General features: G+C 42.0%; 1 protein-coding gene across 2 annotated transcripts; it reads right to left on the bottom strand.

Moving 5' to 3' along the window:
* Positions 1-17,697: 17,697 nt before the first annotated feature.
* SYK (spleen associated tyrosine kinase) lies at positions 17,698-55,246 on the bottom strand. 2 transcript variants are annotated; one of them, XM_035099928.2, is made up of 14 exons: positions 54,617-55,246; positions 39,070-39,521; positions 38,080-38,240; positions 36,225-36,363; positions 33,832-33,913; positions 32,445-32,485; positions 30,957-31,025; positions 28,134-28,248; positions 26,923-27,094; positions 25,073-25,282; positions 24,252-24,438; positions 23,603-23,743; positions 22,788-22,900; positions 17,698-21,594 (listed from the first exon to the last, which is right to left on the bottom strand). In XM_035099928.2, the coding sequence occupies exons 2-14, from the start codon at positions 39,475-39,477 to the stop codon at positions 21,522-21,524; spliced, it is 1,911 nt and encodes a 636-aa protein (XP_034955819.2). In that variant the 5' UTR covers positions 39,478-39,521; positions 54,617-55,246; the 3' UTR covers positions 17,698-21,521. The 2 variants fall into 2 exon arrangements, with proteins under 2 accessions (XP_034955819.2, XP_034955820.2); XM_035099929.2 differs by lacking the exon at positions 30,957-31,025 and having other exon boundaries at positions 54,617-55,245.
* Positions 55,247-72,089: the final 16,843 nt, after the last annotated feature.

Raw genomic sequence — 72,089 nt, 5'->3', positions numbered from 1 at the left:
CACGGGCCTTAGTTTGGGGAACCCTGGTTAAGACCTTCCGCGTGCAAGATATGTGATTTATCACTTAGCTATGGCCCTTCCCTTATGGGTCTGATTGATCTTATGCTAAACTAGGCTTTGTTGAATCGTTTAATGAGAATTTTTCATAAATATTGAAATGCTGTACTCTTGATTATGAAGTTTTATATTATTTGTATTGATATATTATAGAGGTGGGGAACCTGCAGCCCTTCAAAAGATGGTTAGAATACAGTTTTCAGCATCCCTGACCATTGACCAAGTTGGCTGTGGATGAAGGCAGTTAGTCCAACAACATGGGAAGTGTACGTCACAGGTTCGCCATTCTTGTTCTACACTGAGGCTGTAATCCTATAAACCAGGCATAGGCAAACTTGGCCCTCCAGATGTTTTGGGACTACAACTCCCATCATCCCTGACGACTGGTCTTTATAGCTATGTCTGCTATAAACGCTGGCCTGGGAATCAGTGTTTGGAGTTGACACACACAGGATTGAGGTGAATTTAGTTTTCATTTTCCTACTCTAATATTTCTGTCTTTAGGGTATAAATATACGCAAAGTATAATATATATATTTGAGTGCAATATACATATATAAATAAAATCAGCTTTGACATGAAATGAATTAGGATTTTATGAGAGGGGGAAGTATGCTTTGGAAAGTCAAGACCTTGAGTCAAAGTCTTCCAAAATCTCCAACGCTGTTACCACCATTTCAGATAATAATGGGGTTTGGGCAACTCATATGACTGAGAATAAACAAAAGTGGAATTTTAAAGAGGTGGAGGGAACATTCTTTCATATGTGGCAGACATGTAAAAGACTATTGGGAAATGATCTATAATGAATTGAAAAAAGAAATGTTTAAAGGTACTTTCCTAAAAACCCCAGGGTGTTTTCTGTTGGGGATAATTCAGACTGAAATCCCCAGGTGTCAGAAAAGGTTATTTACGCAGACCGTGTTTTGTTAGCCCCAAAATGGAAAATAAGTGAGGTCCCAACCAAAGAAGAATGGCAACTTAAGTTGACAGAATATGCACCACTTGCAGACTTAACATATAGAATAAGAGAACAAGATGAACACATGTTTAAAGAAGATTGGAAAATGTTTATGGAAAATGTGGGAAATAATTGCGTACAGCTGAAAATGCTAGCAGCATTAAGATAAATTCAACTGTGCAAATGTTTTGATGGATGCAATAATGGAAAACCGATTGGTATAGTTTTTGTACAATATGTGGGGATTTAAGATATGTAAAATGACCCACGGAAAGAGAAGAAGGGAAGTCGTTGATATCTTAAGGATGTAAAATGTGTATTTGAAATTGTGAAACAGAAAATTTAATAAAAATGATAAAAAAGAGAATGAACAGAAGCCGTGCTACTATTGTGCTTTTCTCTCCCCCCCCCCCCTGCTAGGAGTTCAACTGTCATTTCCTCTGTGGATCAACCTGGAAGTCAATTAAGAATTGTCGATATAAATTTTCCTTTGGGCGTTGTATACAGAGAGCAAATCAGCAGATAGTGTATGATGTCCTCTACCTGATTGCGTCCATATATACATTTGCAACCCATATGGGGAATTCCCCTCTAAATATGCTGAGGGTATCTGTTGGAATCTTAGTTCTACCAAGGCCCTGCGTAGTTGTGGGAAGGTCAGGGTCTCAAGTCAATGGGGCCTTGAGTGACAGGTCTTAATTTGGGGGTACCAAGTAGAGCAATGGATGGCAGTAATGGATGCTCTGTCTTGGTTGGTGTCCTGATCTAAAATCCAATTTCTAAGGTCATGTGGGCTAAGCGCTAAGTGGTTCTCCATTTGGAGATTATAAGCCCTAAACGTATCTTGGCACTTTTGTGCCCAGCCCCCTGTCCTTAGTTGCTCTAACCAGCAGAGTTTAGTAAGAGTATGATCCCCGAAGGCATTTAGCCTGTGCCAGTATCTCAGATAGGTTAGATCAGGCATCCCCAAACTTCGACCCTCCAGATGTTTTGGACTACAATTGCCATCTTCCCTGACCACTGGTCCTGTTAGCTAGGGATCATGGGAGTTGTAGGCCAAAACATCTGGAGGGCCGCAGTTTGGGGATGCCTGGGTTAAATCAATTCTGGCTGCTAGAGAGGGAAGGCCCAACTCAGCTTTGAGGTAGGCTGCTGGTATCCCGCAGGGAAGCCCCCATACCTGCCTCATGAATTTATTTTGTAGGACCTCCATTTCAGATTGAACACCAATTACCCAAACATTACTCAAGTGATATTCCAGACTAGCTAGGGATGGTGGGAGTTCATCAACATCTGGAGGGCCATAGGTTCCCCACTTCTGCATTACAGTTATAATCAATATCCGGTCCCTCTATTTTCAGATCTTTGCAGTCCCACCCTGGTAAAATCCAATATACTGCATCATCTCCACACATCTTCAAGTAAGATGTAATGTAATTATTCTATCATCCCTGAAGGAACTGAACAACCAAAGCCTAACTAGGATTTCACTCAATATTGTCTCATAAATGTTTCCCGGTTGTGTCAAATCAAAGCGTTTGCACTTCAAACATCGTCCTCTTATGTACATTGAAGTGTCCTCAGCTGAATTGCTGATATCATCCTTAAGTGAAAACACACTTTGTTAGGAATTTCTGTGGTTTGATCGAGCAGCCAAAACGTCCAGCATCCTCCCTTGAAATAACACAGTCAACGGGGATCATTTTCTTCTTCAAACTGGACAAATTTATACAGGAGCTGGGGGGGCAGGCAGAGAAGTAAATACTTGTAGATCAGGGAACTCCCACAATCCCTGAGCATAATAGCCATGCTGGTTAGGAGTGATCGGATTAGGAGTCCAACAATGGGGGTGGGGAGCACAGCTTCTTCATCACTTTTGTAGATGACTGATTGGAGAAGACAACATATGGAGTTCAGTAGCATTTGCTTCCACGTTTTGGACTGAAAATAAAGCAACCGTGAAGCAGAAACAAACACAAAATGACTAATCTAAGGAGCAAAGATAGGTGTTTCCAGGGATGGAATTTTGACTGTTGAACCACTGCGGTTTCTCATAATTCTTCTGCTTTCATATATTTATCTCTGTATGTATCTATATAATAAACACACACACACACACACACACACACACACACACCTGCTTACAAAATCAAATTTCTCCTATAATTAGGAGTTGCAGATGCTGTGGTTCTGGCCATGTGTACCACAAGGCTAAGGCCATACCTCCCTTTCTCACAAGAATGCCATATATAAAAATACACATACATCTTTGGTTTTGCATTCTCGGCTTTTCACAAAATCTGTGTCAGATGCAAACAGACAACTTGATTGATATCAGCTCTGTAGGAGCTGGGTCTGGGTGTTTCCCCCCTCCATCTAACCATACCTGAAATGCGGTCCTAAGCTGTGGCTTTAATCATCTGCTTTGTGAGGGCAAATGAATTGTGACAACCCCCCACAAAGGGTGCCTTGCATCCGGCAGATGTCCCAGATGCGAGCCTCTGGTATCCCACCACAAAAAACAGTTGCGTAAAATACTATTTTCTCTCCCCGTCCCTCTCTCTCTCACTTGTCAATGGAACTACTTTTGACTTAACTGGGGTTTTTTTTTACGGAAGCTTCCCAAATGATTTGTGACTTTCGTCCACTAAATCTTCTCTATTTGTGGTACAGCAAAAAGTCTTTGCTGAAAAATATAATGATAAAAAGAGGATGTATTTTTCTTATGCTTCGTCGTTAAGATTTGGATGCTATTGTTAATTCCAAATGCATTTGAGCATGTAAAGTCCTTTGCAGCCCTTCATTTGCATGCGTAATTGCTTTCGAGGCCTAATGACTGGACTGAAGATAAAACACAAAACTTGGGATGGGCAAATGCTCCCATTTTAGTTTCTCTTAGTTTCTCACTTTATCAGTCAGTTCAGTTCTCTACACAAACACATCAGTTAGAGAATTATTATTATTATTATTATTATTATTATTATTATTATTATTATTATTTTAAAAGTCTGCTTGAAAATTCACCAGCATTTTGAGGTGAATTCTTCCTAATACAGTTGTACCTTGGATCCCAAACGCCTTAGAACTTGGACATTTTGGCTCCCGAATGCTGCAAACCCAGACGTGATTGTTCCGGTTTGCGAACGTTCTTTTGGAACCCGAACGTCCGATGGGGCTTCCGTGGCTTCCGATTGGCTGCAGGAGCTCCCTGCAGCCAATCAGAGGCCACGATTTGGTTTTTGAAAGTTTTGGAAGTGGAACGGATTCCGCTCAACTTCCAGGGTACGACTGTATACACGTTTGTATGCAATTTGACCTAATATACATTTTTTTTTGGCAAAGCATTTTTCCATAGTATAACACATTTTTGTATATTACTTCCCCTGATATATGCATGTTTGCACATCTTACTTGGCTGCAGAACTGTACTGAAAAAATTCAGAGAAGGGTCAACTTCATCAAATGTTGGTGTTTTGATTCACATATTGTTTAGAAAAAAGGTTGGTTCCTTTTTAATGGAGAGCTGAACTGAGTTTCTCTCCCATCTTGCACATGGCTCTCAAAGCAGGGTTGACCTTGTAAGCTGACTGGGTGGGGAATATTGTTTTCCTCCACTGGGTCAACTGGCTGATAGTAATTGCTGAAAACACGGCCAATTCATCATTCCTGTCTTAGCTCAGCTTTTGGCACCTAATAACATACGACAAACGCTTCTGAACCGAATCAAAGGCCCAGTCAGGGCAGAATTCTTTATTCACAGTGGTCAGTCAGATTCCTCTGGAAAGCTCACAAGCGCATGGCATGACCACAGCAGCCCACACCTGATTGTCTTCTCCTGTAGCTGGTATTGAGAGACTTCCCGCGTCTGAAGCTGGAGGCACAGTCTAAATTCTTAGTAGGTTTCCTCATTCCTGATACAGTGATGCCTCGCAAGACGAATGCCTCGTGCAACGAAAAACTCGCAAGACGAAAGCATTTTGTGATTTTTTTTGGTGACTCACAAGACGAATTTTTCCATGGCCGTGCTTCACAAGATGGATTTTTTTTTGCATTTTTTTTTGTTTTAATTCCTATGGGAAACCATGCTTCGCAAGACGAAATTTTCGCAATACTAAACGACTCACGGAACGAATTAATTTCGTATTAGGTAAAAGGTAAAGGTAAAGGACCCCTGGATGGATAAGTCCAGTCAAAGGTGACTATGGGGTTGCGGTGCTCATCTCGCTGTCAGGCCGAGGAAGCCGGCGTTTGTCCACAGACAGCTTTCTAGGTCATGTAGCCAGCTTGACTAAATTGCTTCTGGCACAATGGGACACTGTGACGGAAACCAGAGCACATGGAAACGGCGTTTACCTTCCCGCCATAGCAGTACCTACTGTGTTTCCCCGAAAATAAGACACTCTTATATTTATTTCTCCTCAAGAAGACATACTATGGCTTATTTTCAGGGGATGTCTTATTTTTAATTACGTGTCCAGCCTCGCCTCTTCCTTGGTGCCCTCCAGAACTGTGCCTATCACTATGTCTTATTTTCGGGGTATGGCTTATATTGCGCAAATGCTTAGAAATCCTGCTACGGCTTATTTTATGGGTATGTCCTATTTTCAGGGAAATGGTATTTATCTACTTGCACTGGTGTGCTTTCAAACTGCTAGGTAGGCAGGAGCTAGGACAGAGGAACAGGAGCTCACCCCCTCACAGGGATTCGAACTGCTGACCTTCTGATTGGCCAGCCCAAGTGGCTCAGTGGTTTAGACCACAGCGCCACCCACGTCCCGATTAAACAAGCACACAATCACTGATAGGTCCAACCGCCATTGTGAGGCTCAAAGCAATGAAGATGATGCCTCCTCAGCTGTTGCCATTGGCTGTGGGTTTCTTGTGATGTCACAAAAGCACCTATTTATCTACTTGCTCTGGTGTGCTTTCGAACTGCTAGGTTGGCAGGAGCCGGGACAGAGCAACAGGAGCTCACTCTGTTGCGGGGATTCGAACCGCCAACCTTCTGATTAGCAAGCCCAAGAGGCTCAGTGGTTTAGACCACAGCACCACCTGTGTCCCACCTTTATCTTCCTGATATTAAGTTTGACTTGCCAGCAACTGCATTTGAGCAGGACTCCTAGGTTTTTCAGGGACGTGGTAGACCTTCACCTGCCCCTCCCCAGTAAGGGGACCCAGGGTGAGAATCCTGTCTGAAGCCTGGACGTGGGCTAGGGTCATGTCACAGCCCCTACGGGGACCCCTCAGGGTGTCCCTATTTGATGTAAGTCATAGGGCACCCCCTATCAGGGGTTTATCCTTAAGTGGACTCCCTGCAGATGGGCAAGGTCAAGGTATAGCCTGGCTTCACCCCAGTGCATAAGCCATACTACTCTGATCTGTAACCAATAAAGTTGTGGCCTTTTTGAACCCATAAACCAAAATACTTCATGTGCTTCATTGTTCTCCAGAGAACTTTGTGGCTGGGGTGCCTTGGCACGCAACTGCATTTGCCTGAAACTCATAGGTCTTTCACTGAATCATAGAAAAGGACCAGAATGGACCATTTGAGCAGCCCATCGGCAGTGCCATTCAGCTAAGTCTGGCCCACGGTGTGCCGCACAACCCAAGAGAAGGCGCATGGCAGAAAGGGGGTTTGCAGAACATGTCGCTCCACTTGTTGCAAGGGAGTTGAATGTCATTGTACAGATATGGTGATGTGGAATGTTATAGCTGCCTGGCAAACCTCATCAGTTGAAGTACCTAATGTAATAATAATTAAAACAGGTAAAGGTGAAGGACACACCTTGTGTGTGTTGTTTTCATGGGAGTAAAAAGGTAAAGGTAAAGGACCCCTGGATGGTTAAGTCCAGTCAAAGGTGACTATGGGGTTGCGGCGCTCATCTCGCTTTCAGGCTGAGGGAGCTGATGTTTGTCTGCAGATAGCTTTCCAGGTCCAGGACTTCTGGTGCAACGGGACACCGTGATGGAAGCCAGAGTGCACGGAAACACCGTTTACCTTCCCACCGCAGTGGTACCTATTTATCTACTTGCACTGGTGTGCTTTCGAACTGCTAGGTTGGCAGGAGCTGGGCCAGAGCAATGGGAGCTCATTCCATTGTGGGGATTTGAACCGCTGATCTTCTGATCGGCAAGCCCAAGAGGCTCAGTGGTTTAGACAACAGCACCAACCGCGTGTAATGTAGCAAGATAAACAAATGACAGCTGTTGGCTTTACACGCTAGCTTCCATTCTAAAAGCCCTCCCCATTCCCACTCCCAAGATATGTGAAAATAACTTTGTTTCACTGATGTTGGATATAAAGGAACATGGTGAGATTGTCAGCATGAGAGCAGCATGAGCAAGTCCCTTGCTAGCCTATGGTGTTTCTGTGTGACGCTCCTTTAATAAAAAGAGTTTGCTGGAGGGCTTTACAATTTGTTCTTTGAAGACTAAAGTGCTATACAATACACAGATGGTGTGCTGTTCTGCTGGTGGAACATGCTGGCTTTTGCTTAAGGTTTCTGATTCACAGGAACCTAGAAAGCTGCCTTATTCTGAGTCAGACTGTTGTATTATCTACACTGAATGCCTGTTGCTTTCTAGCATTTCAGGCGAGGATTTCGCCCAGCCCTACATGGGGTTGTAAAGGATTGAACATGGGACCTGTTGCATGGAAAATGAATGCTCTACCAATGAGCTAGAGCTCTTTCTCAAAGAATTATATTTTTATTTTTTATATTTTTTTTAAATATAATTTTTATTAATTTTTCTGTTTTACAATTTAAAATACTCAATTTACATCCTTAAGATATTAATGACTTCCCTTCGTCTCTTTCCATGGTTCATTTTACAGATAATAAATCCCTGCATATTTTACAAAAACTATACCTATCCGTATTCCATTATTGCATCCATCAGAACTTGTTGACACTGTTGAATTTACGGTATCTTAATGCTGCCAGCGTTTTCAGCTGTACGCAATGATTTCCCATATATTCAATAAATGTTTTCCAATCTTCTTTAAATGTATGTTCTTCTTGTTCTCTTATTCTATATGTTAAGTCTGCAAGTTGTGCATATTCTGACAACTTAAGTTGCCATTCTTCTTTGGTTGGGACCTCACTCATTTTTCATTTTTGGGCTAACAAAACAAGGGCCACAGTTGTTGCATACCTAAATAACCTTTTCTGACACCTGGGGATTTCAGTCTGAATTACCCTCAACAGAAAGAACTCTGGGTTTTTTGGGATAGTACCTTTAAACAAAGAACAAAGAACCAAAAAAATAGATAAATCACACTGTATGGCCAAGGTTATAGAATTGCTAAGAATAAGGTCACACCAAAATAGAAAAAAGGCTATTACATATAGTTGAAATACATATGAATTCAAATGTTCATCAAATTAAATGAATAGCATTTTAAAAACTAAATAAATAAATAAATAAATGCTTTCTGTAGCTCACATTTCAGAACTGCCAATGGTGAATGACACAATGCCCAGTAATGTAACTGGATAAAAAAAAAAATCATTATTCATTACGTACCATGGCAATATCACAGCTTGACTTATTATTTACTAGATTTTTAAAATGTGGGTTGCAAAACTGGTTCTTACATTAGAATTTACAATTTTCTAGAAGAGAATATTCTCACCTCACCTCACTAATCTGAAGGCAGCTTTTTTTAAGGGAAGTTTTTAATGTTTGATGTTTTATCGTGTTTTTAATATTCTGTTGGGAGCCGCCCAGAGAAGCTGGGGAAACCCAGCCAGATGGGTGGGGTATAAATAAAAAATTATTATAATATGATGATGATGATGATGATGATGATGATTGGGCTTAGTAAAACAAGCCAAAACCAGCACACAGATTCCAAGACATATTTATCATATCAAGTATAATGGTAGTGTGGCCAGCTGAGTTAACTCATATAGCTTTACTGCATCATGGAATCACAGAACTGTAAAGTTGAAAGGGGTCCCCAAAGGCCATCTAGTCCAACCCCCTGCAATGCAGGAATCTCAACTAGTTCGTGCATGGCAGATGGCCCAGGACTCCCCAAAGCTGGATGCGGGCATGCAAGAAATGCAAAACAATTATTGTGTTTGAACTGGAATTGTTGGCATGTGCACAGCTGCTCTTTTATTCCACTCCTCCCTTCCTCTCTCTCCACCTTTCATTGCTTCTTCATCCACTTTTCAGGCTGCAAAAGTGCCAGCTTCTGTCGCTGGTGAGCTTGCAGAGGATTGTCTCATCAGACTGCGCTTAAACGTCGCTGCACCAGGGCCAGATTTCGGTTTGATGAGGCCCTAAGCTACTGAAGGTAATGGAGCTCTTTATATGTCCAGCTGTCCTTGGTCAACAAAAATTGTTGCTTTGTTGTGTTGAATATATGCTATTTGGTAATCTATGGAAATAATAGGCATCTAAAGCCATTTGCGCATGTTGCCATGCAACCAGTCCATGCAGAATTTAGGCACCCTATATATAGAAATGAGCAAACCAGTGATGTTTTAGGGAGCTGGCTAGCAGGCGGGGCCCATTACTTACATCATAGGAGCCTACACAACACAAAACAATGTTGCTGTCTGTAGGTTTTCTTTTATTTGTTTTTAATCTTATATTTTGGAAATCCAGTTTTTTCCCCTTTACGTTTTGGGGAAGAATGGGGCGTGGGTGGTGCTGTGGTCTAAACCACAGAGCCTAGGGCTTGCCAATCAGAAGGTCGGCGGTTCGAATCCCCGTGACGGGGTGAGCTCCTGTTGCTCAGTCCCTGCTCCTGCCCACCTAGCAGTTCAAAAGCACGTTAAAGTGCAAGTAGATAAATAGGTACCGCATCGGCGGGAAGGTGAATGGCATTTCCGTGTGCTGCTCTGGTTCGCCAGAAGCGGCTTAGTCATGGTGGCCACATGACCCAGAAGCTGTCTGCAGACAAACGCCAGCTCCCTCGGCCTATAGAGCGAGATGAGCGTGCAACCCCAGAGTCCTGCGCAACTGGACCTAGCCGTGGGGGGTACCTTGACCTTTAAAAGAGTGAGGCCCTAAGCTATAACTTGTTTAGCACATACGTAAATCCGGCACTGCGCTGCACAACAGCAGCAAGGAAGAGAGAAAGAAAAGAGGAACAGATGGGGCAATAAAAAAAGAAGGCGAGAGATCTGCCTTGCACTTTATGGCTGAGCTCCTTGAGTGGGGAACGCAGAGCAGGCATTCTTAGAGCTGCTCATTTCAGTACATGATGTGCTGCCTGCACAATACTTCAAGCAAAGCGCATGTAAATTAGAAAATAATAGGATATTGTCCAAAATAGCCATCACGCTAGATGAGACAATCAAGAGAGCGTTTTCTGAGAACTCTGTTTTCCACGTCAAATCCATGTGTTGTTTACGCACTCAGTGCCAAGCAAGCATAATATTTCATAGCTGCTAGTGGCCATGGACTCTTGCTTCTAGCAATAGCCGCCTTTTCCTAGTCTCTCCCCCTCCATACCCACAGCAGGAACAAGAGCAAAAATGACTCACAAACCGGCATTTAAATTAATCCAGGGTCTGAGAACACACCGCTATGTGTGTGCCTTGATGTTCTTACGTCGCTAAGCTGAGAGCTCGCGGGCCAAATTCTCCCCACAAGATGAAAAAAAAAATGCTTTGTTTTTATTTGTGCATATAGCACATCGTTTCATTTGCAGCCAATGCATCTGTGTTTGTCTTGATCCAGCCAGGAAGCCTCATATGCATGGAAGCAGCTTTGCAGAGGTCTTCCAACTGCATAAGGAAATTGCATGCACAAATAGCAGCTACTGGCAAGATCATACAGGCCAAGCCAGCGGCAGGGATTACTAGTGCACAGCCCTTTTATGGGGAAACTGGAAATCCACCAATCAGCTTTCTTGGAAATAGCTGTTTGGCACAATTCTTTTCAAGGATGACAATGATGATGGTGATGTGGCTTTTTCTGCTGTGCTCATATATTGTAGAACTGGCCTTTAGCCTAAACTGCTTTTGAATGAAATAATTTTTATTTGATTTTACAAATATAAACTTACAACAAAATCCATTACATATCATATAAAGAGATTTCTCTGAATCTCAAGACTTCCCCCCATCCCCTCCATTGGTCCTTTTTTTTCATAAAAAGATGTTTATGAATCATGTTTCAAAACATTAATGACAGAAAAGTCTTTAATCAGAGAATATAGACAATTTGTGTAGATAAACTCAGAAAAATAAAAAAATAGAGAGAAAAGAAAAGGAAAAAGTGAAGAGCAGAAAAATTAGAAAAAGCAAAAAAGATGGGGAAAAAAGGAAAAGGTGAGAAGGAAAAAAAGAAAAAGAAAATAATAATATTGACTTCCACCGCTTCGTCATACAGTAAGTAAATTAATGCATTTTTAGCTTAACTGTCTTTTTGTCCTTTTGTCGACACTAAAATAAATTTTTCTTATTTTCATCCTATAAACCTTTCATTTCATCAACGACAGGGTTAGTCCAAGCATAGCCAGATTTTAGTTCCCAGACCTTGTTTACCTAGGTAGTCATTTAAGTATCCCCATTGTAGTCATTTAAGTAGTCATTTAAGTATCCCCATTGTATCATGTGAGATGAGCGCGCAACCCCAGAGTCGGTCACGACTGGACCTAATGGTCAGGGGTCCCTTTACCTTTACCTTTATTGTTTCCTTATCAAAGCTTTAGGTTTGTTATTAATTACATCCGTCAATTTTGCTAGTTCCAGATATTCGCAAATTTTGTTAATCCATTCACCCTTTGTCGGGATATCTGTGCTTTTCCATTTACTCGCAACTAGCATTCTGGCAGCAGTTGAGGCGTTGGTCCTAATGTCAACATTTACAACTGCGTATCATTCCGTTATTCACATTTTTTATCCATCTGAATTTTCCAGTCTTTGTTACCTTACAAGGGTGATTAAAATTCTGCTAATGTTTTCATCTGCTTACAATGGTCTCCTAAATAAATAATAATTTCCACCCATCCTTTTTAAAAGTTCTTGTCCTCTTGGACAAAACCCAAGAACTTAAACTGGTTTTTATGCAGGTGGTGGGGCAGCCCAAATACACATCACTCCTAAAAAAGATGCACACTACCAAAAAAGAGGAGACACAAAATTTGCAAACATTTTGCTTCTGCTAACTTCCACTATAGATGTGCATGTAGAAATAATTGCGGGAAGACATCCAGGCTGCCTTGGATTGCCTGCTTACCAACGAACATACCTCATGCACCCAGTGGCATGCGGTCATTGGGCTAAGGGGATGCGGGTGACGCTGTGGTCTAAACCACTGAGCCTCTTGGGCTTGCCAATCAGAAGGTTGGCGGTTCGAATCCGCACAATGGGGTGAGCTCCTGTTGCTCTGTCCCAGCTCCTGCCTACCTAGAAGTTCGAAAGCATGCCAGTGCAAGTAGATAAATAGGTACCCTTGTGGCAAGAAGGTAAAGTGTTTCCGTGCGCTCTGGCTTCAATCATGGTGTTCTGTTGTGCCAGAAGCTGACCACATGACCCGGAAAGCTGTCTGCAGACAAATGCCGGTTCCTTTGGCCTGAAAGCGAGATGAGCGTCGCAACCCTATAGTCGCCATGGACTGGACTTAAACCATCCAGGGGTCCTTTACCTTTTACTTTTACTTAAATGTTCTGCCTCCCTACAGCATGGAGAGCTTTTGCCCAGCTTAGGGAGGGAGGTGCGAAGCTCTGATGGGTCCAAGATCTGTCCTGCCATCTTCCCAAAGCCCATCCGGTTTTTGGAAGGAGGCAGAAGGGCTCCAGCATCCTGTCTGAGCCCTGGCACCTCCTTCGCAAATCCTGGGAAGCTTCTGCCCGGCTTAGGGAGGCAGGTGCGATTCACATGTGCACGACATCACACACATGACATCAACACTCCCCCCACGCACCTCGCAAGCTAGGTGCCCCTGGCCCTAAATGTCCCCCTAAGAAAAATTTCACTGCATGCAACTGCACCCCTCTTGTCAGAGTATATGCCACTTTAATTGGTAGTATATGTTGGCTAAAATTGACACCCAAATAAAAGTGCGCCGTGTTTGAGCACAATGGCACTTAATGTTAGCTTGCGGCTTAGCTTTGTTTTTTGAGTGTGTATGTGATTATGTGATTGTATTTTAATTTGAATTTCAATAAAGTTAATTTTTTAAAAAACATTTTTTAAAAAAAGTTAGCTTGCGGCTGTGCAGCTGGAGCCAAAGCATGTTTCATATGAGGCATGCCTCACATGGGACAATTATTTGATTCGTGCTGTTTTGATTCCCTGCCCCCCTTGCCTGGAGTACCCCTTAAACAGTTAAGGAAATGTCAGGAAAACAGAATAAGCTGCCATTAAACCCCCATTATGCCTAGTGGGGTTTACTTAATTGGTGAGTTTGCAAGCCTGTGTACACTTACTTGGGAATTAGCCCCACTGATTTCAAAGAGTTTTCTTTTTACGAGTAAGCATGCATTAAACTGGTGGGTGCGCACATTTATTTATACAATGGTACTTTGGTTCTCAAATGCCTTGGTACTCAAACACCTTGGTTCCCAAACGCTGAAAACCCAGAAGTAAGCGTTCCAGTTTTTGGCTATTGTTTCCCGGGGCGCCTGCACCAATCAGAAGCCGTGCCTTGGTTTTGGAACATTTCAGAGTCAAATGGACTTCCAGAATGGATTAAGTTCCAGAACCAAGGTGCCACTGTATTTGGCACTTGTTTTCGCTATTTATTATCCCTTTTTGTTTTTGAGGCTTTTTCGGTTAATTGGTTTTTGTGGAACCCAGTTCAGCTACTGATTGATTGATGTGTGACTGTAGTAATGGATATAACCCCCCGCCCCCATCCAAACAGTGACTATCATCAGTACAGGGAGGGAAAAAAATAATTTTAATTTTTATCATCTACAATACTGTCTTGTTTATTTTATAGTGGTACCTTGGTTATTGCTTTCATTTTATGGATCAATGGTTTTGTTAGGTAGAAAAATTCATGTAAAATTGTTGTTCTAGGGGTTGTTTTTAAAAGTCTGGAATGGATTAATCCGTTTTGCATTACTTTCTATGGGAAAGCGCACTTTTGTTTTGGAACAACAGATTTCCAGAATGGATTAAGTTTGAGAACCAAGGTTCTATATTTATATTATTTATTTTCATATTATTTATATGATATATTTATTTATGGCTCTGGGAATTGGGGAAGCCTTTCGACACTGTTTCATAGACAGAAAGTTTCTTATTCTTGTTTTGTGTATTTGAGGCTTCATTGCATTTATAAAGCATTCATGGTTTGCTGAAAGTTTGTAGACCACTAACCAAAGGGAGTGGTGGTTTTTTTTTTTTTTTAAGAAGCATAACTTGGAATTAAAAGTAGAGTAGAAACAATATACATTCAAAGGCTGCCATCTGTTGGTCAAATATATTTCTTACAGGTTACTTGGTGTGGTGGAGACATACGAACATAAGGAATCCAAAAGGCGTTATGCTTATTTATTGATAGGAGCAAAGTAGGGTGGAAAGAGAGACTTTAGCTGCAGTCAGAGGTCTGTGGAGGCTTAGCCTGGGATACAAGCTTGGGAGAAAAATGTGTTTCTTATACTGTAGACCAGGCTTGAGGATCATAGAATCATAGAGTTGGAAGAGACCACAAGGGCCATCCAGTCCAACCCCCTGCCAAGCAGGAAACACCATCAAAGCATTCTTGACATATGCTTGTCAAGCCTCTGCTTAAAGACCTCCAAAGAAGGAGACTCCACCACACTCCTTGGTAGCAAATTCCACTGCCAAACTGCTCTTACTGTCAGGAAGTTCTTCCTAATGTTTAGGTGGAATCTTCTTTCTTGTAGTTTGAATCTATTGCTCCATGTCCGCTTCTCTGGAGCAGCAGAAAACAACCTATCTCCCTCCTCTATTTGGAATCCGTTAATATATTTGAACATGGCTATCATATCACCCCTTAACCTTCTCTTCTCCAGGCTAAATATACCCAGCTCCCTAAGCCGTTCCTCATAAGGCATTGTTTCCAGGCCTTTGAGCATTTTGGTTGCCCTCTTCTGGACACGTTCCAACTTGTCAGTATCCTTCTTGAACTGTGGTGCCCAGAACTGGACACAGTACTCCAGGTGAGGTCTGACCAGAGCAGAATACAGTGGTACTATTACTTCCCTTGATCTAGATGCTATACTCCTATTGATGCAGCCCAGAATTGCATTGGCTTTTTCAGCTGCTGCATCACACTGTTGACTCATGTCAAGTTTGTGGTCTACCAGGGCTCCTAGATCCTTTTCACATGTACTGCTCTCAAGCCAGGTGTCGCCCATCCTGTAGGATGTCTCCCATCCTGAGGATGTTCATGCAAACTGGCTTCCTTGGAACTACGTACTGTATATGGTGGAGGTGGGGGACTTTTTTCAGCACGAGGGCATACCCTCCAACATTCCTCAGACGAAAATAGGGACATTTCTCACTCCCCCTCCCCACAACTGACCTTCCTCGAACCCCCATTCTCCCCAAGCATTTCCTATCAGAAGGGAAAGTGCAGCCACCACTTCACCAGTGAGACACGTCACACTGAGAAAACCCCTTAATTCTGATTGCATTTTATTTTATTCTTTGGTAGATTTACAAAAAGAAAAAGAAAAACACAGTGACCTGCTCCGGTAGGGATTTTGACTGGGGCATTTGTGGCTGGGAGTTTGAATGACTGCCTCTCCTGGTATGCCCCGCGGAGGACCTCAAGGTCCACAAACAACAATATTCTGGAGATCCCGAGCCATAAGGTGGCTAGATTGGCCTCTACTAGGGCCAGGGCCTTTTCAGTATTGGCCCCAACTTGGTGGAACGCTCTTTCACAGGAGACCAGGGCCCTGCGGGATTTGTCACCTTTCCGCAGGGCCTGCAAGACAGAGCTGTTCCGCCTGGCCTTTGGGTTGGATTCAGTCTGACCCCTGTGTTTTCCTCCCTCATGGTTTGGATTTACGGACTACTTAAAATGAGGCTGCATATTAAATTTTAATATTGTATTTTAATCTGTATTAATTGTTTTCTTTTCTTTTATGTCTTATTGTAATTTTATTGGTGTTAGCCGGCCTGAGCCTGGTTTTGACTGGGGAGGGCGGGGTATAAATTATTATTATTATTAGCGTCAGCCATCGGCCATAGCAATAAAACAGCAATATGATATACAAAGAATAGAAACAAAAAGTCAATTATATAAAATGCATTATAGGGTTTTGATTCAATAGTCAAATAGTGGATCTTATTCTGATTGTCCCAGCTAAAAACCTTGCAACCTCTGCTGTCACCTGCTCATCTCGATCTGCCAAGAGAAAGGACACTGTGGCAGTGGTTGGGCGACCCGGAATGGACAATAAAAGAGGGGTGATAATCTCATTCCTCAAGTCTTTATAAAGAGTGCAAGCCAGGAAGGCATGCACCACCGATTCGGTACTGCCATCTCCACAGGGACATAAGCGTTTTTTGTGTGGAATCTGTTGGAATTGTCCCCCAAGTACAGCCGAGGGCAATGCATTCAATCTTGCGAGTGTAAAAGCACGCCTATATTTTAGAATTGCGAGGTTACTGCATTAGCCTATTCGTGGTATTGTTCTGCTTTCAGCTTGGCTGCTGTGTGTGTGCAAGGTGTGTTGTATCTGTGTTGGCAGCTGCCGGGAGCGTGGGATAAAATTGCGCCACCATGATATGAGATGAGGCAACAGTGATCAAATATACAGAGGTTAAATACGTACTAGCAGGGATCGTTCCGGGGATGTTAGTGTAGCACAGGAGCTGGGAACTATTTTTTTCTGCTAGGGGCTACATCCCCTTGGAGGATAAATGGTGGATACACGGAGGCCAGAAGAACCCTACACTCTCGCAAGATCACTCCTCCCGCAAACTCCATGCACTGCTTGCGTATTGTGTTTTCCATAGGGGGTTCCACTTTTGCTTTTATTGCACCATTTTTTTTAGATGAAGGGATGAGATGATGGGAGGGCAATGAGAAATAAATAAAATAAAATAATAAAGGTTGATGCTAATAAAGAAGACTTTCTTCTAAACAGGAGGAAAGGGGGCGGTGGGGGAAAGATCTAGGCCAGGGGTCAGCAACCTTTTTCAGCCGTGGGCTGGTCCACTGTCCCTCAGACCATGTGGTTGGCTGGACTATATATATATATATATATATATATATATATATATATATATATATATTCCTATGCCCCACAAATAACCCAGAGATGCATTTTAAATAAAAGCACACATTCTACTCATGTAAAAACATGCTGATTCCCGGAGCGTCCGTGGGCCGCATTGAGAAGGCAATTGGGTCACATCCGGCCCACGGGCCTTAGGTTGCCTCCCACTATTCTAGGCAATGCTTAGATTGCCAGGGCAATGGGTGTGTATGCAAGATAAAAAGTTTCACCAAACTCTTCCATACACAACTTCTTTTATTGTTGGTACAATCCTCACTACCGGCGTTTTCACTCCATACATCTCCCTGTTTGTGGTCTTTTCAAAACCCGGAGTTAAGAGAAAGTGTGCGGATTTTGTCAATGCAGTAACTAGGTACTTGGCAGTTCTTAATGTGTATTAATAATAATATTATTAATGATAAGTTAGTAAGAAACTGAAATACAGAAACACACCAAAAGATAAAACCAAACATGTGGAAAAATCCATGTCAGCATTAAATGCTGGTTATTAACAGGCATAGATCTGAATTTGGGACTAGAAAATGGGCTTGCTATTTCTTCTAAGGAATTTTTTGTTTAAGGGGAACCTTTTCCTGGAGAGGCAGTCAGTCAGACAGACAGAGAACAAGTCAATATTGAATAATGGTCAAAATAAGGGTTGGATCGGTTCCCACAAGATGCTCATGATAGGAACTTCCATGTCAGTCCTGGAGGTCTGAGGTAGTCCAAGCTCCTGCATATAGAGCAGGAAGGTGCTGCAAACTATTTCTCACCTTCTTCTCATGCTCGTCTAGATTGGAAAAGATTTGGAGGTGTTTAATAAGAACTGGTTGTTGTTTTTTTGCTGGTATAATTATGTATCCCCAGAGACTTGGAGGCTCAAGATAACGGGCATTGCTATTGACCTTATTCTAATTTTGTATGACATATCCCATCTTACTGTTTTTTTAAATGAAAGTGCAGTCTGTATATACTCCAATAAATAAAACAATGCCAGGACACAAATCTCATGTGCTTTCCTGTTAGGATCCTTTTTGCTCTCTCCCTTTCACCTGTCTAATCTATTTTATGTTGTAGGTATTTACAAAGCACCCTCTTCAAGAAACACATACGGTAGTTATCATGCTCACTTTCAGAGCAGTGAAGACAGTATCATTTTATCATCTGCTCACTAGATGGCACTGGCCTTAGCTTGCATTAGGATGAAGTCAGGAGTTTCCTCCTGCTGTTTTGCTTTTCTTTAAGACTATGCACGGTACATATTACTGGTTTAAAATGCAATGAAGTCATTCCGCCCCCCTCTGTGTTTCAAGGTGCATTTGCTCCTTTCTGTACACATCAGTAGGCTTTGATGTGTTTCCACCTCGCCCGCAGTGTGTCCACACCAGGGGGCAGAGAGCAGGCAGGGATTCAAACTGTCTGGTTAGTTTCCTACTATAGTCATTGTCAGATTAGTGCTGGGTTGGGGAAAACCACATCAAACCACAACATTTCCAGAAAACTACAATAGCTCTGCATCCCAAGTAACATTACGTGTAAAGGTAAAGGTAAAGGGGACCCCTGGCCGTTAGGTCCAGTCATGACCGACTCTGGGGTTGTGGCGCTCATCTCGCTTTATTGGCCAAGGGAGCCGGCGTACAGCTTCTGGGTCATGTGGCCAGCATGACTAAGCCGCTTCTGGCGAACCAGAGCAGCCCACGGAAACACCGTTTACCTTCCCGCCGGAGCGGTACCTATTTATCTACTTGCACTTTGACGTGCTTTCAAACTGCTAGGTTGGCAGGAGCAGGGACCAAGCAACGGGAGCTCACCCCGTCACGGGGATTCGAACTGCTGACTTTCTGGTTTAACCCACAGCGCCATTGCATGTACACAGATTCAAAAACCACTAGTGGGAGAGAGGGCAAAGGTTTTATTTAGCTTTCTGAGTGGTGTGTCTCCTAGCCTTCTATAAAATTTCTCAAACGCTATGAGTAACTTAAAAGGACTAATGGCATACAAAATGTAAGGACATTCCATACCTTATAGGAATAATACAACCACATCTCTAGATAGATTCACCGCCAGTTTGAAACTGCCGTCAGCACCCCGCTAAATGGACCAATGGTGTCACTTGGGCTTGTCCTGTGCCTATAAGGCACAGGTCTGAGCTGTTTTGCCCTTGTCCTTCCGCTTTCCCTGGAAAACCTGCTCTTTAGTACTAAATCGGAACAAAGGGCAATCCACGGGAAATCTGAAAGCAGCGGGGTAAATGGAAGTGTGAATGAGCCCTTCGCTTCAGGCAGCTACCGAGGTTCCCAGTTCTATCTTCAGCTTCTTCGTTTACAGCAAGCATTGCCTGCACCCTCTCAAGCAGATCTTTGCAGTTACAAAAGCTTAGAAATATTATAACATAAACTGAAATGTGAAGGCAGCTGAATTTTGCACCCAATACGACAGCCTGAGCGTATCAGCATTCCCACAGAACCACAATAGATATAGATCAGGCAAAGGCAAACTCATCCCTCCAGATGTTTTCGGACTACAATTCCCACCATCCCTGACCACTGGTCCTGTTAGCTAGGGATGATGGAAGTAGTGCTCCCAAAACATCTGGAGGGCCGAGTTTGCCTATGCCCGATATAGATGTCCCTGGGCAAATGAAAGTGACATTTCCTGATGACTGGACTTCCTGTTACCTTGCCTACACTCCCCAATCTAGATCACTTACAAACTTCTATGAACCACAGCAGGGCTTGTATGAACCACAAAATTCATACAAGGAAGGGCTATCACCACAGTCCTAATGCAACTCCCACCACCATCCGTGGAATTTCTTGTGATATAAATTGGCACTGAACAATGGCATTGAGAAACCAGACCAAGGAAAACAAACAGCCAGAAAAAATTGAATAAACAGATGTTTGTTTTTCAAAATCAAAATGTAGACCATATGAAATAATATAAGAGAAGCATTTTCTGTACATAAATAGGCAATGAAAATAGAAGTTCATTTTTTAAAAAAACTGTTTAAAAAAAGGCATTTTGCATTCATAGGACCTAGTGCCAAGATTTCTGAATCTGATTGTTTGGCATTAGTTTACATTCTGCAGCATTGCTTGATTACAAAGAGATATTCCAATTTTTATGTCATGATCCTATTTGTTGCATTTGAGGTGCTGAAAAGACTCAACTGTTGTACCATTCCTCATAGGGGAGTTCCTGCAGTTCCATGATCATTCAGGGTGCTAGGGAAAGGAAATTCAGGGGTGCGCCTTCCACCAGCCAGCTTCTTGCAGCAATAATGCAGGCTATGAGGGCTTATTCAAAATGTTACAAACTATGCATGGGGACCAATGAAAGGATTCCTGCATAGTGGGTGCTAAATCTGAAGGCTCTTGTGCATTCCTCTCCATGCCAGTGCTCACCTGGATATGCTGAGAGGTAGCAAAAGTCTTTCAAAAGGAGATGCCCATCAACTCCTGTGCCTTCCCATGGAAGTACTTTTCAGCAGCCTACAAGATGGGACAGTCACACTGGATTGGTGGCTGCAGCCTACAGATACTGGGTAAGATTAGTTGCATTGCTGGTGGCTAGTTCGTGTGTTTTATTCATTTCGTTACTGTGAAAATTATAGTTCAATTTTTAAAATGTATACTCAGAAGTCAATCAACAAGAACCACTACTCAAGTAAATGTCCTTAGGTATTGCAGCCTTACGTTATATAGATCAAGAAAGAGGGTGTGGTTAGGGTGCTGTTGTGGAACATAGCCTACAGAATAATTAGATTTCTGTGTTCGATAGGACTTAACAGTGAGGAAGAAGTACTACGGTAGCAGAGGCCAAAGCAAAGCTCTTGTTTAGCACATGAACAACACACTACTTCTGTATTTTGCATTGGCAAACACAGTTTAAGGCCGAAATCGGCTACTTGAAGCAGGCTCAGGACTCAGTTCCGGTCCAAAATCAATCCCTGTGTTGACTGTCCCAAGGAAAGGTTATGAAAGTGGCAGTATCAATATTCCTTATTTACTAGGAACAAATAAGGCACTGCATCTCTCTTAATAGCATTACGGGTATTCTACTGAGAGCAGGAAAAGTGCCTGGGGGCTGTCTGCTCGGTTCTCCAGCGTTCATGCCAGTCTAACAGCATCAATAGGTTAAAAGCATAATTAATATCCAAAGAACAAATGCAACCCCACTTGGAAAATGATTCCTGCAGAAATGCTCTGAAAAGCTGCAAAGACATTTGTACAGCAAAACTCCTTTCACCAGAGAGTATCTTCATTCTTCATATTTGCCTCCTGCATGGTGTCTCCATTTGCAACCATCGATATTCAGTACACAGTGCTCTTATTGTGCAATGTCATAGTAGAAATTGCGCAGCCTGAACTCCACTGCAGAAAATCCTGGCCGATCATCGACGCTGTAAAAGAAAGACATTTTATTTTGTTATAGGCGCGCACACATCCTTTGCTCTCTCCTCATTTAAGTCCAAATGGGCCATTTCCAGCCATCATTATCTCAAGAGCAAAAATGGACCACATGTGCAGGTAATGCCACAAAATTTTGCTCCCCAGCAGTGTCAAGAAGGTCCTGAGAGGCACTAGGTGGAGGTTTGTGAGGGCAATACAGACATTTAGCCCCTAGTTCCGACTCAGCACCAAACAGCAAGCTGCCTTACACCAGTGACCAGATGAAGCAAGGGAATAATGGCCATGAGAGGAAATGCAGGGATAGTTGAAGTAAAACTGCAATTCCTGGCTGCAATGTGAATACAGAGTCTATCCCCCCCCCCAAAAAAGGGGGGTGGGAGCTCTCAAGGAGAACCTGTGAGGGTGGGAGGAATAAGCTGCTTATTGACCCTTCCTTGAAGACCACAAGCAGAACTGGATCAGCAGCCAATAATGCTCCTTTGCCTTATACAACTTATCTCAGAGATATAGATGTTTCACAGAAAAAGTACTTAAAGGGGCCCCTAGAACACCACCCCCTGGGATTAGTTTGTTCTGGGTTCCCATGTGATCAAGAACATTTGCTAAGTGATAATCAACTAAGCACCCTACTGAAATAATTTAGGGCACCCTCATCACTGAAGGGTCTTCTGTTTGTGAGATGTGCCGAGAACATCACTGTACTTTTGAGGTTTTTTAAAATATATATATATAAAACACCCCTATGTTTAGATGTATATTTCTAAGCATGTTTAGATGTATATTTTTAATCAATTTTCTAATGTTGCACAGCTGTTGTAGCTCAGTGTTCTGCTCAACAAGCTTTTGTCAGTCCGTTTCTGGAAAATGCTGTACCAGAAACAATCAGCTGGTATGTAGCTGAGCACAGCGGCTATAAAAAGTTATGCAGCATCTCGCCTAAAAGCTATATTGCAATTTGGCTTGCAGGGCATTACTTCTCATTTTCATTACTGTATTAAGTAGCGCAACCATTATTGTTAATTCACATTTTACTCCTTTGGCTTGAAATGTTCCTTGAAGGGCAGTTTGGATCTCCCCCCCCCCATGGTTTAAAATGCAGAAAAAGCGAAGACAGAGTGGGGAGTGAAAAGCAAAAGAAATCCAATATTTTTATCAGAAGAAACACAAATATGATGATGCTCACTCATATGTCCAGCATAATTTCATTAACTCATAGACCTCAGGTGGGCAGTTTTCTGGACATTCCATTCGCTCTCCTCTTTCAATCATCTGAGCAACCTCCCCACCTTTCATGCCCTGCAACAGAATGAGAAAGGATTTACTTTTTTTGTCAAACTCAATTATTTAGGGACAACTGCTACTCTGCAACAACATGGAGTGCTCCTCTTCTTGGTTCCAGCATCTTTATTCTGCTCGTGCCCACACAACCCAGATCTGCTTCCTATCCTACCCCCCACAAGTCCATCAGCACTCTGTGCCCACTGAGCATCCTGAATCCGCATTTTGGGATTTAAGTTGGGTAGGCATATTTGTGCTGAATCCCACCTATACTGAATTCTGCACTGAAGTCTAGGGCAGCTTTCTCTTCTATCCCTGGGGACATTTAAAAATAGATGGTTAGTGGGAACCAGGAAAAGACCGATCCAGACAATGAGATATTTCTTTTTACATTTAGATATAGCTACATATATGTCTCTGTCCTCCTGTTCCAGCCACTCCATTCACCCTTCCCCTCAGTTATCCCTTTATTTCTCCTCTCAGTCTATCGCTAGTCCATGTCACTGAGTTATTATAGGGCTGTTGGGGGTATTCCACCCCCATTTTGTTTCTACAATTTTTTTATACTTGAGCATGCATCAGCATGACTCTGAGTCTGCTAGTAGTAACATCTTGTGTTCCAGTGGTATGGTTTTGGCTACATAAGCACAAGCACAGAAGGACCTGAATCTGTATTAAAATACGGATGTTTAATGAAGGAAAGCAACATCTAAAATGTACCTTGTATGGCTTTTGCCCATAGGAAAAAGCCTCCCACATTAAAACACCAAAACTCCAAACATCGCTCTTGCTTGAAAATTTGAAGAAGTTCATGCATTCTGGAGCATACCACTTGACTGGCCATTTCCCATAATGTTCTGCCTACAGTGGTGCCACACATAAAAGAGAATATTAGACATATGACACATCATACAGCAACAAGAGGAAGCAATTATGGTTTTGCACAGTTTCTGAAGTCCACCCTCTTCTGACACCATCAGAGGGGGAAGGTTAGTCCTTCCCAGTATTGCATCATGTTGTGAGCCAACGATGTCATCAGTGTGTGTGTATGTGTACACTGGTGTGTGGGCAACCTGCTAGAATCTACTGAGCACATATAATATAGCTGTACCTGCAGCCCCCAGGCCCCTGCCTTGCTCAGCTCCCAGCAGTGATGGCTTGCATGTTGTAAATAAAAGTAGTTTCGAGAGTGGGTGTAGCAAGGGAAAGATTCTTTGCAGAGGCATGCCTGCTGCCCTGATCATGTTTTGTGTTGAAGGACAGCTAATAAATTTTAAACTACAATGGTGGTGCATGCACACCACAGGAAGCCACAGTGACATCATGAGAAGAAATCTCAGTCGAGACAAGTTACAGGGTGAAATAGTACCTTGTAATAATCATTAGAACCAAGGGCTTTGGAAAGTCCAAAGTCACTGATTTTGGCATAATGTTGTGTAACCAGCAGTACATTTCTCGCAGCTAAATCTCTGTGCACAAAGTTGTTTTCTTCCAAATATTTCATCCCCATGGAAACTTGATGAACCAGCTCAATGATATTCTTTTCTTTGACATCTCTGAAAAATCAGAACTAGTTTACTACTTTAGCAATTTATGGTAAATTTCCGTTCCGCGTTATTCCGTTCCACTTATATTTTGGTAATTAACTAGTTGTTACTGGATTTTGCTTGTGTGGAATCCAATGTTACACAGGTGGGCCTGCTCTTCCTTTCCTGTCCCTTAAAGCCCCGCCCCCTCCATGAGCTAAAAATCTGTTTCCAAGGGTTAGCAGACTATCCAGAAAATATTTTGAGGGCATGTGTCCTTTTGCTTCCAGTCAGCATCAGGCCCTTTGCTTTCATGTGAGGGAAATGTGGAGGGGAAACAAATATCTCATAACTAACTAAATACTTATGTTACCAATCCATTATGTGCCTACACTTTTCAAGAACGAAGGGGTCCCACCTCAAAAAGATCCATACTTGAGAACAAACAGTAATGGTCCACTCAACTCTTTTAGAGCGTATCTTCACCTTTTGACTGAATTTCACAAATATGGTGGGAAAGTAGAAGTTCTTTTTTTACAAACTAGTAGTAAATGTGCTCTTGGAGAAAATAAAGCTTTGGAAAACTACTCAGCTAGTGATTAGTCCATCAGTTTTGCCTATTATCACACAATAAATCAATAAATAATACGGACAGCCAATTTACCTGTGTTTTATCAGATATTTATTCAAGGGGCCAAGTTCAGCCATTTCCATTACCAACATCCAGGACTCGGCCTCACATATGCCTATCATTCGGACAATATATGGGTTATCCAGTTGTTGCATAACATTTGCTTCTCTCAGCAGTTCATCTTTTAAGGAGGGGTCGTTGCTTTCGTTCTTGAGAATTTTCACAGCCACTGTCTTCTTTCCCCTGAAAAGAAATCACCAGGAAGCCTACATTATATGCAGTGCTCCAAGTATTCTTGTCTGTTTCCCATGTGCTCAATCTGTCCAGTTTTCTACTTCCAAATGCGGCTGCACGCAACACCTCAGAGGAGGAACAGGCAACATTGCATAATTCATGCACTATAAGTCCTTCTAAAGCAAAAGCTATGAAGCAAAATATACGGGCACAAATATGGATGAAGGTTAATTGATTTCTTTCACACTGGTGGGAAAAAGGGAACATTCTTGAGGGTGGATCGTTGGTGGTGGTATAAGCACTTAAATGGATATATTCTGGTCAAAGGCACAAGTTCTTATTGCTCAAAGAAGAAAAGGAAAGCTTTGCTGTTTGGTGCTTATGTATCAAAACAGGTCAAAGACCCAGAGTTATGAAAACATACTGTATTGTATTCAGGAAGCGCATTTAAAAGGGAACAAACACAACATGCATAGGACAATGAGCAACGCACACACGACGGAACACTGTTCGTTAGTCTGTTTCAACAAGTGAATCTTTTGGAAACACGTCCCAATGGCGTTAGGAGACAGCAAGGTTCTTGTGCCTTTCACAGCTGTGTGGCAGGCAGAAATTCAGCAAGTGAAGTCTTTTTTTAGTATGGTAATACAATTATGGGGAAAGCTCCACTAGTTCACATAAGATGCCGATCAGACATTTTATTAATTGTGTGCGGCCTGGTTTACTCTTCGTCCATCCACCTTACCCCAAACAGAGGATAAAATTTGCACATGGTACAAAATGTATGCAAATGTGTGCCTTCTTTTGTCACTGGGGCAGAGAATCTATGCAAACTAACTTCTGATTTTCTTTAGAGGAAACAACGATGGTGGTGTCAGTACACACACCTTTGGGATGCCAACCTGGAGCTCCCCCGACCCGGCAGCCACACCCCACCCCATCCTGGACACCTGTACTACTGGTACAGGTAAAGGTAAAAGGTCAAGGACCCCTGGACAGTTAAGTCCGGTCAAATGGTGACTATGAGGTTGCAGCGCTGATCTCGTTTCAGGCCGAGGGAGCTGGCGTTTGTCCATAGACAGCTTTCCGGGTCATGTGGCCACCATGACTAAACCGCTTCTGGTGCAAAGGGACACCGTGACGGAAACCAGAGCGCATGAAAACACCGTTTACCTTCCCGTCACGGCGGTACCTATTTATCTACTTGCACTGGCGTGTTTTCAAACTGCTAGGTGGGCAGGAGCTGGGACAGAGCAACAGGAGCTCACCCCCTCACAGGATTTCGAATTGCTAACCTTCTGATTGGCAAGCCCAGGAGGCTCAGTGGTTTAGACCACAGCGCCACCCGTGTCCTGAATAAACAAGCACACAATCACTGATAGGTCCAACCGCCAAAGCAATGAAGATGATGCCTCCTCAGCTGTTGCCATTGGCTCAGTGGTTTAGACCACAATGCCACCTGCATCCCTCTACTGATATAAGAAGGCAGGGCAGGTCCTTCTCTATCTCTCATGTGATTCTATTGATTGAGGCAAAGGAAGTCTGGTCCAGGGCTTAAGAACAGCAATATCATCAAAGGAATATGACAAAGAAAATAATATAATAGTCAAGAGGGAAGGATGGTAAGAAGACAGCATTTCAAAACTTACTTTTTCATTTCATAGGTGCCTTTTTTCACAGTGCCAAAATTACCAGAACCGAGTTCGTGGTCTTCCAGGATCAGCAGATTTCGGTCCAGGGTGACGTTTTTAGCTTTTACCTCTTCTGGGTCTGCATATGGACTCTCGTAGACCTCTGTGTCCATGGGCAACCTCTGATCACCTGGGCATTGAACAGGCGAAATGGTTTAGCTGTTTCTGGCACACAAATGTTTCTGAGCTCCCTGCCTGTCAAATGTTAGAACTCTGCCTGCTTTCTCATCCATTTCTCCTCCTATGTGGCGCGATAGGCTATCAACAATCCCTACTGCTATTTGGCAAGGCTCTTCCATTTCCAGACTTCTCTCATTGATATCCAGTTTTGCAGCAAAGACTTTTATGTCAAGTCCTCCTCCCAGACTCACTCTAGCTGCACTTCCATCGCTAACTCCCACCATATCCCACCTGCAGTTCCCATTTGTCAGCTCTTCTCTCCAATCTCCCCCTGCTGTGCTGCTTAACAGGCACCTGCTTGGCTTTCATCTGAATAATGGTTTTCCTAAAATTTCACACTGGCATCAAGGGGTTTTGTACTTTTCTCAACAGAAGGGATTCTGAAAAGGAGCTGGGTTTCACTCAAAAGGTGTGTACCTTTTCAAGGAGCATACTCCCACATACCCTTGCTAAACATAGCTAAATTGGACAGTTTAGAAGAGAAAAGAAATGCCTTTCCATGTGTATCAGCCCTCAACAGTTACAAGGGCTGTACCAAATTAAAACAGGACATTTATCAGTTTTTCTTTGAATTACCCGGTGAACTGCATGAATTTCTAGTCGCCATTATTTCTCTCCAGCAATATCAGCATCCAAAAGTAGCGGTGCTTAGAATCACCTTACAAATCTTACAATTTCTTTTTGAAAACCTCATGGAGATCCTTTTGATCAAGTCGTTTATGAATTTTCTAAGTCAGTAAGTAAGTATAAGCTGGAAAGATGTAGATTGGTGACAAATATACTTGTTCTAAATAGGTAAAGCGTTTCCAGGATTATTTTCTTTCTTTCAAAAAAGGGTTTCTGCATTATGAATGGTCACAATTATCAGGGTTCTATCATTCTCCATGTTTAGTGCCTCAAATATTCTACAGAAAAGTCTGTCCAGTGAAAAATAAGAAGTAAACTTGGGGAACAACTATTATCAAAAGAGAAATGATTTCATTGCCTACCTTGCTTTACACGTGGTGGCCCATAAGGGTTATCTGGGAAAGCGCCAGATGGTAATGATGTCGTTGACGTTGTAAAAAGTAATCCAGAATCATCATTCCGGACAGGTAAAGGTGGCTGTGGCACACAAGCAGATCTTTCCATTAGTACATTTTGGGGGGTATTAAAGAGAGCATGATAAGAAAAATTAAGCAATGAAAGATGCAGGCAATGAAAGCATGAGTAAAGAAAGCGAGCAAAGCTTACCTAAATCTTCAGATTGTTTCTTGCATATCTGTGTCAGCAAGGTAAGAGACATACTGCTAAAGCAGAAAAGGATTCTGGCAAGTATTTTGGAGCAGTTCCTGATGAGGGAATTAACTAATGCAGGCATAGGCAAACTCGGCCCTCCAGATGTTTTGGGACTACAACTCCCATCATCCCTGACCACTGGTCCTGTTAGCTAGGGAAGATGGGAGTTGTAGTCCCAAAACATCTGGAGGGCCGCAGTTTGGGGATGCCTGAACTAATGGCTTTGTGTTCAAATGAGAATTCAATAGCAAATAAAGTTGGTATTTTTCCAAAAACAAAAAACCCCCACATCTGCTTAATCTGGAGCTGCTCAGTCTTATTCTTCCAATCAGTACTATGCTTTTCATGGATTCCCTCTGATGGCATATGCATCATATAAACAGGTCTCCCGCAAACTCTGAATCGGTAAGCTTGAGAGTGAGCCCAGGTTGACACATTTGCCAACATTTGAAATGAAAGTGGCAGACATAGGTTCACCCTACATACCATTTCCACACTCTCTGGACGTTCACTATTGTGCTGAGAAATCACTCATCTATGTCTCTGGCCCTTTTCGGCATAAGTCAGCAAAAGGACAATACTAAAAAACTGAAACGCACCTTACATTTTATTCTGTATGCAACTAGTGCTGACAGTCGGCAGGCACTCAGGTGAAACAGGCAAAATTCCCAGAGTTCTGGTGTCACCTGTACTTGTGTTTGCCTAGTTTTCTCCAGTTAAAAATCAATGCAATCTTGAGCCAGTAATACCTGTGGGGAGATTGTGCACAGTACACTTTGCCAACCTGGTGCCCCCCAGGCGTTTTGGACCACAACTGTCATCAGCCCAGCCAGCGTGGCTGTCCTGCCTGGGGCTGAGGAGAACTGTAGTCCAAAACATCTAGAAGTTACCAGGTTGCCAAAGGCTGGTATATAGGGAAAAATGCATTTGGGACCCAGCACGTCTATGTTTAAAAGCAACATATAATCCTTGGTCTTTCTGCTGTTGTTGAGCTGATCTTTTAAATATTTGCTCTGTAAATTTTGATGGGATTGCAGCGGAATGAGTCCAGGACTTGTGTCCTGAAAAGAATTTTGGTGTTGTCTATCAGACTTACTCTTGTTTAGACTCCTGCATCTCTACCAATCAGTAACACTATTAAAGATGCACTATTAAAGAAGAAAAAATGTAGTGTTTAAGATAAGACTGATTAAAAGGGAAGTCAAGTCATCAGACAAATCAACTCTATTCTCTCCGCAAAGCAAGCAATTGTATCCTAAACATTTTTACTCAGAAGTAAGTCTCTAAACACTATAGTACAAGTGCACATCTTCTGGAATAACTATAAATAGTGCATGGGTATATTATTTCTTGTGTATTCTGTTAATTTATGGAAGTGGGAAATTGTTTCTGAGTCACTGGAGCAATATATTTAAAGGGGATAAGTAGTGAGCAAAACATAGATATGAGGTTCCCAACTGACACATATGTTTCATACTTTGGTACTTGCACTTGCTAGGGAAGATGCAAACTCTTGACTTTAAACAAAGCAGAGAAACACCGAGACAGAAAGTGTGGAATACCTGTGCTCCCTGCCCGCTCAATATTTTAAAATTCTGTCCTAAGCCACTGGTCTTTTCGCCAACTAAGTAGGGCTAATCCAGTTTAAATGTTTGGAGATTTACTTTTAAATACGAGGTTTGTTCATATCAGAATTCATTAGGACTAGCATGAAGGAGACAGACATGTGAAAATTCACACAGAGAACTCCCAACGTTAAGGGAAAGAAGCATGTGCCAATCTGCTCCACAAATTAGGAAGTGTTTTTATTAGCACCTGTAAGGTAACATACAAATGGGCAGCATTCATCCACTGGTCCTCAGATAAACCTTTTTGCAGGAGAAATAAGGATTAATTTCAGCTTGCAGCCACACTGTGATTGGCTTTTGCTTTTTCCAGCAATCATCATGTCTAATTGGGTGGGGTGGGGGCAGAAGAGTGCATATGCTCCATGCTGGCTTTCATGTGCAGTTAGCTGGTACAATACACTAGCCTCCAAACCTGGGGTGGAGGTAGAAGAACAGAGGGGTGGAATATCTTCTCTAAAGAAGCAGGGTCAGTTGTTTTCCACATTTCCCCGTGTTTCAGAGAAAGTACCGGTATAACTCACACAAAAACTAAGATTTAAAACGAAACTATAAATATTGTTTCACTGAAACATAAAGGCAGTTTTCAATGATGCACACGCACATGTGATACTAGCTTATTTTCAACTCCATTCTACCAAACTGATCTCATTATTATTACAGTTATAAATATTATTGCACAGCATGTTGGCAACAAATAAAATGCAATCATTTCTTTTACTTATCTAAATTTGAGCCATGGGTTAATCATATTAGGTCAGCAGTAGAAGCTGAAGAAAGATGCCAAATGTGCGCAGAGCGTTAGCAGCAAGGCATGGAGCCAAACCATTGAAAAGAGCTGTAAGTGAGCTTCATGAGGGTAAGTCCTTCCACACATTTGCAAATTTACAAAACACCATGCTTATGCACCTTTTTGCTTCCCGGCTTTGGGAAAGTGTATGACTTGATTCTGGTGAAAATTCCACCTGTTGACCAAGTCTAAAAAACCATAAAGGATATCAAAAGGATAAATAAGTGTATCAGAAAAAGTAAGAAATATTTCACACAAACATCTACAATAAGTCATCTACAATCGTGGTTTCCAAACTTTCTACGGAGAATAGGACTTGGTTGCAAACTTTTGCGTTTTAGCCAGGATTCACATACAAGGACCTTCACTTTTGCTCTGTACACATCCTTTATAATATGCACCACCAGACTGTAAAACAAATATTTATTTTTTTAAAAAATGAAAAACACCTTCAATCTCTTCAGCCAAGTTCATCCATGGCATGTCAGTGGTTGCTTCAAACCCAACTCAACAGAGACTGCTCCACATTGCAACCTGTTTGTACAATGTACAAATCCTGCATGCATCCAGGAGTTTTCACCATATTGTGCTAAACTGCAACAAGTGAGGGTTTGTACTGTAAAAGATGCTAGAAGCACAGCTGTGTTTCAAGCAGCCACCCATGAATTGGGTCTAAAGGAGAGAGAAGGGGTGTGGCAATTTGAGTAAGTGAACAAACTTTTAAAATGCATCTCCATTCAATTTGAAGTCAATGCCTTGCTTCCTTCAGCACTGAGACGAACGTTGATGAGAAAAGCTTTATCATGCAAGACAAAGCAGAAATTTTCAAAAGGGCTCAGTGCTTGAGACCATGAGTTTTCATTTCTCGCTGTTCTGGTTCCTGTCACTCTCCAAATGGCTTTTATGGCCCTCTGTAATGTCCTTGCTTCTATACCATTTAACAAATGTTCCCGTTATTTTTTCTCCACCCAGTTCTCCTATCTTGCTTTCTCTCGCTATCTACTCTAGTCCTTGTCAACACATTCAAATCCCTTGTGTAACTGAATTTTTGGAAGAACAATGATTGCAGAGCAAGCAAATAACACGCAGAACATCTTAATTTAAATTAGGTATTGTGATTTTATAATTGTATTGTCTCATATCCAAATTTGGACTGTTGTGGCAGAGAACACATCATACACTGTACAAAGTGAAACAAGAGTAGGAGCCAATTGGTGCCACTCCATGGATGCACGATATGGCTCATCCAACAGCACAGGAAAGAAGATTTATCTTGGTGATTCTTCCTCTCCTTGCAGCAGCCCAATGCCCTTCCCTAACCTGCTCTGGAAGTTTGGAGTAATTCCCATGCTTTCCACTGTGGAACAACACCAACTGGAGTCCACCCACTGCAGACTGGCATACATGATATTTTCACTCCAAAATAAATAAAATAAAAATCCACATAATGTCTAATGCTATTGCATGTAAAACACACAAATATATCTGAAAATTATAGCAGGTGTTCATATATTAAGAAACTCAAAAAGTGATAATTAACCATCCTTAAACTCTATTTTATTATTAAAAACCACCATAAATGGTTTTCATCGATACAATTTTCTTACCTTGCTGAAATTAGGCCTATGATCCGGTGAGGTGAATACGCCTAAGATAATGAGGTACACTAATTAGTATTGCTGCTTTTATCAACATTTTTAGGGGGGAAGGCAGGAGAAGAACACCCTTAAGGGAATAAACATGCAAACATCAGTGTAGCTGTGGCATAAGAAATGAAGTTACTGAACTAACAAAAAATGAACACAGACTCAGAGCAAAGCTGCACCCAGCTCAGGGAAGGGTCTCTCCCAGCCCGACCTGGAAATGCCAGGGACTGAAGAAGGAACCTTCTGTATGCTCTACCATTGGGCTACGGCCCTTCCCCAGAGAAGTTGGCAAAATACGGGTCTTCCCTGGGGAAAGTGCTGGGACGTGGAGCTTTAAAGCACAGACCAGTACCAGCATGACGCAAAAGGAATTCTGGATGAGCCCCAAGTGACTCTGAGGTTGCAGCAACCTGATAAATATAGTCTTACTCAAAGAAAAGGCTAAGGAGTAAACCCTACATGAATTCAGAGTGGAGTCCCTAAGGCAATTGGACGGCACCTCGTATGCCTTCTGCAGCCCAGCTGGTGTCAAACGTTTTGCTCTGCTTTCCTTTGGACTATATCAGTGAGGCTGAGAGGGCGGTCTTGTCGTCTGGGAAGCCCAAGACCTCCAGACACACTGCCCAGGCATGTGCCCCCAGGAGGTCCCTTCCGTGCTACAAATATAGCAATCTAACTTCATTCATGGAGACAGATGGATGCCAGCAACTATCCATTCTATGCTCTGCTGTTATTAAGCCCCAAGACTTGAAATGGTGTCCCTGATGCAAGGCGTAGCACTAAAAGGGAATTTAGAAGAGGTTCTGGGAAAGCCCTGACCCACTTGCTTAAAACAGGGCGCTGCTGCTTTACACCATTTGCACTGCTACAGGTAATGTAAGATTGGACAGCCTTTGGCTGCAAATCTCTGGAGAGCCACTGCGGACAACACGGAGCTAGACTGACCAATGGGCTGACCTCCTTGTCCCTTATACACAGATCAATCATTATGCCAATAAAGGCTAAATGAATGAGTACATGGATCAATCATTGCAATCATCTGGAGAAGTCCTCCTGACAGACCCACAGTTCTTATATTCTTTCAGCTTCCGCATTTACTAAGACTTTTTGTGTAGCAGTGCCAGTAATTTGGGACACTGTTCCTATTGGAATCATACAGGTACCTACAATTCCAATATCCTATCAACCTGCTGAAACCTTTTTTTGATTTACCAAGCGTTTTTAGAAAATTTATTGGACTCCGTTATGTATTTTAAGCTCTTATAATTTTATGGTGTTAGAATCATTTTCATGTACACCGCCATGGGGACTCAAATTCTACATTTTAAAAATAAACCCAGTCACTCACCATTTTTCAAGTTAGGATTTGGAACTGGATCTGTGATGATTCTTAGAAGTCCATCTGCTTTGTAGGAATAATGTTCCACTAGCTATCAGGGGAAGAAAACAAAGAAGAAAGATTAGACTTGAAGGAAGGAGAAATAACAAGCTACTGAACTGCTACAGTGGCTTAGGGCCAGACATTTAGCTAATCATTTCTAGTTAATATGTAAAATCCAGCCACCTACCCTGCTGCCCTCTATGGGTTCTCTGGTCCTCAGGTTCAAATATTTCATTTTGTTTCCCCCCTTCTGAAGCCAGTAATTTTATCCCCAGGCAGCTCCACTTTCTCATTAGCCATTAGCCCTTAAGTTATTGTAGGCACTGCTCCCCTTAGGTCAATTTTATGGTGACCAAAATACTGTAGCGTAGGGGTGGTCAGGAGATTTTACCATGAGCCACAGAAGAATCTATGTGAATGGAGACCTGGCTGTGCCCCCTGGAAAAGAGTACATTTTGCAGGAAGGACACAATTGGCTCACCAATTAGCACTCATTAGCTAAGGTTTCCATGCCATACTTCAAATATGACAATGTCCACAGTAGCCCTGTTCACACGTTACCTGCATACCTGTTTTGATGATGGTGTGTGGCAGCAATTTTAGCCAAGCCCCCAGGTCTTTTTCCTGCAACAAATCTATGTTGTGTGCATTGCCTGCTGAAAAATTCAAATGCATGACCACTATTCACTTGCAAGGCTCTCCATATTTGGGGCCCCTGTGCAACTGGGTATCCCAACTTCATGTACGCCCTATATGAGTAGTGCCTTGCACACTGGAATGGTTGTTGCAGGAATAAGATCCGATGAGAAGGGTGAGACTGAAGCCTGGCCCTGCTCTGCAAACACAGATATATCCTACATGTGAGGTACTGAGTATCTCCACTCAAGAAACATGTTACGTCTTGCTTACAGTGATGCAAAAGCAAGTGGTATGCACTTTGGATTCAAAATTCAGTCCTTATCATCCCTCTCCCTCTCCCTCTCTTTCATACAGACAGCACAATAATAGAGTACTATACAGTATCTCATATGTGCTAGGACTCATTAGGTCTCAACCATGTCTTCAAATACCCTCAGCCCTATAACTTATGAATGTTCCTCTGGACATGTGCAGAGCTCATTTCTCTAACTATTTCATGACACTTTATCCATCCTCTCCAACCACATTAGAATTAAAGAACCAGGTTTACAGATCAAAAGACTTGACTATTTCCCCCGCTTCTGACCACAGTTGGTAGGGCCACTATTATTTGCAAAGTGCAATACTGAACATTTCATTAATGAATACTATTATTATTAATAATAATTGGGATAATAATTGGGAGCCAAGACCGAGGGTGGTTTCCTCAGTTAAAAAGAAGTGGTAATGGAAAATGTTCAACTAACTTGTACATCCTCTTTTGGTGCTTGTATATTAACATGTAAGGAAGAACTTGAACACCTCCCCAGCAGAAAGATGTGTATGCTCAAAAAAGGAGCCAAAGTTCACACATTTCTGTAGGGCAGTGATAGCCAAACTTGGCCCTCCAGCTGTTTTGGGACTACAACTCCCATCATGCCTAGCTAACAGGACCAGTGGTCAGGGATGATGTGAACTGTAGTCCCAAAACAGCTGGAGGGCCAAGTTTGGCCATCACTGCCGTAGGGAAACAGGCACCATTTTGCCTTTCCCATGATACACTAGAATTATGAAAACTGAATGTACAAATCACTCATGCATTTGCTGTTGCTACTCCTTTGTAGAAAACTCACCTGAAAATAATGGCAGACCCTACACACTGAGTCAAGAGTCATGGATCCAAGCCCAATGTACACTGAACTAATACCAAGTAAATGTAACATCCCGAAAATCTTGAATTCATACTTGCTAACAAAACTGCATTCAAAAAGAGCACATTTCTGCCAATTTGAGAGCCTTTTGTTATTTGTATTGACTCAAAACAGTGTGTGTGTGGGGGGGAAATAAAGGCAACAACAGAGGTCTCATAATGCAATCCTAAATTTATATTCCCGTATGGCACATAGTGTTTCAGAGAGGGCATAACAAAAATGGAATTTCACTGTCTTTCTATAACTCTGCTATTTTCATGAATAAATTAGATTTGGGATTTCCTGCAATTTGCTCAACAACAACCGTAGCCCAAATTAACCTAAATTTTTTTCTAAGGAAGATCTAAACAGCTCATATTAACCAAGGTAAGCATTACCCTCCCCTAGTTTTGTCCACAATGGAAAACAGGAAAATATGTAATTTTGCAAAACTCATTTAGACTATAGACCCACAGCAAAGCAAAACTCCTGTTGTCTGTGCTGTCAATATGCAGACACAACAGACAGCTCAGGGAGTGACACTTGACAAACCTGGCAGAGTGTATCAAATGCCTTTCCCTCTGGGATTGAGAGTTTCCCCCTCTTGTCCCTCTCAATACGATAATGTAGCACCTTTCCTTCATTGAGCAGACAGAGAGCATAGGATCCCTGATTCTCTTTTTCCCTGATCCTGCAAAGAAAATAAATAAATAAATAAATAAATAAAGGAACAATTTTCAAACTGCAGAGAGTCATTCTTACGTTAACAAATACGAGGCAAATTCTTCTCCACTGTTATTAGCTGTGTAAAGCTCTCCCCATGTTTTCTATGGTCTTCAGAATTACTTTTGTCACCCTCAACTTTTCTAATAGCTGCTGGAGACAATAGTGGCGTATTACCCACCCACCCCAGACCCCAAACTAGCAGCCAAAGGACAGCTGTTTTCCCAACTAAGATTTGACAGACTGAGCAGCATCCAGAAAAACAGCCGTGTGAATTGACTGGTGCAGTTACCCAGTCCATTTAGCAAGGATTATTGGGTTCCTCAATTCTCATAATAACCACAATTATTATAAAATAATAATTACTTCAGAATATTACTCTGTCATAAAACAATACCTTCCTAGCTCCTTAATATTCATTGGGAAGTTTTTAATGTTTGATGTTTTATTGTGTCTTTAATATTTGGTTGGGAGCCGCCCAGAGAGACGGGGTATAAATATATTATTATTATTATTATTATTATTATTATTATTATTAACAGGTCACTAACATCTACAAGTTCTCACTTCCCTGCAAGTTACACAAAGGTCCCCCAAAGTGTGGCTTGATTTTATTTTTTACAGAAAACATCACACCTGTAAAATTCAGGATTTCCATTTTTGTCTACTACAGTAGTCCTTCATTTTAAAAACAACTGATCCCAAAGTGAAGGACAGATGTTATGTGGTAGGAAGAGCAAATCTACTGGCTTATCATGTAGTGGGGTAGTGGGGAGAGAGGCAGAACTAACAACTAATGTGATTTTGCCTAGTCCAAGCTACATGGGCGAGTCGGATTTTCCAGTTCCTGAATTACTAGAACACTATGCACTTCTTGGCCTATCTATAAATAGGTTAGGTAGCTTTTAAGAGTAACAAAAGCAAACATGCATTACAAATGTTATTACAGGACACAGTCAGATAAAAAAGGAGAGAAACCCCAAAATACAAAATGTGAATGAAATATGGAAGGGGGATTCACTTAATTTATTCCACCATGGACTGGGTAACCTCACCACAAAGAAATTGAGGGCCTTTAATGGCTGTCATGAGCAACCGTGTGGTAGTGACCAAACAGTATTTTCCAGAGCAGTAAATTCTGCTTTTTTTAGTATACTTAGGTAAGTTATTCCTGTCTTTATAAAATTTGGGTTTGCACACAGTCAAATCAACAATCTTGCACCAAGATCATTGGGTTTGAATATACTCAACAACTGACAGTATGTGAGATAATAAAACAGTGGAAAGTGCTTGAAACAATTAATGTTTCCAGTATACTGAAGAACAACACATCACCATTGCCTCTCATAGAAAAATGGTAATAAAGTTGGTTAATAACAGTTAAAGTATAATCCACTATTAACTTAACAATGCTGTTTTGAAAAACGCTATCCCATATCCATAACAAGGGAAAAGGTGAGTCAATTCAATATTCCATAAATAACTTACGATGTCTCGGCATATAAGCCACAATGCTGCTTCCAGGAAGGCAAGGCCAGATGGAAATATAGATGAGTAAAGATAAACATACTTGGCAAACTTTGGTATTGTTAGAAATAATGACTCTACTACTTAGTCTTCCTACTGCTGTTCAGGTTGTCGGCATTAAGCCTCTAGAAATTGCAAGAAAAACATGTTTACTTACAAAAATTTCCCATTGGTCTTTGTGCCCAGAAGAACACGCTGTTCTGATTCCTCCCGAGTTATTATCCCATGGAACCAAGGCATTTTCAAATGTGCTGTCGTAGCAATCAATTTCTCTAACTGTGGTTTCTGACTAATAATTGCTTGCTCAAGGGCATGGCCCTGCACAGTAGGGGGAAATGGGGGAAAGTTGTAAGAATACAATATAAGCCGTTCCAGAAGTTGAGCTAAGTGCTGGGCATATCCAGAGTATTTTGCCTGTGTGTGTGTGTGTGTGTGTGTGTTTAGCCCAACAACATTTTAAGCTATATTAAGCAAAGCAGTTTTTTTCTGTGTATCTCATTGGTAGGCAAACTAAGGCCCGGGGGCCGGATGCGGCCCAATCACCTTTTAAATCCGGCCTGCAGACGGTCCGGGAATCAGCATGCTTTACATGAGTAGAATGTGTGCTTTTATTTAAAATGCATCTCTGGGTTATTTGTGGGGCATAGGAATTAATTTATTTTCCCCTTCCAAAATATAGTCCAGCCCCCCATAAGGTCTGAGGGACAGTGGACCGGCCCCCTGCTGAAAAAGTTTGCTGACCCCTGGACTATATCTGTTCATTAAAAACTGTACAATTAGTAGTAGAATAGGCCACAGAATAGGCACATTTTAGAAGGCAAAAATAAAATGTCAAGTAATCCAACAGATTTCATAAAAGACTGACCCATGCAAGAAAACACAGCACCCTAAAATCTACCCTGTGCTTTTGTGACAGTAAATTTGATCGCTACATGGATTTTGAAACTGGAGAACTTAAAGTAGTCTCCACCCCCCGCCCCTGAATAGTGCTGTCAAGAATGGTGTTTTTCTTTAGCTGGGGAATTTAGTGCTTGGGTGCCATTGCAAAAGTGTGAGGTTTCACTTCTTTTCTTATTCTCCTTCACACGTCTCCATACTCACCAGGTGTCAAATGCAAAACAGAAAAACACAGGAGAACTAAACTTACATGCAAGTTCCACGTCCGTTTCACATAATCCCTAATTAGATTTTCCTTCAAGTCCTCAAACTGGCTTGTTTTTGGTTCCACTCCTGGTGGTCGATGACACGGTTTCTTGAGGAGGCAAACAAGACCGTCGACTTCATCCGAGTGGTAGTTAATGAGTTCTACAGGACTCCTGTGGGACTTTCCCCCTGTAATGGCGTAAGAGCCACTCATTTCCCTCTCAATGGTGTAATGATAAACTTTACCCCCGTGAACCATGGACAAAGCAAAGCCACCCAGATAGTTGCGGCTCTGTCGCAGGAGATACAGTCCATTGCTCAGCCCGCCTTGTATCAGGTAGTCTTCAGCTTCTTCACGTGTGATGTTGCCAAAGAAAAAGCTGAGGTGAATAACAGGATTAGCACTTGCCATTTTTTCCTTTCACTTCTTAGTTCCTTATAGTGATTCTTTTGTACCTGTAAGGAAAGAAGAAATGTGACCTCAAATTAAAGTATATCACCTTGAGGGCCACACTTGGGATGCACACAACACAATGAGAGCCCCATATGTAGCCAAAAGGATGCAATGCTGAACTACAGGGAGTCCATATTTTGGTGATTCTTTTACCCTTCATTCCGTGAATTGTGTCCATGCAGATGAAGAGCCATGGTTCTGACTATTCTCTTACAAATCTGTTTGCCCATACTGCCATGAACTCAACTAGACCAGAATCATTTCCCTTTTAATAGGTGGGAGACAATGGGGGGGGGAATACAACCTTCAGATTAATTTTATTGTTTTCTTCTCTTAAGATACCTTTGGTTGTAGGTGAGACTTAATCCTGAAAACACACAAGTTAACTTGGCTAATTCAACACAGGTGGAAGTGATGCTTGGATTCTATGGGTGGCATATGGAGAAGTATTCCAATGAACAAAACATATTACCATATTGCAGATGTATGGCTGAGATGAGAGCTTGTGGCTCTCCTATGGCCATGTTCATAGTAGAGGAGATTTGAATCAGGGATTTGCTGGCTCACACGCTTACGCATTGCTCCGCCCATTTCAACACAACTGAGACTTTTTGCCTATACATTACCACTATATACTTACAGCTCAAACATACATGCTAGGTTTGCTAGGCATGCTACCACAAGTGCAACTGCCTTTTTAATCTTTCTAACTGCTGCTGAATTACAGGAAAGTCCATGTTTGCTTATCATACTGCAGTCCTGGTCTATGGTTAGACCAAAAAAACCCATCTAATAAGCTTTGTTGCTTGCATTCTTCTCTACCCACTACTCTAGGTTTTTTTTTTCTAGACTGCAATGCACTTCGATTAAGCTTTTGAAAATTATTTTCATGTCACACAGGAAGCCACAAATGCTCTGCTTCTCAGTATTTAAGTATTTGTATCTCTCTAGCCAAAGGTCTAACCTGCCTTTCTGTTTCCTTCTGTGGCTAGTGGACATTCAAAAGTTGCCTACTTTAACCAAAAGACATTTTTAATCAGTGTGCAAGAAAATGAGTGGAAGATAAGAGAGACAAGCGCAGAACTATTGATCACTGAAGCACCTTTCCCTCAGCAAAAAACAAGATATATAAACACTAACTTTTAAAAAAAATTATAAGGGAAGTAACGGAGAATGAGACGTATAAAACAAGTGCCTAGCTTCCAGTCTCTAGTGAAACTGAGAATGAAAGGTACAACGGACCCTCCCTGTTCCCAAAATCAGAACTGTTTCAATGACTGACAGATCAAGAAAGGGTCTGATAATAAAGCGTCAAACATTTTAAAATTCCCGATACAAGACTGCCTTCAGATGTCTTCTAAAAGTTGTATAGTTCTGCATCTCCTTGACATCTGCAGGGAGGGCGTTCCTCAGGGAGGGCACCACTACTGAGATGGCCCTCTGGCTGGTTCCCTCTGGCTTCACTTCTTGCAGTGAGGGAACCACCAGAAGTCCCTTGGAGCTGGATCTCAGTGTCTGGGCTGAACAACAGGGGTGGAGACACTCCTTCAGGTATACTGTGTCATTGTGTGTCAAGGCCATTTAGGACTTTAAAGATGAAGTGGCTGGTAAGTAATTTCTTTCTCTTTCTTTCTTTCTTTCTTTCTTTCTTTCTTTCTTTCTCCTTACCTGGCAGGTGAGTTGCCACTGCTACCTTGCTGCTGCTCTGTGAGCTGAAATCTCAAATACCTCTGAAGATATGATGCTGTTTCCTTTCCATGTACGGTATATTATGCAGAAAAAGAAATGGGAGCAATTTCTTTTCCTGTAGAAGGTTCCTGGAAAGGAAACTGTTCCCAACAAGCAGCATTTGAGGCTTCATTCTGGAGTGCAGGCATGGCAGTGGCAGCTAAACTTTTGGCTTTCCTCTGGCTTAATTAGGCAAAAAAAAAGGAAGGTAAATTTGTCTTTCCCTGCCTCATCCCATATGCCCAGTATTGGGTGTATGGAAAGAGGGTACCATCCCAGAAAGCCCTTGAAATACAGTACCCCTGGCCAAATGGCAATCTTCTTTTTAATTCAATAGAAAAAGTTAAATGTTTCTCCAGGAATGTTAGAGCCCCTGAGCACTCCAATGGTATCTCTTTGAATCCCAAGATGTACAAAATGATGGCATTGGTGTGTGTGTGTCACATTTTCCATACTACTTAGGTCTAGAGACAACAGAAGGATCTGCTGGGAGGCATTATCAGACTTATCAACTTATGTGTGTGGAGACTCTGCTTTCTACATGCTGATCAAAAACTAAGACTTCTCTCATTTCCAAGCCACATTTCAGTTTACCAGCCACACACTTAACCAAACTGTACAAAAGAAGAAAACCCCGCAACCCCAACCCATGATTTAGCATGACGCAAGGGAAGAAAGCTGAATAGTTATTATACATCTGCAGGTGTGTGAAAACGTAAAGCTGGTATCTCTAGGAAGTAGTACATGTAAATAAAAAAAGCACTAGAATCAGAGCTACTACAGTAATAATATGCAAAAAATGAAAAGCTCAGCTGTGTAATAAAAAAAGTTAAATGGCAATAAGATGCCCTAAAAATAGCTGTCAATCCAATGCCCTGAATGTTTATGTTCTGTATAAATAAGGGGAAAATATTTAGTATGCCAACATAGCACTTTTCCAGATGGATTTTAACTTGTAGACAAGAGGAAGAATGCAGTTTTCTAAGACAGCTTAGGTAGGAATCAAGCTAATCTTTCACACAAAACATGAACTGAATAACACTCAAGTTGATTTTTAACAACAAGTGTTGTTAATTAGGAAAAGTCAAATTATCTTCCTAATTTAGGTTCTCTCATCTCCACAAGAGAAGCAATGGGGAAATGGGGACTTGCACAACACAATTAAATAGCCGAAAAATATCCCATTGTTTTACAACTTGTAAAAAATACAAAACTTGGGCAAGATTGGCAACATGTTAGTCTGAGAACCTTTAAATATGCTAGGACGGGAAAATGCCTGAGCCCCACTATATATAAACAAAGGCTCAAATCACATGAGCCAGTGCACTGTGACTGAAAAACTTCAGGCAGGGGTACCACACCCCAGAACTTGATTCTATCATCCACTATGCACATCAGTTTACGCTGTATTGCTGCTTATACCCCAGCCTCAGTACAGAAATGCATGGCTGAAGAGTCATTATGCTTGCTTGGTCTAGCAAAGAAGATAGAGGGATCACCCTCTTGCCTGGCATCCTACAGTTCTTTGGGGGCACAGAAGCTAAGGGGACAGATGCAGAGCTACAATGAAAGAGGAATAGCAAGGAAAGCCTTTTTTCACTATATGTATGCATGTCACCTGCCACTAATTGTACAGTACATCCAAAATTTGCAGTGACCCACAGCACTAATGTACCCAAAAAGTCAGTTTGATAGCATTCACTTTATTCTTATGTTTATAAAGAAGCAAAGCAATAAATGAGAACATAAGAAGAGCATGCTGGATCAGGCCAATAGCCCATCAAGTCCAGCATCCTGGGCTGCATAAACACCATTATTATTATTATATTATTATTTATTGCATTTATATACCGCCGTATATGCAGAGGTCTCAGAACAAAGTCAAAATATAAAACCACAAAATATATAATCAAAATAAGATCAACAACCCAATACCCCCCCAAATAACCACATTTAAAAAGAGCACAGGGTGTCAATCAAATCAACCAAAAGCCTGGTTAAAAAAGAACGTTTTTTCCTGGTGCCTAAAGGTTTATAATGAAGGCACCAGGTAAACTTTGTGTGTGTGTGTGTGTGTGTGTGTGTGTGTGTGTGTGTGTGTGTGTGTCATTGAAAGCACATTTACTGTAAACCCAGGACTCTGCTCCTGCACAAGAATCCTGCAAATTGTAGTGCTAGTAATAGTTGCTCTGAAAGGAGGTAACGTCAGATCCTGGGAGTCTTGGAAGAAGTTACGTGGTTCAAATGTATGGTTTGCATGCAACCCTGTTCTCACATTGGCCAGCAAAAATGTCCAACAGCAGGAGCTGAGAACAGTATTCTTCCCCAGCTGCTATTCCCAGCCACTGGAATTCAGAAGCATACTGTCTCCAGCAGTGGAGGTATAACAAAGGGACTGGCTCGTATCCATTGAATTTGTCTAATCTTTTAAAATCCATCCAAGTGGATGACCATCACAACCTCTATTGGGAGTGAATTCCATGGTTTAACTACTTACTACTGCCTATTCCGAACATTCCAACATTCAGCCTTACTGAATGTCTTGAAATTAATTTTTCAAAAGGTAAAAACTTTTCTATCCAATTTCTCCATACCATGCTTAATTCTACACACATCTATTGTGTGTTTGCTCTTACTTGCTGTTTCTCTAAACAAAAAGCCCCAATTGTAACCTGTCTTCATAACGGAATTGCTCTGTCCCTGTGATCTTTTTGGTTGGCTCCCCTTCTCTGAACCTTTCCCAGCTCTACAATGTCCTTTCTGAGTGAGGTGGCCAGAACTGTACATTGTATTCCAATTCAGGTTGCACCATGGATGTGTAACATTAGTTCAGTGATGTTGGGCTGGAAAAGGTCACTACAAAGGAAGGACATATGCTCACTAGCAACACTCAGAAAATTATCCTCTTAGAGGTAGCTATGCAAAGACACTTCTCACCCTGTCCAGATTACAGGTCGATAAATTTACATAAAAGTTAATGATAGATCTAGAAGCCACTGAACTTTTTACCAAATGTTTGAGCTGAAGTTCATAGGCAGGAATTAGGCAAATTCAGTACCATACATATCAGAACAAAGTACAGATTGTGAGAAAAGATGCCTTTAAAACAGGAAGAACTGAAACCTGTTTTTGTCTTCCCTTTTTTCACTTTACCTCCCATTAATCACAGGCAGAATGACCAGTGGTGAGGGCGGTGGTCCAAAACAACTGGAGGACATCAAATTTGGGGAGGCTGTGCTGTAGAAGAGTTGGAGAAGGCCTTCTGGTCACATATTCCAATCATCTGCTCAGCGTAGAGAATCCAGAGCTTAGACATCTCCAAAAGATGGACGTCTAGTCTCTGCTTTAAGACCTCTAGCAAGGGAGAGCCCATCATCCCTCCAGCTAATTGATTCCATTACTGTACTGAACTATTACTTCTGTGAATACGCCTCTCCCAACATTCAGGCACAACTCTAACCCTCTCGTAACTTAAGCCCATTCGATTTAGTCATGCCCTTTGTCTTCTTCTGTGTCACTGAGACCCAAAACTATTTGAAAAAGTTCTATCTTGCTCATGCTTCACCTGCTTAGTCTTAGTCTGGGCTAAACATGCCCAACTTCTTCACTCTTTCCTCCTAGGATTTGTTTTACATACCACTCATTCTTGCCCTCCTCTACACCGGTTCTGCTTTGTCTATATTCTTAAAACTGCAGTGCACTCATTTTTGTAAGTCACTCTAAGATTCATTTTTCTGAGGGGAAGAGACTAATAAATATAACAGTAACAGTAACAACAGCAACAACTTGATACAACACGTGAAGCTGACTATGCTCAATGCAAACAAAAAGTTATATTCAAGCCTTTATTGGCTTTAGTCTGCCTATGCTAATTATACTCTGGTCTTACAAGAATCATACTCTGTCAGTTTTTGAGAAACGCTTCCTGTGCTTCTCTGAAAATGTGTCCCCATGACCATACACATTTTTTGCTCAAAGTGCTTCGCACAAGTCTAATACAATCACCATAACTCATAATAAAAATTAGATCTACAACATAAACACTAAGAATTTGACAATTAACTGCTAATTTAAAATATATCAAAAATTGAAGCGAACACTTCACGTAGAATGTCCCAGCTCTCCAGGTGGGATTTAGAATGCCCCCTGCCTGAAACCCTGAAGAGCTTCTGCCAGTCTACTCTGAAAATACTGAGCCAGGTGGACTGATGGTTTGACTCAGTATAAGGCAGCTCCCTATATTCCTACAAATATTCCTACAAAGCTTACCAACAGTTCCAATTAACAGTATACAATACCTTCACATCCCAAAGTAGCCGCAAAGTTAGTGACATTAGTGCCTAGCACCCGCCATAACTTTTATATCTTGACCCAGAAAGCCCCCTCGGAGTTTTTCTTGCAGCAACTTCCTTGTGAAAACTGCAGAGCAGGACAAGGCAGGTGGAGTGGCAAACCCAGAGTTAACTGTTGTGGTTAAACAAACTTAGGCTGAGTTTTACCACACATTAAAAAACTTTTAAAAAATCCTTATTACCTGATGAATAGCCTTTGGACTATAATGTAACTTAAATAGAAAACTATCTTTAGAAAGGTTTTTCCTCCAAAAGCATTTTATTTTAAAAATCCAATTTAAATAAAAAAAATCTGATTTAAATAAAAAAATCTGATTTTATATATAACTGATTTTATAGTATATCATTGATTTTTATCCACCCTGATATGCAGCATCGGCAGAGGTGTACCTAGGCTCCCTTGCACCCTTGGCAAGGAGATGTATCAGCGCCCGCCCACCCATCTCCAGAAAAAAACATGATGTAATTCCATAGCTGCCAAGTTTTCCCTTTTCTCGCGAGGAAGCCTATTCAGCATAATGGAATTTCCCTTAAAAAAAGGGATAACTTGGCAGCTATGTGTAATTCAATCATCACAAATGACTTTTGAACTGGGCATTTAACAGCATTCTACTCAAAAGTAAATCCAACCAAGTTCAGTGGGGCTTACTCCTATAAAAGTAGGAAAATAGGACCACAGCCTAAATCTGGCAAGTCAGACGCAGGAACTTCTGACATCACCTCGCTTGACTTTTCGTTACTTCGGTCAAGGAGCCAGCAGAAAAGGCAATAACTTGGAGGTTGCGCCCCAGTGCATCCTTTACTCATAAGTAAGCCCTGCTTAAGTCAATGGCCCTTGCTCTCTGGGGTAAACTTGCAGTGGCGCACATGCTGGAAATTGGTCAAGCCAGGAAAGAAACCAGGAAAAAGCCACTTGGCTATCGTAAATTAAGAGCCTTGCCTGATGTTTCTCAGTCACAACATCAGCTGAAAGGCTGCTCTAGGGGAAAGCAGGGGCATCAGAGGGTGGGGAGAAGCCCTCACAGGGACAGGTAAGGGGACTCTGCAGCTGCTGAGACAGCCCACACTGGCACCCAGATTCCTCAGATGAAGTTCCAAGAGAGGCACAATTTTTGCGCCTTCCTCCTGGCCGGCACTCTTGGTGAAGACCAACCTTACTAACCCCTAAGTAACATACTACTCTGAGCATTGCAAAACCAAACTTTGGCCTTGTTCAGAACTTGGATGAATGCATGAGGCTCAAAGTAAGATTGTGTGTGCTCGGCCTTCACATGTTCAGTATAAGGTTTGAAACAGCCCCATGCTCTTTTCGTGCAGTAAGGAAACCTGTGTGCACAGCACAGGCATGTTTTACATGCACAGGTGCTCTTTTTAATCCTGTGCAATGAATGTATGGTCAAGCATACACGATCCCACTTCCACATCCTTGTGGCACTCATTGGCACTCACTTCAAGATCTGTTGTATTTAAATTCTTTTTTACTTTTTTACTGTAAGCTGCCCAGGGAATTGTAAATACCTAAACAAAATGTCCTCCACTCAGTGAAGTGGCTTTAATTCTCAGATTTCCTCTGCTGCCATATAATCTCTTCAGCTGCTAGCACAGTTCATTGAACTTATTCTTTACAGTGTTTTGACAGGATCCATACACTAGGAATGCAATAGGATGTGGGGCAATTATAGGAAAATCTGGCAAAAGTTTAGCAGAACTATTAATACTATTCCATGCAACCCCAATCTCTGAGCAGCAAGAGACTCCAGGGGTTCCAATGTTTACTCACTGTTTCATTTCCTAGGAATGAAGGTCAACTGAGCCTGTGGTGTCTTTAGGCTATATGGTTTTATTTCACATATACTGTACACAACTTGAACATAGGATGGAGGGGATCAAAGAATTAACACTCCAACATATCTTGCTTCTCCATTAGGTGCTCAGGGAAGCCCCAAGTAACACAAACACTACTCTGGAGATAGTTCTTCTAGTTTACAAGGTAATGTGGCTTGCAACTACATGAGTAGGGTTACTCCCCTTTGTCTCTATGGCAGCAGGGCAACCTTGTCTGCCCAGTTCAGTGGCCTCTTCTACTAGCTTCTAAACCTTACATACACAGGATCATAGGACTGGAAAGGCCCCATGGGTATCATCCAGACTGACCCTACAACCTATAACACTATGTTTAATTTTGTACCAAAACTGGGCCACCAAGACAGCAGTAGCAGAACAACTTCATCAAGTTTCCTTGCATCTTAATACATTTCCAACAGACACCATTTTTATAATGTTCATTGGACACCAGTGTGCTCTGAATGTCATTGCCAGTTGAATCAATATTGGAATGGTTTGGAACAGGAAAATCTTTTTTTGTAAAATGTTCATTTTAACTACTGAAATCCTGCCCCACAGGGAGAGGTGAAGTTTGTTCCAAATTTCCATGTTTTTTAAATCTCATTCCAAGTTTCTGTGTAATTGTCCTGATACAAATCAATACATTTTGTCGATATCCAAATTCCCAAGTATTTTACTTTGTTTTTAATCTCCAAACCCGTAATTTTTTTGTAAATCCTTTATCTCCTCAGATCTCATGTTTTTAACTGATAGGTTAGTTTTTTAAAAATATATATTTTAAATCCTGCCAATCTTCCAAATTTGTTAATTGTTTCTATAGCTGCTGGAATACTTTGTTGGGGGTTTTCAGTTGATACTATCAGGTCATCCGCAAATAATAATAATAATAATAATAAAAATAAAATTATTTATACCCTGCCCATCTGGCTGGGTTTCCCTAGCCACTCTGGGCGGCTTCCAACTGAATATTAAAAACAGTACAGCATCATACATTAAAACTCCGATTTTATATGATTTTACTCCTATCTTGACTCCCTTTATTTCTTCATTTTTTCTAACAGTTTGTAATAATGTTTCCAATACCAATAGTGTATAAATAAAAGGGGTGAAAGGGGACATCCTTGATTTGTGCCTTTTGCTATTTCAATATTTTTGGTAATATTCCCATTTATTATCAGGCTTGCCTTCTGTTTCTTCCCATTTATTATCATGCTTGCCTTCTGTTTCTCCTAGTTTCATTAATTTGTTTTTTCATAAAGCACCAGGAGATGTTGTCGAACGCTTTCTCTGCATCAATTAGCTTTAATGCTACCTGTTTATCATTTTTAAATTCTAGATATTCCAATATGTCAACAATATTCCTGGTATTGTTCTGAATCTGTCTCCCTGGTAGGAAGCCTGATTGATTTGGGTGGATAATACCACCCGAGACCACATAACACCGGTCTTGAAAGACCTACATTGGCTCCCAGTACGTTTCCGAGCACAATTCAAAGTGTTGGTGCTGACCTTTAAAGCCCTAAACGGCCTCGGTCCAGTATACCTGAAGGAGTGTCTCCACCTCCAGTGCCGAGGGCCTTCTGGTGGTTCCCTCACTGCGAGAAGCCAAGTTACAGGGAACCAGGCAGAGGGACTTCTCGCTAGTGGCACCCGCCCTGTGGAACAATCTCCCATCAGATGTCAAAGAGAAAAACAACTTACCAGACTTTTAGAGGACATCTGAAGGCAGCCCTGTTTAGGGAAGCTTTTAATCTTTAAGAAATTAGTGTATTCTAGTATTTCTGTTGGAAGCCGCGCAGAGTGGCTGCGGAAACCCAGCCAGATGGGCGGGGTAAAAATAATAAATTATTATATTATATTATTATTATATTAATATTATTATTATTTCTTTTAGGATTTCTTCAATCTATTTGCTAGTATTGTAGCAAAAATTTATAATCACTATTTCATAGCAATATCGGTCTATAGTTTGCTACTAGTTCTAAATTACCTCCCTGTTTTGGTAATAGCATAGGCTTCGGTCCAGGAATCTGGTATTTTCCCCTCATTTAAGATATCATTCATTATAATACTGTTTAAACATATTCACCATCATTCAACAAGAAAGATCTACACGCAGAAACAGATTTCTGCACGCTGATTTCTATCTTTTCGGATTGGAAATCATAAACAGGATAATGCACATATGCACTGTACTGTTCAGGCAACACTTAATTGCTAGATGTCTCTCTTGATGCAAACTAGGATATACAACCCCATCTGGGACGTCTAGCTACATTCTATCTTTTATTTGTTTGTTTGACATTTTTATACCACTTGTTTGCATTTCTTGGCACTGTACATAAAAACAATCTACAGAAAACAAATGCAGGACAAACGCAGGATAATAAAACATTAAAACTTTATCATAAAACCTGGTCTGCTGGAAGAAAATAGACTTAGTCATGCACCTGAAGCTAGAAGGAGTGTGCCTGTCTAATTTCAGCTGGGAGGGAGTTCCACAGGCTTGGACACAGCATACTGAATGCACATTTAGTAGTTATGAGCTGTGCCTCTGAATTCCTGCATAGATCTTGGTAATTGGGCTAGGCTAGGATATAAAATATCAGGCAGTCCTTAAGATCTCCTGGACTCATATTGTGGAGGGCCTTGTAAATTAATACGAGAACTGTGAATCAGGCTACCAGTAATCCATGAGCAGCTAGTGCAAGCTTTTAAGCACCGCAGCTGTGTGCTGGCCATAGTCTGTCCCCGCCAGCTGCTGCATTTTGCACCAGTTGTAGCTTCTGTACTGCGTGCAAGGGTAACCCTGTATAGAGCACATTGAAACCATTAAGTCTTAAGGTTTACTTAGATATTTTATTATTGTATTTATAAAAAAGCAGCCCAGTAACATTGTTCTATGGGTGGTTTACATGATAGTATTAAAAACACTATCTTAAACACCCCAGCTTCCAGAATAAAAGCTGCCAGCAAAGAGAGAGAAAAACCCAATATTTCAGAACACTAAACATAGTTTGTGAAAAAGGACTGGCAGACCAAACCTAACACCCAGATGACCTTGCAGAAAATACTGTGGCCCTCCTGAGGGAGCACGTTCTCACTGGTACCAGCTGTTTCACTTCATGGGTCCTCTGAAGGGGATCTTTAGGTTTGGATAAGTATAAATGGGAGTAGGAGATCTTTCAGGTATCCTGGTCCCAGCCTGTTAAGCTCTTTAACTGTTAAAACCAAGACAATGAATTGGGCCCAGAAAGACTGGGAGCTTGTTTAGCTGTTTAAACACTGGTGCGATATGTTGAAATTGCCCGCTCCCAGTTAACAATTTTGCAGCACTGATTTGAACCTACTGGACCAAAACAGTCCCATATTTTAGTTGCATTAGACTAAATAATTGTAGGTCACTTTGGGTTTACATTTTGTTTTTTTTTTAAAGTGACTATTATGTCCAATAAATAAAAACATACAGAAATAAGTGCATGGCTGAATTAGATTGTTTATTTCTTCACACAAGAAGCACAAAGGAGCAAAAATAAAAATAAAAATGTCAGCCCTGAAAATATTTCCCTGTTTATCACACTGACTGCATGCAGCAGAAGTTGAAAATTTCATAATGGAGTGTGGCTAACCCAAATGCACCTTCTAAAAATGATGCGTGTGATGTTTCACTTCTAGCAAACTTCTGCCCCAGTAGCGAAACCTGAATTCTGTTTTGCATTCAACAATATTAACCAAATTAAGGTCTGCACAAGAGTGTTACAAAAGACAGGCTTGGGTCCCTCCCCCATGTCCAGCTCCCCTTCCACCCCCCCCCCAACTTTATCATGCTGTTATTAAAATAAAAAATATTCATGCTTCTTTCAATATGAATATGTTATTGTTGAGACTGAAACCAAATGAAGCAATTATGAAATCCTTCCAAGCATTTAGTGTGTTTTTTTGCTCGGATTCTGCTATAGGGAACTACAAGGAGGAACAACCAAAAAAGGAATGACCACAGACTTGTACAGAGAAAAAAGAATGGCTGCAAGGTTTTTTTTGCCTTTTTTGTATCATGTGCCCTTATTCCTTTAGACAGAAAGCTACACCAAGAACCCTTTTTTGGTATTTAAGAAATTTTCATCCATTCCCATCAACCCCATGGAAATGTAAGGTTAAGATTTATTCCTCATTTAAAACAGCAGTCCTACAGCATAAGGACACACAGTATTTGGGCAACAGACTAATGGATCACCTTCAAAACATGGTCTGAAGTGCATTTACTGGTAAGGAGAGCAGCCTTCACGGTCCAATTCAGGACTTCATGTTTACCCAGAAAGAAGTCCCAGGGACTTCTCTGTTTCCAAGTAAGAGAAAAGAGCACATAGTGTCAGGGGCTGCAGGATCCCCCTCACTGGTCCCCATCCTTCACAGACCACCCCCCCATTCCAGCAGGACTCCTGAGCCTTCCTCTTCTGATGCATCCAAAAGGGCATAGGAGCCAACTCTTAGCAGCCAAAGTCCCTTCCCGCTCCCCATAAAATATTTGGGGCAGTGCCGGATAAAACCCCATGGAGGCCCCTAGGCTGTCAAAATCTCGGGGCCCCCCTCACAAATTATCTTCTAATATTTGGTTGTAATTTTCTTTCAAGATCAAATCAGTATTATTTGACTCCATTGTCCCTAAAAGGCCGGTGCCTACTCTAACTATTCGGTTATCTGGCACTGATTTGAAGGGGTTGGGTCCATGAGCATAGCCAGGATTTATTTTAGGGGGGGTCAGGCTTATGGTTGGGGGGGGGGGTCAGAACTGAGCTATCTGTGATGCAACTGGTCAGTTAGTTAAGTGCTTTTTTATTTATTTATTTACTTTACTTTATTTATTTTTTATTTACTTTATTTAGGGGGGCAGCTGTCCCCCATGCCCAATTCCATGGCTGGGTCGCCCCCAAAGTTGATGAGCATTGCCATTCAAAGAGGTGTGTCCTGTGATCGATTCTGTGGGGTGTGGTGGGGGCTTACCTGCCCCCTGCCAGTCTTTTATTCAGCTTGGCACCCCTGCGAAGAGGTTAATGTTTTCTAACATATGGGGAGCGGGGAGCACTGTGGTCTAAGCCAATGAGCCACTTTGTTTGTTTATTTATTTATTGAATTTATATACCGCCCTATACCTGGAGGTCTCAGGGCAGTTCACGGAACAAAAGAAAAATATAAAACCACAATACAAATAATCAAAATAACAACCCAATAACATCGCTTCCCAAAAAGAAAGAAACACATTCTAAAAGGGCATAGGATGTCAATCAAATCAACCAAAGGCCTGGTTAAAAAGGAACAATTTTGCCTGGCGCCTAAAGGTGTACGTATAATGAAGGCTCCAGGAGAACTTCCCTGGGGAGAGCATTCCACAGATGGGGACCCACTGCAGAGAAGGCCCTGTTCTCATGTTGCCACCCTCCAAATCTCTCAAGGAGGGGGCACACAAAGGAGTGCCTCAGAAGATGACCTCAGGGTCCAGGTAGGTTCATATGGAAAGAGGCGACCCTTGAGGTATTGCGGTCCTTAGCCATTTAAGGCTTTATAGGTCAAAACAAGCACTTTGAATCGGGCCCGGAAACTAATTGGGAGCCAATGCAGTCGGACCAGGATAAGTGTAATATGCTCAAACCGTCTTGCTCCGGGGAGCAACCTGGCAACTGAATTCAGCAATAGTCGAAGTTTCCGAACTGTCTTCAGAGGCAGCCCTTTGCAGTAATCTGACCTTGAGGTTACCAGAGCACAGTCAACAGTAGTTAGGCTATCCCTGTCCAGATAGGGGCTACCGATCAGAAGGTTGGCGGTTCGATTCCCCACGACAGGGTGAGCTCCCGTTGCTCTGTCCCAGCTCCTGCCAACCTAGCAGTTTGAAAGCACGCCAGTGCAAGTAGATAAACAGGTACCGCTGCGGCGGGAAGGTAAAACGTGTTTCCGTGCGCTCTGGTTTCCATCACGGTGTCCCGTTGCACCAGAAGTGGTTTAGTCATGCTGTCCACATGACCCGGAAAGCTGTCTGTGGACAAATGCCGCTGAAGCGAGATGACCACTGCAACCCCATAATTGCCTTTGACTGGACTTAACCATCCAGGGGTCCTTTACCTTTTTTTCACCCTGGTCCAATGTAATGCAGGGGTGCCAAATCACTCTGTCATTCATGCATGCACTGCCCCTTGTGGCTTCCTTCCTGGCCTGATTAATGTCTGCTGGGTATGGACTCTTGTGTCCAATGGTCCTTTAAGTTTTTACCAGTACGCTTCCGAACACAATTCAAAGTGTTGGTGCTGACCTTTAAAGCCCTAAACAGCCTTGGCCCAGTATACCTGAAGGAGTGTCTCCACCCCCAACCTTCAGCCCGGACACTGAGGTCCAGCTCCAAGGGCCTTCTGGCGGTTCCCTTGCTGTGAGAAGCAAAGCTACAGGGAACCAGGCAGAGGGCCTTTTTGGTGGTGGCGCCCGTCCTGTGGAACGCCCTCCCATCAGATGTCAAGGAAACAAACAACTATCTGATTTTTAGAAGGCATCTGAAGGCAGCCCTGCTTAAGGAAGTTTTTAATGTTCGATGTTTTATTGTGTTTTTAATACAGTATTCTGTTGGGAGCTGAATGGCTGGGGAAACCCAGCCAGATGGGCAGGGTATAAATAAATAAATAAATTATTATTATTATTATTACTTTTACTTATGGCGGCGGGGGAAGCTACTGAAGGTAATGGGGCCCTTTGTATGTCTAGCTGTCCTTTGCCAACAACAAACTGCCGCTGTTTTTGGTGTTTAATATATGCTATATGGTAATTTATGGACCTCATAGGTACCTAAAGCCATTTGCACATGTAGAATGGAGGCACCCTATATCTAGAAATGAGCAAACCAGTGATGTTTTAGGCTAGCAGGCGGGGCCCATGACTTCCATCATAGGAGCCTAAACAACACAAAACACTGTACGGTAGGTGTTTTTTATCTTATATTTTGGAAATGTACATCCAGGTGTTTTTTTATTTAGTTTTTTTTGGGGGGGTCCCCCAAGAGAGTGGGGCCCTAACTTGCTATAACTTGTTTCGCTTATACGTAAATCCGGCACTGCCCTCAGGCCCCAAGCCCCTTGGTTCCGATACCCTCCCCCCGTCCCTCCTTCGACTGAGGGAGAAGCAGCGTCCCTTACCTGAGGGGAATGGGCGGGAAAACTGACGTGACGTCTCTTTCTCCTCAGGAGACGCGGCCTTCCCAGGCCGGGGGGGGGGGAGGAAAGAAGAGACCGGGCGCTTGGAGACCGGCCGCCGGCCACCTGCCTGGGCGAGGCTCGATCCCGAGGCGGCGGCGCCCCTCAAGCCGTCGAGCCTTCTTCTTCTTCGCTGGCCGTGCCTCCTCCGCGCCCTTTCCGCTAAGCAGCAGCCCGAGTGTCCGCGGCGAAGAAGGCCGGCCTAGGCTCGGCGGTCTCTCGCGGGCCACGCCTGCCAGGCCCCCGCCGGAGGAGCCCCGGGTCCGTTCAGGATGACTGGAGCGCCCGCTTCCTCATTTTCGAGTTTCCTCAGCGGCTGTTGTTTCGGCAGAGCGGCACTTCCTCGTCGGCGCCAAGGCCAGCTGCCTTCATTTGCTTAAGAGCGGTTTAAACGGGGTGTGTGTTTGGGGCGAGAGAAAAAGAGACCGGCTTTCGGCACCCCGAGTGGGACGAAGGCGCTAGGGAAGATGGGTCCCGACCCGCTTGCCGATTCCCCTGCGCCTCTGCGCTCGGCTGGAATCTCCCCTTCCCTGCCCTCGCTTTTTATTTCCATGCCAAGTAAAAGCGCAGATTCTGCTTTTTCTGCGCACGCCGCAGCGATTGGCTCCTGCCTGGCAGCGGGGGTTGGGCTAGATGACCTCCGGGGTACCCTTCCTAACTCTAGGATTTATCCTGAAATCTGGTGCATGCTTAACGTTGAAGTCGTGGGGTGGGGTGGGGTGCGCAGCTGCACCCCCCCCCAAAAAAAATCAAGTGAATAAATAAAAATACTTAACTAAAAGTAGATAAATATTTTAAAAATATTTATGCTTTTCAAATCCATACATTTCACTAATTTTACTATCATTTTAACATTTAAACTTGACTGCCTTCCCCTTCTTTCTGCAGTTCCTTGAGTTCATTTTGTTCATATGCAGCCTGTAGAACGTTCTCCTTCAGGTGATTGTCACTAGTATATGCCCTGGAGCATACCAGGAGAGTTTTAGGGGGGAAAATATATGTCCCCCCCCCAAAAAAGGGATGTCTGTCAGTTAGACTGGGTATGCCTAAGCCCTTTGGTGGGCCAAAAGCAGCACTCTTGCATGCGACCCAGTGACATTACTGTGGATTTCCATGCCGGGCTGTAACATGTGAACGTCCTTGGGTCTTACCTGCTTGGATGTTGGACTCAGCACTTCCCATCAGTCCCAGACAGTCAGGAATGATGGTGTACATCCCTGATCTGGAAATTAGGATAATATACTCTCTCTCTCTCTCTCTCTCTCTCTCTCTCTCTCTCTCTCTCTCTCTCTCTCTCTCTCTCTCTCTCTCTCTGTATGAGTATAAGATTGTTTATAGTTAAAAATGTGCCTGCCAAAGTATTATATTTTCCTGGGTGGCCCCATTCATTTTGCTATCTATGTGGCAGCTTCCTTTGCCTGCATGATAGATAATTGAGGATAGCACAACCTTTCAGATTTTCAATGAAGTAATGGGGGGCACTGTATTGTTAATTTGGCAATTGTCCTTGCATATATATATGCTTCCTAGCTAAACTCAGCCACAACAGCAAAGAACATTGCTCCACACTTCAGGAACTCTTGGAAATTAAGTTTAAGTAGGTTTGCTACCCCAGCTGCAGTGATTTCCCATAATGCCAGGGCATTCCCAGCCACTCCTTCTTTGCAAAGGTGTGAGTGAGGGAAAAGGTAGATTAGGTTGTGCAAGAACTAAGGACCTGCCTTTTCCAAATTTCCCAATAGGCAGAATTCCCATCCAGCAGGTTGAGCCGCTTTGTTTCTCCCTTGGATATTGTGTAATTATTTGTAATTTGAAAAGTGAAGAGTGCCACAAGCAGGATAAATCTACAGTGCTGGAAATGAAGTGCTGGATGAAGAGACTGAGACTGTATCCCTATGGGGGTATTATCTCAAACAATGAGTAGCTCTGATCTGTTTTTTCCATGTGCACACAGGTGCAAGTATGAGTATCACAGATGAGCATTTTAAATGTTCTGCATCTGAATTGTAAGCCAGTATTTCCATATACACTTGTGGGTGGTTCTTGATGGGATGTATCTAGAGTGGTACCTTGGTTTGCAACCCCTTTGGATTACAACCATTTTGGATTACAACCATGTCAAACCCGGAAGTGTGTGTCCCCTTTTTTGGATTACAACCCTTTATTATTATTATTACAACCAATTTTGGGGGAGAGGCCCCATTGGTAAAAGCGCGCCTTGGGTTACAACCTGTTTTGGTTTACAACCAGACTTCCGGAACGGGTTATGGTTGTAAACCAAGGTACCGCTGTATGCGGCATATGCATGTCCTCTCCCTTCAATTACATACCTACCCTCCATTACCATTAAAACAAAACAACAGGCATGCATTCAGGTATTTCTTTACCAATGTGTACACACTTTCACATCCCCAGGAATTGTGCAAGAGCAGGGTTGTTTGGGGGGGGGGGCAGTGATCTGTCATATGCATGCATACTGGAGCTGTTAATTCCTGGTCATTAAAAAAAAGAATAAACCATGGAGGTTTTCCACAAACCTGCTGTTCACATTTACATTAAACTCTTGTGTGAACAACCCCTAAATTAATGAAATGCTCATTATGTCCAGAAACAATTGTCTCCAGCTATTAAAACAGTTTTGACATTGAGGTTATATCATTTAATTGCTACAGAAATGCATTTCTGGAATGCATTCCCTCTCTAGTTCTTCAATCACCCTGAAAGGTATGTTTGCCCATTTCTCTGCTATGCAGAGATTTCATTGACAGCCCACAAACAGATGTTTCCCTTCTGTATATTTCTGAGCTAATTCTGAGACCTCACCCTGCTTAGCATGAGTAATTTGGGTGATGCCCTTCAGTGTGCACACAGTGTTAAATTTACTGCCATCTGCCATCATACCATCCTCTTATTGAAATGTTTGTGCTCCCTCAAGTCATGCAGTCTTAACTTAGTCAAGACACACAGCCTTGCTAAACAGGAGCTCCTTTGGTATACAGTAATTCTATAGAATCAGAGCTGAAAGGGATGCATTGGGTCAGACTTTATATATATATATATATATATATATATATATATATATATATATATATATATATATATAAAATTTCCATGACAAACTGCCCATACAGAGGGGGCTAGGCAGTGGTAAGATCGGTCAGGCCTTGCTGCTGCCATATCAGAAAATAAGCAAGCATTATAAAACATTTGTTCAAATAACAAAATACACGTTTTTACAAATTTTGTGCAGATAACATCTATTTTGCATGCAGAATGGTATTGCTTGAGGTAATTTGTTTTGGGGCAGGTTAAGAACAGCCCCGACCACAGAATGTAATTCTACCATAAAATATGGCAAAATGCCATTGCTCAAAAGTAGGAAAGACTTGCAGAATCATAAGTTCATTATTTATTAGTTTCTCTCAGTGTATCATGCCACCCATGGCTGCTTTGCATTATATGAAGTGTTCTGTAGCTCACCTGTGTCCACATCTAAAACGGGCTGGGCAAAATATTCTAGTAAAGCAGAACAGGGAATTTCCCTTAAAATACCATCAACATTGGTAGTAATAGCAGGGTGGAAACTCTTGATGTCTAAATGACAAGTGTCTTGTTTTGTTTATAACTGTAGTACATATATATATATATATATATATATATATATATATATATATATATATATATATATAAGCTGCAATGGGATTGTCTGTGCACATTGCTCTAAAGATCCTCTGGTGCAGAATACAGTACAGTTTGCTGCTTCATAGCTAGAACAGGAAGGTGAAGCACATACTGTAATGCTAAAGCCTATATCTGATACTGAACTGGTTTCCTATTATTTTGGGGACATATTTCAAGTTGCTAGTCGTGATCAGTATACATTCCTAAATGGTTTGGGCACAGCCTAACTTTGGAAATGCCTCTGTCCAAATGAACACAATTCCTTGAGATCTTCAGGGAATTGTGCATCAGATTCAACATTCTGCCTATGCATAGTATGGTTACAGCATATGCGAGTTTTCTTCATTTCTCAAATCAGGTATATACCGTGTTTTCCCGAAAACAAGACACTGTCTTCTATTTATCTTTTCCTCAAGACAACACACTATGGCTTATTTTCAGGGGATGTCTCATTTTTTTATTACGCTTCCAGCCTCGCCTCTTCCTTGGCGCCCTCCAGAACTGCGCCTATCACTATGTCTTATTTTCGAGGTATGGCTTATATTGCGCAAATGCTTAGGAATCCTGCTATGGCTCATTTTATGGGTATGTCTTATTTTCAGGGAAACAGGGTAGAGAAAATGAGAGCAGTAATGTGCATGCTAAAGAAAACATGAAGAATACCTGTTTTGTTATCAGACATTATACTGCTTAAAGGGGCTGGTGATGAGAACGGAAACTGCAAGTCTACAAAGTGTCCAGCTAGCTTAACCACATGTGAATAATATCCCCTGCTGCTGTGGGCTTGCATCCTCCCTGCCCCGAGCCTAAGTGGTTACAGACAAATATGCTGTCGTGCTATTCCCCCCTCCCAAAAAAAAATTAAGTGGGGGCTAAAATTGCATGCACAGTACAAATGAAAATTAAAACGCTGACATGCACAGGTTATGAAGATTCTGGCAACTATCCCTGACACAGTTTGCAATATTCTGATAAACGTCTATTAGTGTTAGATAAAAACAACAAAGAATCTCCGGTGAGACAAATGTATTATGGCACAAACTTTCATGGAGTACAGGCCACTCTATCAGATGTGTGAAGTGTTATTCTGCACCATGGAAATATAGACACATCATGGGGGAATTATTTATTCTGCAAACCACCCTGAGACCCATGGGTATGGGGTGGTATATAAATTCAATAAATAAAAAAATCAATAGACTAGGAGGACAGAAAGAGATGATACACAGAAAGTTCTGAGAGTGGTATTTCTATAAATAGTGGCTATTTTATTTTTACAGTATTTTAAATCCTTGGGAAATCCTGGTCCAGATTATTTTGTGTTCAGACCTGCAGTCTTGCTATGTTTATATTCAAAAGTCTCCTACCAAATTTTAGTAACAAGAGGAGCAGGGCTTCTGTGTTATGTTAACTAAGTGTGCTGGTTGCCTGTTCAATACCGTTTGCTGGTTTTTTACCTAATTGGTTTAGCACTTGAGTTGCCAAAGTATTGCCTTCTTTAGTATTTCCCCAAATTCCACACCAGATGCCCTCGCCAACTATCGTTTGATGGCCATTATTTTTCCTTCACTCCCTCCCGCCATTGCTTCTGTTCTTCTGCTATATATTTTGCTGTCTTACGGTTCTTCAAATTTCTGCATGTCATCTTTTCGGGGTTGGGTTTGGATATCATTTCTGCTCTGAGTTTACTTCGAGATCAAATAAATAATAAAACCGTGGACATTTCGTGCCACGTCCAAATTCTCCCTCTACAGTACTACCCTTCACCATGCAGCTTTCTGAATACTCATTCATTCCACCAGCAGGATGCCTGTATTTTTATCATCTCACTCATCATTCAAAGATGGATCTGCCAGCAGGCGTGTTCCCTTGAGATGAGGGAGGCTATTGGGGATGTGTGCTAAGTTAACTGGTCAGTTCAGATTCTGAGGGTTCATAACTGTGAGGCACAAATGGGTTTGTGCAGTTTAAAGCTGCATCGTAAATTGGCAGTACGTCACTCTGTATTATATTCAGTCATGCAGATATCCTGAGGCTTTCAGACAAACCAAGCGGAGAGCACGTTAAATACCACTTCTCTGGACTGGGCAGGCTAGATGAAAAGGGATTTGTGAAACTGGAGGTAAAGGAGAAGCTGGAAATCAGGACTGTGAGAATAAGATGCACACAACATGAAATAGCAACATTATCTTGCATTTCTCCTTCACTGAAGGCGCAAGGGATTTTTGTGGCCAGGAGTGCTTTTCACCAGCTTCAGCTGGTACTCCACTCCTGGACCCTGACAGCCTGACCACAGTGGCCCATGCATTGTTAACCTCAAGTCTTCATTACCTTAATGTGAGGATTCCCTTGCATCTGATCTGGATGCTGAAATTAGTGCAGAATACAGAGGCCAGACTGTTCACAGGAGCAGATTACCAGCAGCATGATGCTCCGATGCTGAGAGCTGCACTGGTTGTTGATTTGCTGTTGGGTCAGGTTCAAAGTATTTGCAGTAATTCATAAGCCATAAGCAACTGAGGTTCAACACTAGGAGCCCCCTGGTTCCTTGTGCTCCACCTTGGTCACTCAGATCCTCTGAAGGGGTACTTCTGGTGGTCCCCCACACCCCTTAAGGCTAGCTTGACCTTCACTAGGAAGCAAGCCTTTAGTCTAGCAGGCCCTGCTCTGTGCAACTCTCTACCAGAAACCACCCCTTCTTTCTTTCAGACATCTTTTAAAAACATTTTGTTTAGGTAGGCCTTTACAACATGATTTTTTCTTTTCTTTTAACCAGTCAGCATTTATTATTATTTTTGTTGATGTTTTATTAATGTTTTTATGGATCTTTTGTTAATTGTATCCTTACAAGTTGTACTGTGCCTTGCCATTTTTAGAAACTCAGTGCTCATTTTCTTTAAAAAAAATGTTTAGTGGTACTCTATTTTGACTCAAGAAAAACCACAATTTTATAGTTCAAATTGGGAAAAATAAATACAGTAAATGGACAAAAGTACAAAGATTCACAAAATGTTTAGGAATATGTGCACCCCTGTGCCCCCCCCCCAGAAAAAAGCACTGTAGAAACTCATGTGTTTTAGTTTGTATTTTAGGATATATGTGTATGCAAAATTTGGCTAACATGGTATTTTAATGGTGTATCTATATGCATTCTGTATAGTATGGATGCCCCCTGCCTCTACCCCAAACTCCTTGGAGCTCCGCCAGTCCCTTGTGGAATCTACACACATTAAAAAAAAGTTGTGAAATGCTTTCTTAAACATTTTGGAAAAAAAAAATCGTATTGAATTTCCCATAGCTCACCATCGCCATCTAGTGTCACATTTGTATAATGCACTTTTACAACACACTTAAAGCATTTTATTTGCAACTGTATATTTGACTCCTCTGACAGTACTGCAAAATACGGTGGCAAGAATGCTGGTAGGGACAGCAGGCCATGAACATATTAAAACATGTTAAAAGTATCTGCATGGGGTAGCAGTTGTTTTCTGGGCAAGTATAAGGTATGTGATGGAGAGGGTGGCAGGCAAGAGCCTTTTCAGAGATGTCTCCTCGTATATGGCACTCCTTCCCTGCCAAGTCCCCTCTCTCTATAGTCTCTTCATTAGGGAACATCTTTTTCAGCAGCGTTTTGGAGTAGAGACAGTTGATTGTAGCTACTCTTTGTGATTGATCTTTAAGTGATTTTCTATGTGTTTTAAAGGGATTGCATGATTTATTTATTTAAAAAAATCTATTTGCTTGCTGTAAACCACTCTGTGGCTTGAGCAAAGGGAGGGTATCAAAATCATCTAAATAAATACAGAGCTAGGTGATAGATACATATTTCAGTGTGGGTTCTGCACAAGGCAAGTATTTAGTATTTCCCAGGTGGGAAATGTACTGTTAACTGTTAAAATTGCTAGACATTGGTGTTTTAATGTATTCTCTGAATCCCTGTAGAGGGTAGTGAAGTTTCTGTGTTGGATTGTTTCCTTTTTCCAGCAGATGGCACAATGCATTGCAGGAACTCAGATGAGTGGCATTATTATAATTGTATTTCACTGGTGGTTTCAAGAAGAGCAGATATGCCTTCCCAGTCATTCTCTGCAGTACATATCAAACACTATTTTGTAATAGCAGCCTTTAAAGCTGAAAAACCAGAGTTGTCTTATACGTTTCCTTATAGAAGACAATCTTACATTAACAGATAGGCTACGTAACTTAAGTGAGTGGCATATAGTCACTCAAAGCTTTAGAATTATTAACCAGTGGGCTGCATGGAGGACTTTGGATAAAATCCAGACAGAGGGATCTGGTTCAAACTTGATATGGCATGATCTGAATCCTGAACCTGCTTACAAAACAAGTTCCAGCCACCCCCAGCCTGGGAGATCTGGACTTTAGCATGTTGCTTTTGTTACAGTTACTTAGGAACGTAACTAACTGGAGAGCTTTTTGCAAGAGATATGATAAAGATCTGGCGGCCTCCGTTAGCACAGCAGGCACTGATCTAAGCATGGGTGCATGGAAGCATGGAAATACAAGCCCCATGCAACTCTTCTCATGGTCAGCGACACATAAGCTTAATCCTGTCCCTTTGTATAGGATATTGACGAGTCTGCCTTATTTTAGCTATGGTGATGATGTTATCTTACACTTCCCCATAACGTCCCGGAGCAGATTGCATAATGCTTAAAAAATAAATAAAAAACCCAACAACATCACATCAATTTAATACTGCATGGTTTCCATCCCTAACATGAACTCCCGTTACCCACACTGGGTTTTGGAGAGGCTATATCAGATAGTCGTTTATCGTACTGTAATTTGCAAAATGAAATTGTAACTTTAAAAACAGGAAAATAGGGTGGGTCCTAAAATATTGCTACTGGCCACCCCAGTCGCTGCCAGCCCATGCATAGGGTTCCAGAGGTCTTGGCCCTCAACCAGGGTCTGTGCTGCTTTGAAGAATTGAAGATGCAGTGGAGGCTGTCGTAGCTTTAAGAAATAAGTTTTATTCACATATTTGCACCTGCATTTAGATTGAGGGAGTCTAGATTTCACAGCACAGCCATCTGAAGAGGGGATTGTACCTCACAGCAATGCAGCACTGGAGTCAAAGCATCTCTCTCTGCCTGCCTTCAGCCAGCCAGCCCCAAACTCTCTCTGTGACATCATGCCCAGTTGCCCTGCCAACCTCTCAAACCCCCAGTCTCTCTTCATACTTCCGGGCAAGGGGAGTGGACAGTGTTCATTTTTGCGGAGGCTACTCCAGAAGCTCCTCTACACCTTGTATATCCTAAATAACCAAAATCTGACCATTTATTAACTTCTAGGGTTGGGGTGGTGGTGGTCTGCCTATCTATCTATCTATCTATCTATCTATCTATCTATCTATCTATCTATCTATCTATCTATCTATCTATCATCTATCATCTATCATCTCGGGGGGGGGGTCTGAACAACATACCCAGTACAGGTAAATGAAGTTCAGCTCTGGATTGCTCAGCACCTCTGCTTCAAAGATGCAATAGACATCATCATTTTCAGATGTTTTAGATAGATCCAGGAATAGACTTGAAGATAAAATATTCATCTAAGCCGGTATCAAAGGCACAACCTAGCTGCCTCTTAGAATGTTCCCTTTTGAACCAAAAAAGTTGGGATTTTCTGAGAATGCAAGCTATACTTGAATAATATTACAAGAGGCCAGGATAATGAGATAAAGGTAAGGAACACCGTCAAAAACATCCCCCCCCCATGAAATGTGTATTACCATGCTATGCATTTATTCATTAAGCCCCCCTATGTTCATTGGGGCTCACTTTCAGGTAAACGTGAATAGGATTGCTCACTAAGGATCCATTTCTGTGTTCGAAACTGTAGAATTAGGGCATTGTCACAAATAAGGTTTGAAGTAGGTTTTGTTTTGTTTTGTTTTTGCTGCACCAGATCAATTTGCAATGAAACCCATGTTGTTGACTAGAAAGCTCGTTCACATGACCAATGCCTCTCCCCTGTAGTCACTTCTGGAATGCAGCAATGGGACATTAATGTAACAGCTGAGCTTAAAGCTGAATTTAAGCCTCACATATCACTCTGTAGCATCCAGATACTGCAGAACGAGAATGAACTTCAAGTTTGTAACAGTGGTCTCAGTTTAACATTAGAAAGTGTTTTCTTTAATTTATATTAAAAAAATGTTCTGTGACTTCTGGCTCCCAGAATATGACATTTTCTCAAGTTGCAGAACTCTCAAGAGCCTGTCTGCTAATGAGAAGTCACTGGCATTCTCTCTGGTGTCTGGTTTGTAGAAGTGATAGGGATTGAAGGGAGCAGAAGATCCTTCAATTCAATTCCTTGTCTTACTACATCACTTTTAGCCTTCCATGAGTGACAGCCGGGGCTTTTTCCTCAGTAACCTTTCAAACAGCCTGCCTTGCAGATGACCATCCCATTGATTCACTCAGTAAAAGTGGGGGACGGATCTGGCTGCAAATTTAATGCACGTATTAAGGCATGCTAACTGCTCACACCAACAAAAAGCATGGACTCCATCCCTCTGGCATTTAGAAGTTACCTATCACACTGTTTCCATTTAGAGGACTGCTCCTTTTAGCTCTCCTGCCTGTCAATCAGGCTAGGGGATGGGACTGCTCAATTGCATAGAACTGCAGGCAGTTCTTTTTCACAGTTCCCAAGAAGGTACTTTAAGCATCAAGGCAAAATTGGCCAGCTTTTCCCCATGCTTCTAAACAGGTGACAATTGACCTTTCTGTAAAAATAGAACCAAAAGTGGTCTGCGAAAGCTGCTCTTGAATGGTTATAAATATGGCTGCATGTGACACCTCGGCAGCTTAGAGTCCTATTTTGTCTGTGCGTGCATTTCTCAAAGAGGCTCTTTATAGAAGTGCTAATTTTTCATGCCCCAATTTCGGCTTTCAGCACTTTGTCATTCAGTTCAAGGATGACCTCCTGCCCATCAGATTCAGTCTGCAAATTTAATTTCACCAAGGGCGAACAATCATTAAAACACTTATTTAAAAGCTGAAAACAGCCCTTTGGCTTTCTGCCTTCCCTGTATTGGGAAAATGGAGAGCCAGTTAGTTGTTAAAGCCATAATAAGGTATTTCATTTTTGTGCAGTTCTGTCCTTGTGCAACAAAACTGGCCATGGCAGATTGATCTGGCTGAGCTACCACCAGTATGGATGAGTTGATTTAAAAGAAGACGAAGAGGGTATGCCTATTTATCCTAGTTGAATGGGTTTCTATTTTTACTCCATTTATAATAGATTCCCAAGTTTCCTTATATTTAATTTTAAAGTCTCATTATGCTGGGGACATTGATGTTGTTAGAAAAAAGATGTACAAGGCATTGGACTCTACTAGACTTGAGAGGACAGGCTCTTGGCATCAAAACATCTCATTTTATCTAATTGGATTTTGGGAAACATTTTGAAGCTGAAATTCACAAGCATGCTTCTGATTCAAGTTGAGCCTGGGGAAAAGTTTCCATGTTCCTTTGGGCCAGAGTGTCTGTCATTCAGACATGAAACAAGAGCCCCAAAGCAACCCTCTGCATTTGATAGATGAGTTGTCACGATTACTACGTTGCCGTTCTTGATAGGCGAAGTGGCCTATAACAGAAGCAAACAGAAAAGTAAATGAATGTAAACTTCCAATCCAGGAAGACCACAGAGCCTTCTGTTCCTAGATACATTAACCCATTAGAGTGCGCTCTCTCTCTTACATTGTCCTCTCCCTCCCATATCTGCCTTATTCCTCCCAATGCTCCCTCCAGCTATTTCCCCCAAACCACAAATTCTCCCGCTCTCCAGCTTTCTTCTGCTCTGTCGCCAGAGCCCTAGAATTGTCTCTGTCACACACTTAAGTTCTTCTGACCCTCCCATTTCCCCCTCTCATTCCTCCACCCAGTTCCACCTGCCCCTTCCCCAACTTCTGCTTTCTCCCCCACCCTGCCACCAGAGGACTGCCACATGCAGAGACCCTGCATTTCCCCCTTGTTCCCTGCAATCAGCCTTCTTGCTAGAAAGTAGCCAGTAAAATACCAAACTTTTAAGAAGGAGCCAGTGGAAATCCACCTTAGTTACTGACCTAGATGTATGCCAGTCTAATATAATGAGTTGAAAAAATTAATGTTTTAAACAACCTTTGTTAAAAAGCCTGAAGTCTTCCTTTTAGGAATTCTAGGTGCCGAAATTCCAAAGGAGCAGAAAAAGACTATTTATGTATGTGACCATGGCTGCATGGTTGTTACTGGCCCAGAGATGGAAAGAGGATAAAGTCCCTTCCAGAGAAGAATGGCAGTTGAAGTTAATGGACTATGCTAAAATGGCTAAAATGACCGGAAGAGTCAGAAATCAGGAAGACCAAAATTTTAATAAGGAATGGGGGAAATTTATAACTTATCTTAAAGACCATTGTAAACAGTTAAAATCGTAAGTAGGATTGGAATATCACTTGTAGTTTAAGGTTGAATTCTGGACATAATAGAAGAGGTAAAGAATTTGGAGTATCATAAAAGATGCAGGAGGAAATGGTTAATAATTGGACCCACAAAGGGAAGGATGAAAGTCCAGGAGATTTCTTGGAATCTTGTTTTTATGTTGTGTATTGCACATGTGACTGTAAAATTTTAATCTGAGAAACCAAATAAATTTGTAAAAAAAGAAAAAAAGATGTATGCCAGTCTAACATCTATCCTAGATAAAGCTGGTTGGGAAAGCATAATTGAGGCTTGAATTATCAATCATATAGAAGAAGAGGACGATCTATGGGGGAAATTTGTTGTTGTTGTTTAGTCGTGTCTGACTCTTCGTGACCCCATGGACCAGAGCACGCTAGACACTCCTGTCTTCCACTGCCTCCCGCAGTTTGGTCAGACTCATGTTGGTAGCTTCGAGAACACTGTCCAAGCATGTCGTCCCCTTCTCCTTGTGCCCTCAATCTTTCCCAACATCAGGGTCTTTTCCAGGGAGTCTTCTCTTCTCATGAGGTGGCCAAAGTATTGCAGCCTCAGCTTCAGGATCTGTCCTTCCAGTGAGCACTCAGGGCTGATTTCCTGCAGTCCATGGAACTCTCAAGAGTCTCCTCCACCACCATAATTCAAAAGCGATCAGCCTTCTTTATGGTCCAGCTCTCACTTCCATACATCACTACTGGGAAAACCATAGCTTTAACTATCCGGACGTTTGTTGGCAAGGTGATGTCTCTGCTTTTTAAGATGGTGTCTAGGTTTGTCATTGCTTTTCTCCCAAGAAGCAGGCGTCTTTTAATTTCGTGACTGTTGTTACCATCTGCAGTGATCATGGAACCCAAGAAAGTAAAAATACCATTGCCAAAAACCTCTTTTTAATTGGGCCATTGTGGGAGATACAACTGTACAGAGCTTGCTGTGCTCTTTGCCCTCCCGGAGACCTTCCTGTTTTGCCATTTTATCTACAGCCTCTGTTCTTCTCAGTGTGCTTCTTTCACTTCCTAGTTATGTTGGTGTCATCAAGAGTGCAGGGGTTAGGGTTAAATGGTAGAAGATGCATAAAATTTTAAATTCCCCCCAAAAGGCCAGCAAAAGACCTTTAAGTGATAGCCAAGCCCTATCCTCAATCTGAAATCCACACTGGTCATTTTCCAGGAGGCAAGAAGAAAAGCTGGGCGATTTTAGGCTGGTCTAGGCCTACAACATGTAAGAGAAGCTACTTGCCAAGTATGTTAGTAACAAGCTGGAAGCAATTGAAACACAGCCACCCTTTGAAATTTGCACATGTCTGAATGTTGCAATGCAGTTCAACTGAACAACTGAAATACTTTATTGTCACTTGTACAACTTGTATACAGTGAGATTACATGAGCACCCCCACTCAGCTCTCTTAGTCTTAATTCCCCTCATTTACTGACGCACACCCACCAAACCCGAAAGTCAGTTGCCCTGTTGTTATCTTTTCATTCAGCAGCCTAACAGCCCACGGATAGAAGTTGTTCTTTACCCTGTTGGTGCGACTTTACCCTGTTGCTGCTCCCGAGGGCAGGAGATCAAAAAAAGCCAGGGTGTTAGTCATCCCTAAGAATTTTCCTCATTCTCCTGAGGCAACAGTCTTCCACAATGTTATCCAGCGGATTCACGGGACAGCCCATAATATCTTGTGCTGTATTCACCACCCTTTGTTGGCACTTCCTATCCATTGATGTCAAGCCAGCATACCACACCATGATGCAGTATGAAAGGACACTTTCTATTATGGACCAGTAGAAGGAGATCATCAAATGTTGATTGACATTGTTCTTTTGCAATACTCTAAGGAAATGGAGTCTCTGTTGGGCTTTCTTAACCACCTGGGTTGTATTGATTTTCCAAGTAAGGTCTTCACTGAGATAAACTAGGAATTTAAAGGAAGAGACTCTCTCCACACAGCCCTCCCCGATGTACAGCGGGGCTAGTTCTCCTTTCTTGCTCCAGAAGTCCAACACCATCTCCTTTGTCTTGCTGATATTAAGGTGCAAGTTGTTCTCTAGGCACCATGTATTTTTTGGACCTCCCCTCTATTCGCTGATTCGTCTCCACCTGTTATTAAACCCGTTATGGTGGTGTCATCTGCAAACTTAATAATTGCAGTAGACGAGTCAGATGATACACAATCGTATGTATACAATGAATACTGGTAGAGACTTAGCACACATCTCTGTGGTGTGCCGGTTCTCCAGTGTATGTATAAACTGTGTGCAATAATGTATTTGCAGGGTACAGAGACCATTGAAATGTAGGCCCAGGTCATTGAACCACCATTGGCAGGAATAGCAGCAGCAGCAGCAGCAAGGTTCTATGCTTGTGATAATGTTTTATTATCTTGCTTATTATTCTGTTTCAAATGTGCATTTTATATTTGACTTCATTTAGTAATGTCTTCTTTTGAAATCTTCAAGGTGTTTTTTTGTTAGCTTTTCTATGTGAAATGTGTGTTTTGTAGTTTATCTCCTTTGTAATGTTTTATTTTGAAATATTTAAGATAATATTTGAGTTTCCTGTTAATGATGTTGCTTTGAGTGTATACGCCATATTTGACTTTCTTCAGTAATGCTTTTTCTGGATTGTTTTATTTGATGTTTTAATGTGTTGTAAACCATTTTGAGGTATTTTCTTTAAAAATATAAAGCAACATAGAAATGAAATGAAAAATGAAAGTGCATATGTTAGTGACAAATGTATTATTTTAGGAGAAATAGCTTTGCAACATGTTTACATTAGAGAAAGTTGCATATAAATGTAAGTATAGGAGAAAAAATTCTCAGTCAAATGCTGATGGTTTTCATGAATTTTTATGATTCACAAACCAATATGAAAATGTGGAGAACTGAACTTAAGATTGCGACAGTGAGAAATGAAGAGAAACTGAAATTGACACTTTTCGCTACCCCTAGCTCTAGACCACTACATTGGGAGGTAAAAAAGGTAAAGGACCCCTGGATGGTTAAGTCCAGTCAAAGGCTACTATGGGGTTGCAGCACACATCTTGCTTTCAGTCCAAGGGAGCTGGCATTGGTCCACAAACAGCTTTCCAGGTCATGTGGCCAGCATGACTAATCCACTTCTGGTGCAACAGAAGAACACTGTGATGGAAACCAGAGCGCACAGAAACACCATTTACCTTCCCGCCGCAGTGGTACCTATTTATCTACTTGCACTGGTGTGCTTTTGATCTGCTAGGTTGGCAGGAGCTGGGCCAGAGCAATGGGAGCTCACCCCATCATAGGGATTTGAACTGTCAACCTTCTGATCGGCAAGCGCAAGAGGCTCAGCGGTTTAGACCACAGCGCCACCCACACGATGGGAGGGAACCATGCTAATCCTCTCTGTGCTAGAAACATCTGCTATAAGAGGTGGCAAAAAGCATGAGATAAGAATTCGTGAGAAGGGAAATAAAAGTAGGGAGGGGGGGAGATTTTGTTTTCTTGTCAGCTTTGATGTCATAGATATTGTCCATTCCTTCTTTTCTCCCCCCCCCCCCTGTATAGCCTGTGAAATATTTCTGGGCAAGCCAGAAAATTCTTAACAGAATGCTTCCTAGTCATTACATTCAATTCCATAAAACTCTTGCCTGCTTTTCAAGATTTTTTTTTTACACATCAACAGAGTTCTTAGCGGCATCTGCATTTGCAAGGAGAGCATTTCATGAAAGGAAACATTTAGCAGCCGTAGCAAAATGGATTGTGCCTGTCAGTTTTATCTGTGAAACTTCAGCAAATTGAGGAGAGGAAGAACATTTGCTACACTTTGTGATATCATGTTACTCACAGGATGAGGAAGTGGCAGCAGTTAATGAAAGTTCAGCCTCTCAGTCTCTGCCAACACAATTGATTCAAGTAGCAAATACCAGCATCCATTCTCGTTACTGGATTTCAACAGGGTTACTGGATGGAAAAAAAATCTAATGGTAAACTGTTAATGCTGTGCGCGAAACACATTGAACGCAGCTAATGACAGAAAAGAAAACATTTCTTCAAACGTTATCACTGCAGTTGGGATTGAATGGAATACAAAGGAATAAATTAGGAAGATAAGGAGTGGTTGGAAATGCTGGCTGTCAATTATGGAGCTAATGGTTGCTAAGGCAACCAACGACCATATGCAAACCCAGAAGACACAGAGGCATGGACTGAGGCCGCTGAGAGCTGTACCTTGGGAGATAGCATTTCAAATGAAACCATTAGACAAACCACCTCGAAATTATGAATTTCCCATCAACGGTCATTTTCAGGTTAACCTAGAAATTATTAGAGTACTGGAGTCAATAAAAGCAGAAATAATGTGTTCACTTTAGGGTATAAAACTGCTTAAGAATGCTGGTCTCAAGGAACAAAGGTGTCAGCAACCAAAACTGTGTTCTAGTTTCCAGCTAGGAAGCTGCCCTATATTGATCACTAGGCCCTCTGTCTCTGTAATATATACATTTCCGAGCACAATTCAAAGTGTTGGTGCTGACCTTTAAAGCCCTAAACAGCCTTGGTCCTATATACCCAAAGGAGTGTCTCCAAAGGAGCGTCTCCACCCCCATCGTTTAGCCCGGACACTGAGATCCAGTGGCGAGGGCCTTCTGGCGGTTCCCTTACTGCGAGAAGCAAAGCTACAGGGAACCAGGCAGGGGGCCTTCTCGGTAGTGGCCCCTGCCCTGTGGAACGCCCTCCCATTGGAGGTCAAGGAGATAAACAACTACCTGACACTTAGAAAACACCTAAAGGCAGCCCTGTTTAGGGAAGTTTTTAATCTGTGATATTTTAATGTAGTCTGGTATTTGTTGGAAGCCGCCCAGAGTGGCCGGGGAAACCCAGCCAGATGGGCGGGGTATAAATAAATAAATAAATAAATTCCTGACAGTGGTTCTCCAGGGTTTCAGGCAGCCATCTTTTCCTAGTCCTACTTGGAAATACCAGGAACTGAACGTGGGGACTTTTGAATGCAAAACAGGCACTCCAGCCCTGAGGCCCAGCCCCCAGCCTGCTGAGAAGTCCCTCATGATACAGAGTGCCCAACTGCAGGGAGGTTTATAAGAGCATTCAACCATATCCTCTGGGAAGCCCTCTTCAGTCTTTTCCACTCGATATGGGAAGGTTGGGGATGGAGCGGACAGGAATGAGAACAAAATGGTGGCTGGGGTGCTGTATCAACATCAGCCCACAACTGCCACACCCTTGATTTGATTTAGCATTTTCATTCCACTTTTACAACACGGTAATCAC

Source organism: Zootoca vivipara, chromosome 11 (genome assembly GCF_963506605.1).
Source record: "Zootoca vivipara chromosome 11, rZooViv1.1, whole genome shotgun sequence".
NCBI classification, from domain to species: Eukaryota; Metazoa; Chordata; class Lepidosauria; order Squamata; family Lacertidae; genus Zootoca; species Zootoca vivipara.
Note: the sequence above shows the minus strand (reverse complement) of the source record. Positions and strands in the feature narration are given on the sequence as shown.

What these genes read in the sequence shown, in the direction of transcription:
- SYK (XM_035099928.2), bottom strand. Translation starts at nt 39,477, where the DNA reads ATGGCAAGTGCTAATCCTGTTATTCACCTCAGCTTTTTCTTTGGCAAC. An exon ending in AAATCCTAACTTGAAAAATG is followed by an intron (nt 32,486 to 33,831) that starts GTGAGTGACTGG and finishes TCATTATCTTAG; the next exon opens with GCGTATTCACCTCACCGGAT. An exon ending in AAATTATGCTGGACATATGA is followed by an intron (nt 21,595 to 22,787) that starts GTGAGCATCATC and finishes TTTCTTTTACAG; the next exon opens with CGTCGATGATCGGCCAGGAT.